At 44.5% G+C, this 72,089-nt stretch overlaps 2 protein-coding genes across 3 annotated transcripts; one reads left to right on the top strand and one right to left on the bottom strand.

Moving 5' to 3' along the window:
* Positions 1-16,571: 16,571 nt before the first annotated feature.
* Positions 16,572-28,816, bottom strand: LOC119177761 (uncharacterized). Its single transcript, XM_037428947.2, has 9 exons — positions 28,481-28,816; positions 28,221-28,353; positions 27,982-28,118; positions 27,113-27,164; positions 26,957-26,998; positions 26,665-26,873; positions 22,804-22,995; positions 18,013-18,109; positions 16,572-17,907 (listed from the first exon to the last, which is right to left on the bottom strand). Exons 1-9 carry the CDS (start codon positions 28,513-28,515, stop codon positions 16,843-16,845), a joined length of 1,962 nt encoding a protein of 653 aa, XP_037284844.2. The 5' UTR covers positions 28,516-28,816; the 3' UTR covers positions 16,572-16,842.
* Positions 28,817-29,168: 352 nt separating this feature from the next.
* On the top strand, positions 29,169-65,835 carry LOC119178753 (116 kDa U5 small nuclear ribonucleoprotein component). Of its 2 annotated transcripts, none has more exons than XM_037429993.2 (24): positions 29,169-29,307; positions 29,639-29,766; positions 29,847-30,000; positions 30,366-30,444; positions 30,507-30,582; positions 32,479-32,544; positions 32,637-32,672; positions 32,827-32,917; positions 33,608-33,690; positions 34,350-34,516; positions 40,863-41,054; positions 41,206-41,296; positions 41,546-41,681; positions 42,335-42,462; positions 45,643-45,836; positions 52,570-52,822; positions 53,878-53,971; positions 54,342-54,432; positions 57,778-57,991; positions 58,942-59,029; positions 59,440-59,653; positions 63,604-63,757; positions 64,450-64,557; positions 65,662-65,835. In XM_037429993.2, the coding sequence occupies exons 2-24, from the start codon at positions 29,644-29,646 to the stop codon at positions 65,755-65,757; spliced, it is 2,928 nt and encodes a 975-aa protein (XP_037285890.2). In that variant the 5' UTR covers positions 29,169-29,307; positions 29,639-29,643; the 3' UTR covers positions 65,758-65,835. The 2 variants fall into 2 exon arrangements, with proteins under 2 accessions (XP_037285890.2, XP_075745335.1); XM_075889220.1 differs by having other exon boundaries at positions 29,174-29,214.
* Positions 65,836-72,089: the final 6,254 nt, after the last annotated feature.

Below are 72,089 nucleotides of genomic sequence, written 5' to 3'. Positions count from 1 at the left end.
AGTAGAACAGGAGGCAGCGAGGCATCCGGTACCGCAGAGCGGGTCAGGTTCAAAATGACGGACCTAATGAGATCGTACAAGCTAGGGGAGGACATTGGGCTGTTTCTCGTCAACTTTGAGAGAACTTGTGAAAGGCAATGTTTCAGCCAGGATACGTGGCCTCAACGCTTGTTGTCCCTACTTCCGGGGGAGGCCTCAGAAGTAATCGCGCGGCTCACGAAAGAGGAGGCTGACGAGTACAGTGAGGTAAAGTCGAGCCTTCTCAAGAAATACAGGTTGTCAGCGGAAGGTTTCAGACAAAAATGTCGCAACGCCGTAAAAGAGAACAATGATTCATACCCGGAGTTTGCTTACAAGTTAATGGCCAACATGGGTGAGTGGCTCAAAGAGGCAAAGGCGTATGGGAATCATGACAAGGTGCTCGAGTGTATCGGTCTGGAATAATTCTATCAAAGGTTACCAGAAAAGGTGAGGTTCTGGGTGCAGGATAGACCGGACGTGAACACAGTAACGAAAGCCGCAGAGCTCGCTGAAGAATTCGTTACGCGCCGCGCCCTCGGGGCAAGCAGCGAGCCTAAAAGGGAAAAATTCCTACTACCGAATAAGGCGCCGTTTAGAAAACAACCGACAAGTCTCGCACAAAAGGGTGAGGAAAACAATTCATCTAACCATGGGGCGTCGGCAGAGGCAAGCAAAAGGAAATTTGAGGCGAGAAAACCGGCTGCTTGTTTCAATTGTCACGAAACAGGGCACTTCGCGAAACACTGCCCGAAAGAAAAGGTGGCCTTTTTATCTATAAATGAAGCCGACGAGAACATGAAGTTGTTAGAGCCCTATATGTACGACCTTACCGTGAACGGCAAGCAGTGTCGGGTTCTTAGAGACTCCGCAGCCACTATGGACGTAGTTCATCCGTCTTTTGTTCAGTCCGGACAGTATTCAGGAGACTGTGCCTGGATTAGACAAGCCGTAGAAGCAAACAGTCAGTGCCTCCCCGTAGCTAAAGTTGTCCTTAAAGGCGCATTTGGTACGTTGGAAACGGAAGCCGCGGTATCGCCATATCTACCCCCTCAGTATCCTTACTTATTTTCAAATAAGTCAGATCAAATGCTGAAGGAGAAAGGTCTAACGTTGGGAGAAGGCATAGTGCAGGCACTGACTAGATCGAAGGCACGTGCGCTGGCTGCAAGAGCAACATTCACTGAGGCAAACAAGCCTCAAATCGACAACGGGCCTGGTTGCGAGTTGGACACCACGGTAACAAATCGACTTGTGCGAGAACAGGCTGCAGAAGCCGTAGTCGCGGAAGCAACCATTCCAAAAGGCGACGATGAACCTCCTCCCGAATTGGAAGGGGTCAATTACGCCTCGTTGACCGAGCAAATAGAAAATGCCGTTGCTCCCAAGCCGATTCCTGGTAGTACAGAGGATAGCACAGAGGGTGACACATTCCAGGTACTAGGAAATACAAAAGAGTTGTGTGTCATGCCAACTTCGGATAATTTCAGTCGGCTGCTGCAGGTGAGTCCCGCTTCATTAATAACCGAACAAAAGGGGGACCCGACGCTTAAGCAATTCCAGGACAGTTCGAAAGAGGGAATCGCCAAACGAAATGTGAGATTCCAAGAGAGGAGCGGCATACTCTATCGAAAATATCTAGATAGGCGAGGAGTAGAGTTTGACCAGGTAGTCGTACCTCAGGCGTATCGTCAGGATTTGCTTAGTTTGGTGCATGGAGAATCATGGTCAGGACACTTAGGGGTAAAGAAGACGAAAAATCGTCTTTTACAGGAATACTACTGGCCTGGATGCTTTAAAGATGTTGAGAGGTTTGTAAAATCTTGCGATGTGTGTCAGCGAGTGGGTAAGCCGGGAGATAAGGCGAAATTTCCAATGAAGCTGGTACCCGTAATCACTGAGCCCTTTCGTCGGTTGGTAATTGACACAGTAGGTCCTTTGCCCAAGACAACTTCAGGCTACCGTCACATCCTGACCTTAATCTGCCCAGCTACTAAATTTCCAGAGGCGGTCCCGCTAAAAGAGCTAAGTTCCGTCGAAGTAGTGAACGCACTTCTGTCCGTGTTTGCCCGGGTAGGCTTTCCTGCCGAGATACAATCAGACCAGGGCACCATTTTCACGAGTGCCTTAACGACAACCTTTCTAGAGCGGTGTGGCGTGAAATTATTGCATAGTTCAGTGTACCATCCGCAGTCGAACTCGATAGAAAAGCTTCACTCCGTGATGAAGCGAGTGTTAAGAGCCTTATGTTTTGAACGAAAAACTGACTGGGAAATGTGCTTACCTGCAACGATGTTTGCACTAAGAACCGCACCACATGAGACAACAGGGTTTACGCCAGCGGAACTTGTTTACGGCCGCAGACTGCGGTCTCCTCTTCGTATGCTGATAGAGTCGTGGGAAGGTCAGGGTGATGATCCTGTAGTAGTGGAATATGTCCTCACCTTATTGGATCGTCTAACAAAAGCCCAAGAACTGACCGAGAGTGCGATGACCAAAGCAGAGCAGAAGGCTAAGCTTTACTACGATCGGACAGCTAAAGCGCGACACTTTGCTGTAGGAGACAGGGTCATGTTGTTGAGGCCCTCCCAAAAGAATAAGCTTGAAGTGCAATGGGTCGGCCCGGCCGAGATTACTCGAAAATTGTCTGACACCAACTATGTGGTAAAATTACCAGGAAGTCGTAAGGCACACCAGGTGTATCATAGCAACTTACTCAAACCCTACAAAGAGAGGGAAGCCATCGTGAACATGACTTTAAATGTTCCGGAGAGGTTCCGGCAGAAATCCCTGAATTAGCTCCCGAATCGGACGAAGTCCCGATCGAGAAAAGAGTTGAGGATTTAGCATCAAAGTCACAACTGACAACGAAGCAGAAGCAGGAATTGCGTGGTCTTTTGACCGAGTTTCAGGACAGATTTGTAAGCGAGCCAAGCCGGACATCCGTCCTCACTCATGACATAGAGCTTACCTCGTCGGAACCGGTAAGATCTAAGACGTATCGGGTGTCACCTCGCCGGCTTGAGCTAATAAAAGCAGAGGTTAACAGGATGCTGGCATTGGGCGTGATTGAGCCGTGTGAAAGTGATTACACTTCCCAGTTAATTCTTGTGGAGGTACCCGGCAAAGATCCGCGTCCTTGCGTAGACTATCGTAAGTTAAACCTCATCACCAAGGATCAGACCTACCCAATTCCCCACATTGAGGAACGCGTCGAGAGGGTAAGCGGCGCGCAATTTATCTCAACGCTAGACCTAGTGAGAGGTTACTGGCAGGTGTCGCTCACCGAGAGGGCGAGCCGGTATGCTGCATTTATTTCACCATTGGGGACATTCCGCCCTAAAGTGTTGAGTTTCGGCCTAAAGAACACGCCTTACTGTTTTTCAAACTTAATGGATAAGGTTTTGCGGGGTCAAGAGGACTTCGCATTGCCTTACTTGGACGACGTCGCCGTGTTTTCCTCGTCCTGGCCAGAACACTTGGCGCATTTGAGAGCAGTACTGACACGCCTACGCGAAGCAGGTTTGACGGTAAAGGCGCCCAAGTGTCAGCTAGCACAAGCAGAGGTACTCTATCTCGGGCATGTTATCGGTCGAGGGCATCGCCGTCCCTCTGAAATGAAAGTGGCAGCTATCCGAGACTTTCCCCAGCCCCGAACGAAAACCGATATTCGGGCTTTTCTTGGAATAGCTGGTTACTATCGCAAGTACATCCCTAGATATTCCGACATTGCCAGCACTCTTACTGACGCGTTGCGCAAGACCGAGCCCCAAATGGTCGACTGGGATGAGGAGAAAGAAAAGGCTTTCCGCGTTTTGAAAGCGGCCTTGTCGAGCCAACCTTTGCTTAGTTCACCGGACTACTCGAGGCCTTTCATAGTCCAATGCGACGCTAGTGATAGAGGCATGGGGGCAGTTCTTAGTCAAAGGGATGAGGGGGATCAAGAGCATCCCGTCCTCTATGTTAGCCGGAAACTCACTCTTCGCGAGCAGGTTTACAGCGCTAGCGAAAAGGAATGTGCGTGCTTGGTTTGGGCAGTCCAGAAACTGGCTTGTTATATTGCCGGAAGCAAGTTCATTGTGGAAGTGGACCACTGTCCTCTCACCTGGCTACAGACCATGTCCTCTAAGAACGGCCGCCTGCTGCGTTGGAGCCTCGTTTTGCAACAATATACGTTTGAAATACGCTACAAAAAGGGTGTACTCCATGGCAACGCTGATGGCTTAAGTCGATGCCCCTGACGCGAGAGGATGTCTTGAGAACTCTGGCATTTTTTTTCCTGACCTAGACAAGAGCTAGTGATTGTTTTTTTACTCTTTTAGGTGTACTTGTTTGAAAACGTTGAAGACACGGCTATCCAGGGTTTCGGGTTCGGTGTGCTTCCAGTGTTGTTTTGTGTCACCTTAAAGTGTGAGTAACATTTTGAATAAATTGTGTATTTCCTTTAATATCAGTTAAAGGGGAAAATTGCCTGGTGGAGTTTGGCGGAATTGTCCGGCGCTCACCGGCTGAGTAGTTGTGTTTTCATGTGCGTATGTGATGTCTGTTGAGCCCACAATGAAGCAGGTGTTGCCCTCTACTTCATCAAAGACGGTCGTCACCAAACCGACTGCCGGCGCTGATCTCTCCGGACAGTGGCTGCAAACCTCAGCCCATCGAGATCTCAGCCCATCGAGAACCGGGATTCAATCCCGCGACCTGCTGGTTAGCAGCCGAGTACCACTAGACTACCGCGGCGGGTCGATAACTCAACGTGGGAAAGTTCGGCAACACATCGAGTTCCAAGGCCTGCTTCTTACTTGATTACACATTAAGGAATAGAGCCTTCTTTCCGCGATTTGAATGGGATTTATATTCTTGAATCGCCTTCTATCACACAAAAAGGTCACCGCCATATCCACAAAGTGAATGATGTTAGAGGAGCTTGCTATAGGAAGTGCATGGGGCGTTTCTCGGCAAGAACATTTCTGAGGGAAGGTTTATTAGCGAGCCGGCGCATGATGTGTACGTCGAAGGCAGCGTTGTCGGTAAAGTTGGTTCTATAGTTCACTACATACAGTTAGAGTGTACTACCATAGTTGTCGGGCACGTTCCGCGGCTGCCTCTGCACAGTGTTGGCCACGTTGATCAGCACGTTAACCACCTGCCCTTCTGTGCCATACTGGTCGCTGCCGTGAATCAAAGGCCTAGCACTCGTAAATGGCAGACGTGGAGATATCAGACGCTCTTCAACGCCGTTGAGATCAGGCAGGTGAGGGGGCTTGGGACGATATCGGTACCCGTGCGTAACACTAATCGTAGGAACTTTTCACGTGCTGCCGTGCCTACGAAGCGACGAGAACGAAGTGGACGTGGTCGCGAGGAGACGAGCGCGCGGGCCATCGAAAAGCGACGCCTCGAGTGAACTGATTACATGAAGTGACGAGAAATAAAAGTGAGAGTAAAACAATATTATCAGCAACAATCTGGCACATTTTTATTACAAATGAAATCAATAAGAAGGCATTTTGCAACGACTTATAAAGCAGAATTAAACGCCGAGTTTCGGAGTATCGGAGGTTTACGAGGCAGGAACTCCGATAAATGCCAGATTTTTTAACAAAATAATAACAGCGGAGAACACCCTCCGAATTGTGAGGAAAATGAGCTCCGCAACAACACGGAGCCATACAGGGCCGCCAAAGGGCATTTGTGCTCTCCTTCCATCACAGGCCACATGTCGTCCACGGTCACTGGCAAAATTATGTGGGGAGAGAAGTTTAGCCCTTTCCTATATATATATATATATATATATATATATATATATATATATATATATATACGAAGGAAAAAAGAGATTGACCATTCAGGGCAAGAAGGACAAGAAATTGAGGCGAGACGGTGCGTGGCCGACTTTAAAATACTCCGCCAGCAATCCTCCCACAACGTATACAGATCAACCTGTTACCTCTCATCAATCTCCACAAAAGAGCACCGATGTCACCAATGTGGTTAACCTTTCCGGCAAATCTTTGACACCTGCGCAAACAAAGCTGCTATCAAAAGGTCTAACCTTCTGCCCCGCCTCTGGCAAAATTGATGAGTTTAAACTTTACCAAGATTTGGACAACTTTGCCAGAACCATGCGTCTAAAAGAATATTTTCATGATCGAAGCAGCACGCAACAAAATCAATTTTCAGATAAATCTTGGACTCCAGGTGAACAACGAGACAAATATCTAGACATGTACATTTCAGCCGTCCAGGGTGATATAATCAGGGAATATGAAAAGCGCCGACCCATTCGCAACAATCTGTCCAAAGAGGAGCGGGAGGCTTTGCGCAGTTTAAGTGACAGCCAGAGCATCGTTATTAAACCAGCTGATAAGGGTGGTGCTGTGGTTGTACTCGACAGGACTGACTACATCAAAGAAGGGCTTCGCCAACTGGCAGATGAAAATTTCTATAAACAACTCCCTTGTGATCCGACAGAGGAGTATGAAAGTACTATAAAGGCCTCACTAATATCATTACGTAAAAGTGGGAAGATAACCTACCCTATGCTTAAAATGATGTCACCTGGCAAATCGTCTCCCGGGCGTTTCTATTTACTACCCAAAATTCACAAGACTAACAATCCCGGCCGACCCATAGTTTCCAGCAACGGTACTGCTACTGAAAAAATTTCTAGTTTCATTGACTCCGTGATTAGGCACATCCCACAATCATTCCCATCATACATAAAAGATACCAGCCACTTCCTTCGAGAAGTCTCAAAACTTGTGGTACCTCTAGATTGCTATTTGGTCACCATGGATGTCTCATCACTGTACACAAACATTCCCCACACCGAAGGAATCGCCGCCACAGTCGCCGCCTATGGAAAAAGTAAATCGACGAGTGAATTCGACGAAAGCGCTTTAGAGGTGCTCCTAAATCTGGTACTTAAACATAATAACTTTGAATTCGACCAAAATCATTATCTGCAAGTAAACGGAACTGCCATGGGAACCAAAATGGCCCCAAATTACGCAAATATTTTCATGGCCTCTTTAGAGATTCCTTTCCTCGAAAATTCTCCATTCAAACCTATATTTTACCGACGCTTCCTCGATGATATATTCTTCGTGTGGGCCGATAGTGAACATAATCTTTCCAAATTCATTTCCAGTTTCAACTCCGTGCATCCTTCGATAACATTCACGCACACGTATTCGCAGAAGAGTGTTCACTTTCTGGATGTCACTGTATCACTCAGTGGCACCACCATATCTACTTCCCTGTATAAAAAACCAACAGACCGCCAACAGTATCTGCATTTCCATAGCAGTCACCCCCATCACTGCAAAACAGGTGTTCCTTACTCTCAAGCCCACAGATACAGAAGAATTTGCTCTGAAATCACGCAATTTGACACCCACGCACAGGAATTGAGAACAGCCTTCTTGCGTCAAAAGTACCCCGAAAAAATAATTGACAATGCAATTGAGCGCGCTCGCTCTTTGGACCGAGAATCAACAATGGGAGAAAAAGGTGGGAATAAGGATGATATAACTTCAGGGGCAAATTTAATCCTCACATACTGCGCCGCCGCCCCTCGGGTGAATTCTATACTAAACCGCCACTTCAACATACTTAAACAGAGTAGTCGCCTCTCTGCCATTTTTCAGACTCCGCTCAAGGTGGTTTACCGAAGAAATAAAAACCTGAGAGACTTACTGGTCAGGGCGAAAACACACAAATCCGACCACCATCAGGGCTGTAGACCGTGCGGGAAACCTCGCTGCAGGGTGTGCACACACATGGTGACCACAGATACGGCCGAAGCCTCCTGTTCAGACTATGTGTACAAAATTAAAGACGACCTTAACTGTGACTCAGCCAATGTGGTATACAAAATTCGCTGCGAGGTGTGCAAACAGGAATATATTGGACACACGGAAACCGCGTTCCGTTTGCGTTTCAACAACCACAGGGCACACGTAAAGGGCCTCCCCAATTTGCCGTTCTCCAAACATATCAATCTTCCTGGTCACTCTTTCGAACGCGTAAGTGTCATACTCCTACAATCCGGCTTCCAGAACACACGGGAGCGCGAACAGCGGGAGTCATACTTTATAAAGAAATTCAGATCACTTACCCACGGAATCAACGAGAGCCCTGGGCGACTGACGTGTCTCCGCGACGTTTCGTGAAACACAGAAATTGAATTACTGAATTAATTTATTTATACATACGTGAAGTCGCACACGCAAGTTAGTCAATATAGCGAAACTAAACGAATTCGATGCTACGTAAACCGAACGGATTGTGTTAGTATTATTAAACTTTATTTTCATTTCTGAGTACTTTTTAGTATTATTTATTTTTATATATTTTCATCCTTTACAAGAATACCCATTTATTTATTTTCAGTATGACTGGTTGTACATTTTTCTGCAAGAGAGGGCAGGTGGAGGGAGGGGGAGAGGGCACATTAGCTTTCCAACGTGGCCATTATATTCCGAAAGCTGGAGCGGGTCGTATGCTTCTTGTGTGTGTGTGTGTGTGTGGCCCGATGCCACGGGCCAGCCGCCGAACCACGTGAACTTAAACTCGATCCATGTGTGAGATGCGAGTAAGCGGCAACATGTTCCACATTTTTCCGTTTTTCTTGGTCGCCTCCGCTGGCGGCGCGTCTTACCTATACGCAGCAACAATGCCAGAATTACCCGCTCGTTTCCGGCGGCTCTCCGTCGCTCCTCTCTAGTTCCTCTCCTTCTTCTGCTTCTTGTTGTCTGTTGCTACCTCGTTCGCCCGCTTGTCTTTTTCTCTCTCTCTTTTTTTGGAGGGTCTTTAAACTGTGAGGGTGACCCTCTGCTACGGGAACTTGTATCATTTCACTTACATCCTCCGAAGAAGGCTGGTCCACCAGCCGAAACTGTTAGGATTAAATAAATATTTTATTGTTTTGTTTCCTATACTGCACTATTCTCGAAGTTTATAACTTTTATTACGGTAGCCGGAAGAAACTCTGATCATCTATTTCATCTATATATATATATATATATATATATATATATATATATATATATATATATATATATATATATATATATATATATATATATATATATATATATATATATATATATATATATATATATATATATATATATATATATATATATACGCACTTAGCCGAGCTGCCGCGAGGGTTGCCGAAAGCAGCACTATTTACGCTCATATCCAACCTAAAGCCGCATATGCTACCATTGTACGCATATGATGTACTATTTTGATGGCTAGTTATATAAAACGTGCCTTGTCGGTTTAGCCAGTAGTCTTAAGAACAACATACGTTCCGTTTGCACGCCCAGTGCGAAGTCCAAACAATGTCTTGAAACGTAATTATTTACCGGTGAGAGATGACACTCTCGAGCCCCGCCGCGGTGGTCTAGTGGCTAAGGTACTCGGCTACTGACCCGCAGGTCGCGGGATCGAATCTCGGCTGCGGCGGCTGCATTTCCGATGGAGGCGGAAATGTTGTAGGCTCGTGTGCTCAGATTTGGGTGCACGTTAAAGAACCCCAGGTGGTCGAAATTTCCGGAGCCCTCCACTACGGCGTCTCTCAGAATCATATGGTGGTTTTGGGACGTTAAACCCCACATATCAATCAATCAATCAATCAATCAATCAATATCGAGATGACACTCTCGAGTTATTGCTTACACAGGCTTCTCGAGTTTCATTTTATTGCGGTAGCAGTCGTATGGACACTCCACTCACGGTTTTTGTTTTCGCCGTCGCCGTGATGTTTAATATAAATTCCAAACGGGATTTATCATCGCTCCGCGCGTCGCATGTTATATGTGCGAGTGAAACCGTACGAGGTCAACGGACGGTTGCGGCCCAAACGGACAGGAAACGTGCCAGCGGTCTTCTGAAGCGCTAGGTGCAAGTGGGTGTTCACCAAGATATATGGTTGCGTGAACACGACATAAGCTGCGTAGTTTCGGCTTGCAGGGCACGATCGCGCGCGCTCTCTCTTGGAGGGGCAGATGGTTCCGGCTCATACATAACCACATGGAACATGCTGGCTGCCTCGCGTTCTCCCGCATGTCATGTTCGCGAGCGGGCCTGGGCTTTCTTTTTTTTTTTTTTTAGCGGTGCAGCGTACTTAAAGATTCCGCGCTGTCATATGCTGCCATTGACTGGCGTTACGCGGGTGAAATCACGCATAAAAATAGGACAAAAAGGAAGTAAGCGAAAAAAATAGAAAGAAAAAATGGCAATGAATACAAATAATTATATAGAGAGAGCAAAAAAAGACAACTAAAAGACAGGAGAAAAGAAAGAGAAAACCGAAGAGAAATCAAGACTGCCCACCTGCGCGCTTCCTTCAAGCTTGACACTATATATAGCGCGAAGCTGCCTACTCTGAGTGACTACAAGTCTGTGTGCAATGGTATTACAGTTAACAACTCTAAGTGACGTTGCAAGGAACGCCTATTGCGAGAACTGCAGGTTTGTGAATGAATCGCAGCTCCTTCGAAAACAAGGACACGCGGGTTATGAAATTTAGACCAGTTTCTACACTCTGGGAGTCCTGGACAGAGGACCCGTCCACAGGCACTATGCAGAACAGCTCTAGAGCCAAATAAAGTTTGTTCTCTATTAAATAGTTTGTTCATAATCATTGTCATCTCTCTCGGCACGCAGCTGGTTCGTACTTCCTTGAGTTACTGTATATGCTCCATACGAGAGCAAAGTGAGCATATGGAGTAACTCTAGTGCTCCCCAGACACAACTGACACTTGGATGCAAGCATCATGCTTGTTTTTAATTTTAGGTGGTCAGCGTCCCGAAATGCAGAGCCACAGTACTTGCCATCAGAAATTAACGAAAATCCCATGTCAAACATACACAAAAGAACAGTATAAATTCCTTCCTCCGTGTCCGGCTGTCTCATTCGGACGGAGGAGGCGTAATTGCAAAAGGGGGCGCGGCCGCCCTGTTCGCCGCATGGCGGTGCGCACCTACTACCCCTTCTTTTCTTTGCTGTCTATGCGGGATGGTTTGTAGTGCTTGAAGATGTCGCTTTATTCACCTTTTCATAAACGCCTCCCTGGGCGCCGCCATAGCCCTCCTTGGGCTGTGCAAATTGGCACGTTGCCTCGAAAATGCACTGGAAACGCTGCGTTCTTAGCTTTTGTATTCCCACGCACAGTCAATCATGGCGGTGTTTTTTTTTCCTTCCTGTGGAAAGGTGTATAGAAACCACAGACCGCTGGTTAGCTGTACACCTCATCTTTCCTCGCACCCCCACCCCCCCAACCGCCTCAATTAAAACAAATAGAAGAATTGATGGGGGCTACGCTACAATATTTCTTTTTCTTCGTGCCCCAGTTTCTGTCATGATGATATTGACCGAAGCGAACACATCCGTGAGCCAGTTTTCAAAAAAAAAAAAAACATTTGGTACCTTCCTGTGCAGCACATGAGTAGAAAGTACACAGGAGAGTGAACTCACCCGACTGACTTATTAAAAAATGTTTTGTTGACCTCTTCCAGAAGAGGGAAACGATCCGAAAACTAGCTGACTGCATCGTGGATGTTGGCAGAGATACCTTGAGGTTCTGAGGCCTTTAATGCGCAAGCTTACCTGCTTTACTCGAAGGCAACATTTTTCGGCAATGAAGGGAAAGCTAGGGGAGTGGAGCTTCCTGCAAATGTGCTCCTACGCGAAGCAGTGCGGTCTGGCACGCGTCTCGCAACTCTGTAGGAAGTGATGGCTGAGCGCAACCAGCGTTAATTGGCATACAGGCACAGACGAAGCTTAGCGTTTGAGGTACACGTAAAGGCGTTTTTTTTTTTTTTTTCACGCGTGGAAAAACGCAGTGACACATGAACGCGTGCAAACGAACACAAACGCACACAGGCAAACGAGCGCGCTCACATACACACACATTCGCACACACTCACTTAACTAAAGAGTGCACACAGAGACGCATTCGCACGCACAAAAGAACACACACGCGCGAGCACGTGCACACACGCACAATCGCGCGCACACAGATCGATGAGCACGCGCGCACATGTACGCACATTCGCACACACACGAACGACAGAGCACACACGAACACACAACCGCACGCACTCACGCACAAGAGAACGCACGCACACGCGCGCTCGACCACACACACAAGTGCGCCCACACAGGCAGACGAGTGCGCGCTCTCCTCACATACACACATATTCGAACATGCTCGCGCACGGAACACACACACGGCGTGTGCGCACAGACACCTCCCAAAAGTGCGCACGCACACATAGGCACATACACATACGCACTCACGCACGGAAGAACAGAGACGCAATGAGCTCGCCAATCACTAGCACGAAGCCCTCACTTCTCAGCGGAGACCCACACTTTACCGTAAGAAAGGGCGAAGTGCAAACACCATCCTCATTGCATCTACCTCGAATTTTCTCTCACGGCCAAAGCAGCTTTTCCGCTCACACACAGACGCCGATGACATGATTTTTGCTAAACAAGCTCTTTAACGATGTCGCGCTTTAAAAGGAGAAGATTCACCTAAGCGAAAGAAAGTACTCTGGTGATGAGGTGACCGATCTCTGGCGTCCTGTGTTTCGCAGGCGACTGGTACCGCCCATCATTTTCACGTTCATAATCGCCTACATATGGCATTTGATTAGATGAGAAAGTCACATTTGCAACACTGCCATACCGTGGGAACTTGGAAATTCGAAGTGCCGTGCCCACAACGAAATTTCGCCGATCATCGTGCTGGTGAAAACGACTGTAGCATTACCAGCACTGCGGTTTAGTTTTCCAGCAATGTGATGCTGTGACGAAAGAGCTGGACTGCGTAACATAGCTATATATAAAGGGTCGACAACGACAAAATGCATTCCTTGCAGAACAAGGCCTCCTAAAGTGACACGCACCGATTCAGGCGGCAGTGGGAGAAACGATCGCCAAAACAAAGAATCAAAAGCACCACAGATCACGTAGTCAGTCAGCTTAATACATATGTCATGGAGGCAAAATTTGCGAACAAGCTGGGCCACACGCAGTCGCCTCACGCTGCTTGACTCTGTCTCGATCATAGCATGATACAGAAAACAACACTCACTGTGTGTCAAGCCCGATTAAGAACACATATTAGCGTTCCTTTATTCGAGTCACCATGTGAACGACGTCCAATGGGCATTTCTCATAGTATATCTATGGCACGGCGCCCTCGGCGTCGTCAGCAGGATGGATGGATGGATGGATATGGCTGTACCCTTTAGATCGAGCGGTGGCTAGTGCCACCAAGCCGTAATACTTAATGAACCAAAAACTAGATTTATTTTTTTTCTTTAAAAAGCGAGTTTGAGGATTCGTACTTTGCAGTGAAGAGTTTAATTTTCACTCGTGACTTGACTTTAGCCACCAATCAGATAACCTCCTTCTAGTTAAGTCTACCCGCTTAAAGTCTATTTTGCCCTCCCGGTCCCCAAACCCCAGTGCTTTGAAAAACTCTGCGCCATCATCCTGAACTATAGGGTGAAGCCCTTTACAGAACATTATCAAGTGTTCGGCCGTTTTTTCTTCCTCTCCACACGCACTGCATACTGTGTCTACCCCTTCGTATTTGGCCCGATATGTCTTGGTTCGCAGTATTCCCGTCCTGGCCTCAAACAGTAGAGAACTACCCCGAGTATTATTATAGATTCTTTTCTTGGCAATTTCCTGCTTAAAAGTTCGATAGAACTCCAGTGCGGACTTCTTAATCATGCCCATTCTCCACATGTCAGTCTCCGTCTCCGGAGTAGGAGAAAAGCGCCACGTCGTGGCGGGCGGTGGAACTTCTCCAATTACATTTTTTCAATGGGGCGCGCCCGATCCAGGCGGCCGTGCCTCCTGCCGCCGGTCCCCTACGACGACGACAGCGGAGCTCTGGCCGACTGGATCAGCCCTACGTCATCTTTTGTCGCCGACAAGAGCTCTCGCAAGTGGTGCCTCGTCCTCGGACACCTGTGACCGTGTTTCATCTTTCCTATCTCTTCTGTCGTCGCTCGCTGCACTTGCGCATCTCTCTCTATATCTTTAATCCTATCCTTTTGATTCCTCCTTACCCCCCTCCCTTGCGAGCTACTGTTGAGGTGTCGCACGCTTATGCAGAAAGTTATGGAACTCACTTTGCTCTTCTTTTCCCTCTTATAACCCCATTTTTTTATGTTGAATTCATCAGCGTTAGTAAAAAAATACACTTCAACAACAACAACAACAACAACAACAACAACAAAAAGAAACATTACGCGGGGCTAGCTAAAAAAATAAATATGAACCATCTCACCAAAGGGAACCACGATGGGATGCGAAGCAGCAGCCGTGCGCACGCTGTTGGCCCGGCTAAAACGGTCGTCGACGCCGGTGCTGGAAAAACAGTTTGAAGCGAAACTCGGTCGAGCCTTTACTCGAGTAAACGTTTCTTTGAAACGCAAAGACACGGGAGGCAGGTTGCGTTTCGTGTAAGTTTCATCGCACATAAACAAGCCCAAAGAGTGTTTCCACTCGACGTGCGGTCGAGCGTTGCCGGCGGTGGAGAGGTTAAATCAAGAGAGAAGTGAGTTGCGAGCGGGCGGAGGAGCGACACTACATAGGTGTGTGGGGAGGAGCCGTGACAGCTGCTGCTGGTGAGGATGAGTGACGTCAACGCGCAGCTGCGACTTGACCTACTTGGCATCGTTCCAACTACTTCCGCGGAAAAAACGCGGCGCGGAGACACGGACGGACATCGTTACACAGGCTAGTCAGAGCTGCTTCGGATCTTAAATTGAAGGACACTTTGAAAGTGCCAAAGTGTGTTCGACGAAAGCCTGTATCCGTTGGAACAGAGTTGGTGACCATGGAACGCGATGCGCGCGTCTCCCTTCTCGCATGAGTGGGCGTTCTGTGGCCGGACTAAAGGGGAGACGGGCGTGTGAGAGCCATGCGACAAACTCGACTGCTGCAACGAGACGTCTGACGAAGGAGCGTGGGAGCGTTGCCGCTGTGCCATCGCGCGAGTGCTGAGAGAGCATAAGTGGGGAGGAGCCTCAACACCCTCACCGCTCAAGCATTTCGTACAAGTGAGTAACCAGCGAAGCTGAAACAGGCGGCCCTGGTGTTCACTACGGGCTGTGGTCTATCGAAGTGGTCTGCGTTGTAGCTTTAGATTCCTCAACCACTATCTTTAAGAAATGTGTGCTTCATCTGGTGACGTTAACAAAGGATATTAAGACCACCAAAAGGCTTTTCAGTAGTGGCGCTTCATGCTACAAAACGTAAAGAGGAGCTAGTGTAATTTTGGAGACTGGAGCACGGATGGACACAGCCAGTTAGCGAGAGTATGACACACAAAACGCTTTCGCCTTAACGAGGGAGCAGTAATGCCTGGAAGCTTCTGTACACACACAATTTTTCATCTTTGTCATTAGCTCATTCTTTTATCTTTGTTTATATGTGCTTTTACGTGATTAATCGTGTTACCCCCCTTAAATAATGCCCTCGTGGCGCTGCAGGTAATTCTATAAATAAAAAATAAATAAAAAAATCTGGTCTAGGTTCTTATTGCCAAAATCAGACAATCTAAAAGACTAACTCTTGGTTGCAGGATTGAATCCCGGCTGCGGCGGCAGCATTTTCGATGGAGGCGAAAGTGCTGTAGGCCGGTGTGCTCAGATCTGGGCACACGCTAAAGAAGCCCAGGTGGTCGAAATTTCCGGAGCCTTCCACTTCGGCGTCTCTCATAATCATATGGTGGTTTTGGGACGTTAAACCCCACATACCAATCATATCAATCGAAAGACTCTTTTCCCATTTCTGAGAACTCCGCTGCACTATAATGGCTACAAATATAATATACTTCACAGGCTTAGAAATATGGAACCATCATCGTCATCTCTAATTAAAATGTTCTAAACGAGTTTGCAAGCTATCAAAACTTCCTTTTCTGCAACCAATCTAATGGATGAATGTAGTGTTACAAAAAAAAAATGGACAGCAACAAGCTGTTAGTACAAGCTTTGTTCGAGAAATTTTGATTGGCACGAACTGCATTAAAGAATATTAAAAAAAAATTTTCGTACTTTGCCACGATGCTATAACTTCTCGGTGCACATTTTCTGTAGTATTTTGACTCAGATTCAGAACAAACACTTCAGTTTGAAGTTGCCATGTGTTTCTTTCTACACCCTCCTCGTGGAAGATTTCATGTATAACCGCAATGCAGGAGGTCTTGTTCTTGGCCTAGTTCATGTTTGCTGAACATCACAGTGTAGCACGAGGACCCAAAGGGAGAAACAGAGACTGTGTTGCTTGTAATGCATGCGTTGTATGCCTCTGTGTATTCAGGCTACACTACTCAGCTCAGCTTCGTTTGTCACAATGCCTTCCATTGTCCTCGGCCACCACGTGAAGCAACAAACCTTTCTAATTTATGTAACTGTGAGGAATATAAATAACATTTTAGGTTGTACGGTTTTCAAAACTTTATATAACACTGTGAACAATTAAATCACATAGATGCCAAGGCCCATACTAAATGTGCCATGAAACATTGCTTTATTGTCAGTGAATATATGTACAGAGATGGTTTCATGCCTTATGAAAGGAAGAAATAAGTTACAATCTGTCTTGAGTAAATAAATGTTGCTCTTTTGGAGCTCTACAAGTGCACACTTCACAGGTTCAAAAGGTAACAAGGAATTCATTACATCAGCCCACCACATCTGTGCAAGTTCTATTTATGGCCTGATATCACCCAACCAATTTTAAATTACATACTTGCACATCACATAGCACCCCAAGCATTACAAACGCATCCCAAAAGGTTCTGCTTGAACAGTACGTACATTGCCCGAACTCCACTCAGCATCACCTGCGCCACACAATTTGTCCATTTTATTTTCTGCAGCATGGCTACCTTTCGGCTGTTCTACAACATTGGCGCGAGACACAAACTCCAAGAAACTGTCGTTACTGTCGAGATCTGAAGCTTCGTCACACTGTGTTTTTGATGCAGTCCGCTTGGGAACAACGCCACTCTCCACATAGGTCCACGAATACTCTGCCGTGGAGGCGTCGCTGAACAACTCCTCCGACGCCTTGTCAAAAACTTCACTCATGTCACAAACAAAGTTTCCAGCATTCTCAGCTGGTGTGGATGCCGAATGACCATCCTCAAGATTGAGGTCAACCAAGAGGTTCTTAACCGTTCCGTTGAGCTCGGACGAGAAGCTGGGAGGAACACATTTATCTTTCAAACCGTCCATGTCACTGCAACACAAAATTACACTGGCATCTTTCTTCGCAACAGCCTGTGCCTCGAACTCGGAGAAAGTTGCCGCTCTTTTCCGTAGACGTGAGCCACCGGCCGTTAATGGGACACCCGTATTTTCCTTGTAGTCCACGACGTTGCAACGTAAAAGAGAACGGCTGTCTTTCTTCACAACGACTCGCGTCTCAATGTTGGAAGAAGTTGCGGTCCATTTCTGTGGGTGTGGGCTATTGGCCACATTTATGTTTTCCAAATTTTCAATGGTAGAGCTAGATTCCTTGCGCACAACTTTGAGATGCCTGAGAGCAGAGATTGTACCAGAAAATCCAGACTGCGTGACTACACTGTGATGGCCAGTCTTGATAGATAGCGTCTGAGGAGGAGATGCCCAGGGCTGATCTGTAGGGAGACCAAGTATGTTTTCTTCGTCATCCGAGATTGACGGGGCCTCTGTCAGCCAGTCCTGACCGTTTATCTCCGACAAAGGATGGGCCACCCGACTAGGCAACTTGCAGGGAAGCATAGAAATCATGTCACTGACGACACTGAAGTTGTTCGGATTCTTCATAAAGTTCTCGTGCTTCTCTGATTCCAAGTGCTGCAGCATCACAGAAAAAAAGAAAAGGAAATAAAAAAATACATTCTCAAGGTGAACTCTCGAAAGTTATCTGAATTGCGTGAAGAATGCATTAACGAAGCTCACTTTTTCCAGGCAGATGAAAGAAATCCCACAGATCTCACAATTTAGCTTCTTCTGTTCAGTCACCTTGACATGGGATGTTTCTTTTGACGTGCCTGGCCTGATGGTTTCATTAAAAAAAAAGGACATAGCCAGACAGTTAAAATTTTTGGAAGAAAATAAACAGGAAAGCATACAGGCCATTCACTTGTAGTGACCACATACCCCCCAATGCAAGAAGGTCTAATACGAAACTGAATGCCTAGAACAATGTGCACAGGGATGGTCAAAAGTTCTCAGGCTGCTGTGCCACGTAATTCTGCGGCAGTGCAATCTGAGAACTTCTACCCATCTCTGCGCCACAAAATGCTGCCATCAGATGTACAGCTGCACACACCTCCAGAATAACATTTCAAGTTAACCGTCTCATGAACAAGTGCAGTTAACCATGAGCAAATTAAAAAAAATTTTTGTGGTGCAAAGCTCATCATTGTGCACCCAACAACTTCCAGTGTCTGACTAAAATTTCTCATGTGATCTGGTGAAGTGCCCTTTATGAAGTAAATTACAAACAAAACATAACTCACGTGGACCCCCTTTTTTTTACCTGTGCTGCACTCTCCCCTGACGGCACTCTATACAGTTTCGCGTTCACTATCCATCTCCTTGCAGCTGCACAGAGGCACCTCCTGTTCCCTGCCCCCCACCACATACACGTATTCAGGGTCTGGGAACACTGGACTGGAGAACCGGCTGTAAAAGCCGCCCGCCACGTCCTCGGCCACGGATGCCACTCTACACTTGTTCCCCTCTCCTATTTCCACCGTCATTTCCCTCTCCCCATTCTTTTGTATGCACTGGGATGTGCTCCCATATAGGGTGTAAAAATAGCGTCATTTCCTCTCATCCGCCTCTCCCTCCTTCCACCACTTGTGCCAGTGCAGTGCTGTAAGGTGGTCGGCACGTCCCATTTCACTACTGCTAGCGGTTACTTTTCTGAAAGTTTGCTTAACAAGAGAACTTGGTGGAACTGCATGGAGTTCCGCAAGGTCACTTTTACCTTCCCCGAAGGTTGCTTTTATTTTTGAATAATGGTCTTAAACTGTACTCAAAAGCAAAATTTGGTGTTAAATAGGGTTCATTTAGGCACAAACTTTGAAAATAGGCATTCATAGGCTCAAACACCAAAAATAGCCATTTATAGGCACTATAAAACACTATAACATCCCTCTTTAACGTCTAATTCGTGCTCATATATCACAGCGAAACGATAGGAATGCATGGAACAAAATAATCATTTGCCTAAAATCCGGCCTCTAGTTATGACAACAAGAAAAGATGTCCTTCAAATGTTCTTGCAATTAGTCAAATCGGAATGCAACTCATTGACACACAGCCATAAAAGTACTAAGGGATCATGCACATATCAACAAACTCCAAGACCTTGAGTGTTTAGCAGGCTTGTGTGAATATTTTAACAAATATTACAGTAGTTGAAATGAACGATTAAATGTACATCAGACTGTATGTAACCTTTCGTAAAGGTTCTTTCACTGCACTGAAGGGGTGCTAAGGTGATCCACGAGAAATTAGTACAACTGAGAAGCCCCACTTTGAGGCCAAGTGAACACATTAACCTTGTCTAAATTCACCATTTTTAAAAGTTTCAAAGCATGTTGTACAGGCTTATATGCTCTATGTATAGTTAACTTTAAAACTTAACATATTTTACAGGTTGTCATTTGCATCCTACCAAAAGTCGTATCCTGCTACTAATAAAGTTGATTCAACTTCTACTGAACAAAACAAAATTTCGTTTGCACAAGCCTAGTTTCAATTAAAAAGAAATTTTGTGCAGGTTAGTTGGGTCATAAAAAATATACCCATTTTTCTTTACAATATGTAATACATATTAATGCGACAGCGTTAAAGAACTCGTTTTGCAGAAATTCCAGTGTCGGCATCCTTGGTTGTGAGTGAAAAACCATCATCTTGTGCATGACTGAAAAATTGAGAAAGATGCAGATAAAATGAATAATAAAAAAAAATCTGGGTCGGAGTGTGGATCGAACCCGGGTAGTTTGTGTGGCAAGCGGGTGCTCTACCACACAGTCACGCCTCTGCATGTGAATACGGTGAAGATAACCTTTCTCTGCTTGGAAACGCAGTGAAAGTGACTGTCATGCTTTACAAACACACGCATCCTGTACACATGCTTCACAGTACAACATAAAATATTGCAGTAATAGTGCGTCGTACGAGCATACATTGCAATCGGGCGACAGAACATGCGATTATCATGACGACTTCATGGTTTAAAGCTGGTCACCCACTACACAAGGCACTGCGCCCATTCTTGTAATCCTACGTGACAGGTGCATAGCAAGTGTGAAAAAGATTTCATGCACTAAGTGCTTGAAGTACGCAGTAGGAACAGGATATCGCTATTGAGTTCAACTCTTGAAGGCTACGCTTAAGCCCCCTTCAAATATTGCTATTTGAATACGATTCAAAATTATTCAAACCAGATTGACTATTTGCTTCAAATCTGGAATCCACTATACACACAAGCAGTTTTTAGGAATAGCTACTACATGATTCTCCTGTGGAGAAGAGGTGGAAAAAAAATGAAAGGAGGGAGGAGATGAAAGTCACTTGGTCAATAGTACATGTTTCAAGTCTCCCAAAAAAAGCAGAAAGGAAGCTTACAAGGAATTTTACAGTACACTCAAACGTTGACAAGGTGAACCAGGACTCTTATTAATTCAAACTTGAAGGGACCTCTTATTTTGTTTGAATTATCAAGAAGCTTGATCAGAAGTTCTCAGTTATATGAATCTGGGCTATATATATATATATATATATATATATATATATATATATATATATATATATATATATATACAGAGAGAGAGAGAGAGAGAGAGAGAGAGATGGTATGAAGAAAGGCAGGGAGGTTAACCCGAAAGCAAGTATCTGGTTTGCTACGATGTACCGGGGAGAGGGGGAATAGGAAACAGAAAAGTAAGAAAAAAGAAATGAGAGAAACAGAGCGGTGACACCACACATTATGATTAGGCATTGATTTTGTCACATTAAAAAAAATTTTTCAGCTTACTGCACCCAATAAACAAAAAGCACAGGTGTAAGGTTCACAAGTTTATTGGCCATTTACTGCTGATCACACCATTTGAAGAAATCGTGAATCGCCGACTGCTTCTTTGCTATATGTGCCTTCAGCACAAACCTCTATACCAGTTGAGAAGCATCACAGTTTACCGTGCATGTGCTCCGTTTAAAACATTTGTTTACTTGTAAAGCCATTTTCCTTGAAGACCTAAGATGCTTATTTGTCATTTTTAGACTGTTAGGATTATATAAGCACGAATTTTTAAATAGTGGTGGGAAAGCAGCAAAAATTTTTCGATATGAAACTGCAAAAATTATGAACTAACCAAATGATGACATTGTATTGAGAGGCTTTTAAATACATCTAAAGTATAGAGGGCCAACCGAAAAATTAAATTTTGTTTGAATTAACCAAAAGTAGGAATTATCAGAGTTTGAAATAACGAGAGTCAACTGAATAATTATTTATCGGATGTAACGAAGTAAATAAAAGATGGCTCTGTCGGACAGCCTCGCCTTCGCTCCAAGGTAACTTGCCGCCGAGGTAGGATAGTTAACAATGGGCTCAAAAGCTGCTCCTGCAGCTTACAGTGCAACTATGAAGCATGTTTCGTACAGGTTCAGTGTTCCTTTTTTACCTGTCTGGTGTCATGTAGTATGCGATCTTATAATAAGGCAGCAGCTGGCCTTTAATTCCTTGCATAATGCCCCAAGGCATCCAGCCTGCCAGAACGAGACCCTCGCTATGAATGAAGGAAAGTGTAAACTTAAGAGCTCTGCTATTAAGCTATGGTCGGGGGACAATTGCCACCACAGCTCAATGGTAGAGTATCAGACCTGTTATCCGAAAGTTGCAGGTTTCGTCTCTGCCGGTGGCAAGTTACCTTTTTGTCCACTTTTTTTTCCCTTTGCATTTACATCCCATATGGTAATATTTTCGGTTTGTTCTCATTAATATTGTGTCTAACCAAGAAAACGAGCCTTCAAATTTACATTTTTCTACATACATAGCGAGGGTCTCGTTCTGGCGGACTTGATACCTTGAGGCAGTATGCGAGGAATCACTGGTCATGCACTACGATCATAAGATCATGTACTTCGTAACACCCAAAAAGCAAACAGTCAAAAAAACAGTGCTTCACACTCGCCATAATGAAAACACGTGGCGCTGACGCTTTCATGCTTAAATGCGCACATATATACCCTATAATGTGGATGGGGGATGATCGCCACCGTAGTTCAGAGATAGAGCACCACGCATGTTATCTGAAGGTCGCAGGTACAGTCCCTGCAGGTGGCAAATTAAAATTTTCTTTCTCCAAATTTACATTACAGTTTCTTCTAATAACATCCCCTATATTTTTATTGACATTATTGTCCGTTAGCTCTTATTAATACTGCTGTCACAGTAGGCAGAGTTGTTCACAGAACTTGAAACCGCCAAGGCCTGTAAACATTTTATTTATATCAAAAAGAGGGAAAAAGCTGCATAAAGGTTTAACTAATTGATTATTAGCTATATGATGCATTCCATCATTTGGAAATGGTTTCTGCTTGGCTGTCTCAGAAATGTTAGCATAAAACCCACTTGAATTACCAAACAGATTCATCTCTTCCACAGCTTAAATTAGCACCGAAAGTACTGCCAACTCCTGGAAATCTGAGTGATTTATTTCTCCTGTGTACCTGAGTGGGACACCTTTCAGATGACTGTCGTTAATGGCTTCAACGGGTTCCTTGGTCGAAGCGGCAGATTCTTTCGGCAAAGGAGCACGTTTTTTGGGAACAGGCTCCTTTGGCTCGGTCGCAATTTCGTGGCAACGCTCTGCTGCGACATCTGGCCACTCTTTAAGGCTCACATGCATAGGCCTGAACACTCTGAAAGGAGAACAAAATAGACAGCATGATTCGAGCTCGAGATACTAGTTGTTGAGCAGTGCCTTCCATGAGAATGGTAAGAAATTACCGGGCCAAGACTGAACCCCCTTGTAAGAGGGCCAAACTTGTTCATATTTGTAAGGAAAAATGGTTGCGTGCAAGCAAGACAAAGACGTGTTTTCTGCGTCCTTGTCTAATTTTCACACAATTAATCTTTCCTTGCAAGAGGAAACTGCTAAAAACATCCGGATAGTTGCCAGAAGCGGACTACTGTCAGCTCCGCATGTTAAACATGTAACGTAAGGTTATCAATATTATTACTGAAACTTGATTTAAATATAACTGTTCGGGTTTAATATCATATAACCACAATGTAGTTATGAGAGACACCCTAGCAGAGGGCACCGGAAAGTTTGACCAACCGGGGTTCTTGTTCTTAACTGTGCATATAAATTTCGGTACACAGGCTTCCTAAGTTGATTTGATATTTGAAATGAAAGCTGCATCCAACTATGGGCACTCTGCCTTGTACATAAGTGTAGAGCTCGATTTCACTTGGAAAATTTTTTTCAGAACTATTCCTTATCAATTTAGAATATTCCTTCTTTTTAGCTAAGATAGCCATTTTTTCCAAAGCCCAAGAATGAAGGGAGGATGCATAAACATTTAAGGTTTTTCACAAAAACATTCACTACTACATGGAAGAAAGATGAAAAGTGCAGCATATTCAAAGGATATGTTGAAATTTGACTCAGAATGCAAGCTATGCCCAATTTTCATACCAAGAGACAAAATATTTCCCCATTCCAGTCATGATATAATTTGTACCACGTGTCCAACTCACAGATCTTTTTAGAGACACAGCAGACATTTACAGGGACTCGACATTTCAAACAACCGAGAAAATCGTATTAATATCACATTCGACAATACAGCCATTTTTAATTCTAAACATCATTGAACATCAGACTTAGGATATATTATATATGGCGACTATCTCGCGAGTGTTTCTTTGCTGTATAATTTTCAAAAATGTTTTCTATGAATTGTAACCATAGACTACATATCCAGCGTAACTATTTTATGCTCTTGCTACCTGATCCCCATTTTATAGGTCTATAAAAATAAACACAATACGCTTTGGAGCCTAGCCAGGACTACAAGCAGTGACCGCTCGGCATGGCTGTGTAGCATTGCAAAACTTGAACAGGATTTTAATCAAAACATTTTTAAACACTGTTTCGCCAACAGCTGGAAGATACTAAACATAGCAGTACCCTGACTGAGTAATCATAATGACCTTAAACCAACACCGCAAGGCACAGTGGCACACGGCTCCACATTACTTGTGAGCTCGTGGAGATGTGCAGCCAAATTTAGGCACACATTACTTTGGCATTTCCCACCCAACAAAATATGTTGACGTGGCCAGGAATCTAACCTACTTCACTCTGCACAGCAAGATGCTACAGAAAGTGTGATGAACATTTAGTAGAGAATTATATCTTAAGTAACAGACGGCGAAACAAGAATGAACACAGGTTTGCTGAGTTAGTCATTTAGATAGGCAACTCCAGTGTGACGTCATGTCAATGACATTCATGCATGCCCTCTTGATGTCCCCCCCCCCCCCAGCTGACATCACAGCAATATCAAGGAATAAAGGGTGGCATAATGCCTGAATTCATGATGTAAAAATAATACTAATAATAATAATAATAACGACAATAACAACAGTTGTATTTTAACGTGACAAAACCACAATAAGAGTATAAGAGACATTATAGTGAAGGACTTGGGAAATTTTAGCCACCTAGTGTTCTTTTAATGTGCAACTAAACCTAATTACACGGACATGAATCATTCTTGCGTCCACCATGTGAGCATGACATAAAGTAACCATAGTACACAGCTTTCTACTTTTAGCCTGAAATTAATGCACCAGCACATTCAAGTGCCAGCTTTTTAGGGGCTAAGCTTGTCATCTATCTATTTTATGCAGTGTGATCACGCTCACAGTAAAGCGCTCAATACAGGCCATGACAGGACTGCTCAAACCAGGTTTGAACAAGGGAAAAATTAACATAGTTAATAGAAATAGCCAAAAAGTAATAGCATTAATTTAAAATTGCTAAACGTTTAGAAGACATGGAGCTGACTTCAGCGGGGCACAAAAGAGGGCAACTGCCCCTCCCCCTGCACCGCCTCTACTCATGCCAGGAAACCCTACATGCTTACCTCAAACATTGGCGCCATTGACGCTTTAGTGAATACAGCAGTAGGAAGTCTACAACTGGAAATCGCTGGGAGCCCGTCCGAGGCATTTACTTAGTGCTTCACAGTAGTGGAGCTGTGATGTGGTTTTCTTTTTAGCATGCACTTTCACGGTGCATGCAGAAATTGTGTTCACATCCCTCAGAAAATGTGATCACATAAGCTCCGATGGCTTTCATAATTTTTGCTAATGGTGCACTGCTGTACAAAACACGAAAGGCCTCACATAACGACGTGATCAATATTCCATTGTTTCCACCCACTTACCAGAGTGAAAGAAAAACTCAAGAAAAAGGCTACATGCACTGGTTGTCCTTTTACATAAGATAGAGAACTGAAGCAATAGCAGTAAACCGAAACTGTTTGTGATCAGCTGCACAGCACTTATGTAATGAAATAAGCTCATGTGTTGCATTGAAGTGTGGGGAAATACGTTCACAGTTGAACGTACTGTATGTGTAATTACCCTAAGATGGCACAACAGATCTAGTCACCAAAGGTGATAAGGGTTAATCCAAGTACCCCAGTCAGAATTCCATTGACGTCACCTACAGATCACAGAAACGTAAGTATGGATGCTGCTAGCCCCAAGCCAGAGTGTTCAATTAATTATCGCCACCTCTAGTATGCATGGAGACACCTTGCTGGAGTATTACACTTTGGTGGAAAGGTAAGAAAAATACATTTTTCACTTATACCTTCAATAACACAAACTAGTAAAGCTCAATGAGAAAATACTTGTGTTAAAGCATACAAAAGGTTTGAACAATCATCTCCACTGATGTAGTAATGTTCCACAAAATATGTGCAACAGGGAGAAGGGCACAACTATTAAACCTTTGATCCTGAAAACTGAAGTAAATTATAACCATTACTAATATGGTAACCCATGGTTGCTACAGAAATTGTCAACTAGCCTCGAAATTTTCATATATCGTGCTCAACAGCAATCAAATAGAACAGTGCATTACATTCTGATCAGCTGTAGACAAACAGTATAGTGATGATACTGAACTCTTATTGAATTAATACAAATCAAGAGAAGGAATGGTAAGTAGTAAAAGCATTGCTCCATTTAAATGATATTCTCTGAAACATGTGCAGTAGTGTTAGAATGTGGGCTTGTTAATATGGCATCTTCAAATAACATTCTAGAATAAAAGGGGCACTGTTGGTCCTCATGTGCATTGCTTGTGTCCCTGTTTATTTGCACTGCAATATTATTCAGAGGCAAAGCAGGACGCTTCAGGAAAGCAAGATCTATGAGTATAGGTGAACTTGCTGTGTCATCCTCATAACAGAATCATTCTAATGTGACCTGCAAGGCACCCACCAATATTACACATCTCCAAGACTCCAATGCCCAAAACAATGCACAGAAAAGAGAGTACTAACCTTCGCATGTCTTCTACTTTGATAAATGGAGGCACAAGCTTTTCGGGGGGTTCGTATACTTGCTTTGCTATTGCATTCTCTTTCCAGTGTTTTGCGTTTTCCAGCAGAGCTTTGTCCTTGAGCTTCTGCACCCACGGGAGGAAACTCTTAATGTAACAGACCTGTATCTGCCACTGTCGACACAACTCCAGAACATCTGTAGAGCCAGACTGCAGCATCAACAAAAACACGACAATGCAATCACCACATCTAGAAACAACTGGGGCAACAAATCCAACGAAGTAATGCTTACCACATTTTGTATCGCCTTTCGGACGAGAACTTGTCCTCGCCCCTAAAGAAAAGAAAGTGAATGTGAGCTTCTTGCGAAGCTGCAGATAACTGAATGCAATCGTTCTCCATTGGCTTATGTAACACCTCAACTATGGCACTTCATTTTTATGCTTACAGTGCGAAGACTGCTCTTTCGATTGCCTGATCCCTCTGTTGATGCTGAGGGTCTGAAAAAAAAAAAGTGGCAGTTGTAACGTGAGAAAACTTAAGAATGAGAACATCGAGGCAAGGCTCTCACTGGTGTGGACACAAAGTCTAAGGCAACCAGCTGGGAATATAATAAAGGCAAGCAGTACCTCCAGGGCACATAAATGGCAGCCAAGAGGACTGAGTGATCAAAGTTGGAACAAAAGGATCAGCGTGCTGGAGCCACTGAAGCGGAAGTTCACACCCAAGATCACTTGTGCATGGTACAGGAAAGTCAATATTATAATGGTGTCAAAGTGTGCACACACTAAGGATCATGATTAAGCCTGATTGGTATCAAATTTTGCAACAGTGTGTGTAATAGAGCCAATCGCGAAATAAGAAATTAAGTCTAGATTAGGCCCGACTGCAATCATAAGTGAAAGTGTAACACCGGTATTAAATGCGCACAGCGAACAGAGAGCTTGTCTATACCTTATGCAAAAATAGCGCGTTGTACACCTTTTTGCGTTTCAGCTGTAAAAAACATGGAATACCAACTATTCCGCTCAGACACCTTGCAAGAATAGCGCCTCTTTCAGACTTTTATGTACCTACTGCCTCTTAACAGCGCCTTGGTACGCTGAATTGTGGCACGTCTGATTACACTTAGTAGTAACACAAGTTCTTTTCTCAGAAAAGGAAAAGATAAACCACACCAGTCTGACCTTGCCAGACACAGACAGTCCACATATTCTGAAATAAAGGCAATATGTGGATCTCGCCCTGTTGTATTTCGCGTCCAGTCTCTCATCGCGCTTAAGAAGTTCTGAAGGCGATGGTAAAGATGATACGTACCCGGTCGAGACAGAGGGACTCGTGAATGGGCCACTGGAATCCACCGAATTCGGTTTCGGTGGTGTTGACGCAGACCCGAGATCTTGTTGATCAGTAATAACGCACGAAACGTCTTTCCCAAAGAATGGCTCCACCCTCTGAAACAGACGACGTACGAAGAGAAGGGTCACGCATAAGACCAATAATGAATGTATATGGCCGCGTTTAGATGGCTTATTTTTGCTGAAACAACGACCTACAGCGCCCAAGCTCGTAAGGTCTTGTGTGAGCTGCGAATGTGGTCGGCGGTTCTTGAAATGGAAATAAAACTTTTGGTTCTCGAGTGGTCTGCTGAACAGACGCTGGCCATCCGTCTTCTTTTTACTTGCAGCACTGCGGAACCAAGCAGGAATTTTCGTGAGTTAGGGAGCAGAGCTTTGCACAAGTTTCTCGGCACGATCAAAATGAACCGCATAAATAAATAAATATAATGCGTAAGATGTAAGAGGTGCACACTCACAGGAGCTTCCGGCGAGCATCATTACGAGAAGACATGACGAACTTCGTGCTGGCTGAAGCTTGCAGAGGTCTCACATTGCGATTCCTGTTTACGAGCTGCTATCACGCAAGGTCAAATAGCACCTAATTTGTAGCGTACGCACGAGGCATGTTACGAGCGTTCCGAGATACGAGTTTCGCGCCAACGGCTTCCGAATGTTCGAATCTTCTGCAACGTTACGCGTCTCCAAATGCGCGATGCAAGCTTCAGTTGTCACCGGAAATGTTTCTTTTTGATGTGAGAGCAAATAACAATCAGAAGAAGTGGTAGTAGAACACACGCGTCATACTGCATACGTTGGCTTCCACCGCCCTCGTAATCACCGCCTGACCGGCGCCCGCGCTTGCTCTTCGCTAGATGACGCTAAGAGTGATGTGACTTGGATTGATGTTTGGCTAGGCCGCGGAACATAGTTTCACTTGAACGACCATGACGTGGCTTTGGCATCACACAAAAGCATAGCCTCTGAGATAACGTTTAAACCCAGAGATTGCCTACAAAACAACAATTCAAACACCACTCATTGCTTTCAAACGTAGACACTACTAACTCATTCTAAAGAATAATAAAAATTAAATTATGTTTCTTGTTTTGTGAATGGCAAGAGCGTTAGATTACTTTTTTGTCTGAGCGGCAATTGTGGGGATAACGCCACCGAAGACAACACTGCGCAACGCACGCTTGTCGAATTTGAGGCGAGAGCTTGGTGATTCGCCGGCATTTGCTGAACGCGCATGTTGGAATTTACCTCTGAAAGTCCTGTGTGTACATAACTGGATTTACTTATTGTAAGTGCAGCTTTATCATGTTTATTCAAACGATCTCGGCACAGTATCCTAGCCAGCCGTGTTGTCTCGGCTGGGCCGCTTAACTTTCGGCGATCTGATCTTGTGGAACTTGTCAATACGCCGATTTATTGCTAACAGAGGAGGTATTGAACAGTTAAAGAACGCAGAAAGTGCTCAATGCATCAGATCGCAATCTGGAAAGCTTGCGTGACTTGTGCCAGGCACTGCGATGTTTTGTTTCTGAAGTTATCATCATTGGCCCACACTATCTGTACACGTTTGCCAAACCTTGGCTCAGAACATTAATTGTTGGCTGGCGTTTTGTTCCTAGACACCATGGATGCCGACTTGTATGACGAGTTCGGCAATTACATAGGACCCGAACTTGAGAGTGATTCGGATGACGATGAGGCAGACCGGTATGATCGCCAGGATGCCGATGCTCAAGAGATGCAAGAGGTAATGGGCTTCACCTATCCTTGAAGGCTGTGTGCGCGAAATCGGGGCTTCGTTGAGGTGAAATTGTCGTGTGTGCGTAGGACGATGACATGGACGGCGGCAGAGATGACGACGACATGGGAGACATGCAAGTGGTGTTGCACGAAGACAAAAAATACTACCCTTCTGCAGTGGAAGTGTACGGGCCTGATGTTGAAACGATCGTGCAAGAAGAGGACGCCCAACCATTGACAGGTGACCTCTTGTTTACCTGCACCATTTGGTAATTTGGTTATTTCTAATACGGTCTCGGCGCAGCATGCTTCGATTTCAGTCAACCGCACGTCGAACCCTAACTACTGTTGTAATTTTCCATTTGTGTTTAGGTCAACTTGCATGAAATTGTTCATGAAATTCCTTCACACTAGTAATGTTGCAGTATATTACAGTGAGAGCTGGGCAGCATGATACGTGCACACGAAAATATTTCATTTTGCTTGTGGATTCTTCATGTCTCGCATTATTTCTTAAAGCAGTTAAACATCTCATTTTGTTTGTTTTGTATTGGAAAAAAAGTAAAAAGTGACTGTAAACATTGGAACTTCGCACTCGTCTTTCAGAGCCCATCATTGCTCCCATAAAGCACCGAAAGTTTTCCTTTGTGGAACAGGACCTTCCGGTGACAACATATGATCTCGAGTAAGAACCACGATCGTTGTGTAACAGGATGCTTACTTATAAGTAACATTTGCTGTGTTTAGGTTCCTGACTGACCTGATGGACAACTCTGAGCTGATACGTAATGTGGCTCTTGTGGGTCACCTCCATCATGGCAAGGTATGATTAACCATTGTGCTCCCCATAAAATACTCTGACTCACTTTGCTAAAGGGGCCCTGAAATGGTTCTTTGAAATTTTATAAGCGTGTAGGCTAGAGCATCATCAAACCATTTGCACCACAAATTTAGTGACACGCCAAGTATCAAAGCCGCTACGAACAATTATATCATAACCTCCTTTTCACCTCTGTCTGGCCTCCTCAACTCATGAGGAATGCTGGCGATCGCGTAGCTCTCATGAGCATGCTCGACGATTTGAGCTTTCACAAGTCTAGACCTCCGAGATCACACGCCGACCGGTTCAGCACAGTCTCGGAGGCTATCTCGCAGTGCGCCCAGCAGCACACACAGTCTGGCAACCAGAGATGAAAATCCGAGTCGTTCGTATCTGCTCAATCGGGTGCCGCCACCCTACCAGCTGATCTTCTGCGCATTCTATGGTGCATGACAGCCAATGAGATCAGCAGCCACGGTGACGTCAAATGGCCGGAGCGTGTTGCTTTGTAAACGGGCTGTTGAAAATACGTTTGGCAGAGTTGCAGCAATTCGCAGCTTTAAAGCATTGTAATAAATAACACAGTTTACGTAGTGAGCTCAAATCAGTCTTTAAATGACTCTTAGGACTTGGTCTACCAGCCCAATGTGTTTGTACAAAATCACCAAAATCATTTCAAAGTGGGACTATCTTTACATATGTACAAGTGACCTCTCTATCGCATTTCTGCTTTAAGTTCAGTTGTTTCTTGATCTGTTGCCTGTTTCCAACATGCTGCCTGACTTGGTTAGGTAGCTTATGCGTACTGATGATAATAGCTTGGGTTTAACGTCCTAAAGTCACCGTATTAACATGAGAGACGCCGTATTGGAGTGCTCTAGAAATTTCATCCATCTGGTGTTCTTTAACGTGCCCTAACGTCACACAGCACCCAGGCTTCCAGCACTTCACCTCCACAGAAATGTGACTGCCGTGGCCGGTATCATTGTCTGAGCGCAGTATGTCAAACGAGAAGTAAAGGGGCACCCTATGCAGTGTATGCTCTAGCTAAACAACTCTAGGCAGATCAGTAGGTATCCACTACATTAGCCAGTATGAATTTAAAAAAACGTAAAGGAGAGAGGGTTTACCTATTGTCATTCACTAATTGTTCATGAGTGTTCCTACCAATCAGCATCATACCTGTACATTGAACTAGGCACATGCTATGCTTTTCCTTGCAGTTGGCTGGCGTGACACCTACTCTTCCTGCATGGTATAGGGATCACTGTAATGGACCGTCAGCAATGCTTCCTAAACCTCTAACTTGTGATGTGCTGCTTGCTAGGAAAAGAGTATCTTTAGGCATCTTTGTGATATCTCCATCTTTAAGACAAATAGCTCTTTTTTTCATCTGCTTTGCCCCAAAAGGTTATGAAAAGTCTTTGTGTTAAGCTGTTGTATAGGCATAGAGCCAACATTTGGGGCAAAATGAATGTAAAACCTTGCCGGCACATTTCAATCCAAAATGAAGTTATGATGTTCCTCTCTAAAGTATGAAGGACTGAGAATTTACTTTCTTTTCTCAATTGTCAGGTTACAATAAGTTATTTTCATTTTGTACCTCTCTACATAGATGCTCGAGATTCATTAGGCATTGTTGTTTTACCTATTAGAAAATTTCTTGAGTCAGTTTGTATGCACAGTCGAATTTTGTGCACTTCATCTCTCCCAAGAAAAAAAATAGCATGCATATAATCCCCGCATATAACTCCCACCTTCACTTTTTAGGCAAATCTCTATTTTTTTAGTTCAAATTGTATGCAAAAAAATACAGCTATTTACACCAAATTCTGCAAAGCCTGTTGAATGTGAAGATGGTTTTTTATGCCTCAGTACTGTTTTTTTTTTCTTCTTTAGACTTCGTTTGTCGACTGTCTCGTAGAGCAAACTCATCCACACCTTCGAGCAAAGGAATGCAAAAATGTAAGTTCAGCGCTATTACCCTTTCTCACGTATTCAGTGACAGAGACGTGCTTTGCACCTGACTCGTCGACTTAACAGATGTTCTTTTACAGCTCAGGTACACAGACACGCTGTACACAGAGCAAGAGGCAAGTTGATACAATTCTCATTTTATCCCCGCTGCTTTCTCGTTATTGCATCTCGTCATGCATTGATGCTGAAGGGTAAACTTGCCCAGTAATGTTGCAAAAGTCATCATTGCCACATGTTAAAGGGCTTTTGGTTTTTTTTTTTTCTTTATAGAGAGGAGTGAGCATCAAAGCCAGCCCTGTCACTCTTCTCCTGCAAGACCTCAAACAGAAGTCATTTATTTTGAATGTTTTTGACACACCTGGTACGTTCACACTTGATCATTTATGTCGTGTAGAGCAGCCAACTATTTCCTTCAGCTTCGAGTGAGTGTGTGCTGGTGTGAAACTGAAAGTCTGCTGAGACATGTTGGTGGGGGCTAGCGGGAGTGCCTCAAGAAGTGTTCAACTACTGTAATTTCTGAACAAACTTGTATCATACGAATCATCCTTGCAAGGTACATGCGTACACACACAGTAGACTCTTGTTAAATGGAACCTGAAGGTACTTGGAAAATTGGCTTTGTTTAGCGGGAGTTTTGTTTGTTCCATTTACTGAGATTCTACTGAATGTATTTATGTATAAACGTGTATATTTATTAGCAGATCCAGTGTTAGCTGTCATTTGAGGCAGCAAAGTCAAGTAAGAGCTTTTTAAACCATTGCTGCTCCTTGCCTGCTGATGCCTTGATTTGAAAGCATCAGTCGCAATAAAAACCATCCATTCAAGGGCATGAATAGGGAACACACTTGTCCGACTCAAAAAATAATTTTCCGAAAAACAATGCAACTCTTAGGTCCATCATGTAGCGCCGCTAGTGTGAAAAGGGCCAAGCAGTACTCTCTGCATCTTTTGACAAGCAATATGAAGTCTACTAGTAGATCACTATTGCCGTTTTTTGAAGATTCCTGGATAAACTTCTCATTAGTCATGCCCAGTGTTGCTTCTGTTCCAGGTCATGTGAATTTTTCTGATGAGGTGACTGCAGCTATCAGGATATGCGACGGTGTGGTGATCTTCGTTGACGCCGCTGAAGGAGTAAGTGTAACGACTCCTCATTGAGGGGGGGGGGGGGGTATCTTCAGTGTACGTTTAGATTTGCAAATTGTTTAATTTGTAGAAATAGTCTTTTCTGTTCTTTTTAAAATATTTTTCTCTTTAGAACTGCAAGTAAAATTGTGTCGGTGGTGTTGCAGAAGGTGCGTTGAGTGGTTGACGATTCTGCAAATTCGGTTTCAGGAAACAGTAGCCGATGCAAAGATTTATCCTCATCAAACACACATATAGGGCAAGCACTGAAGTCACTTGCCATTTTGCAAGATTACTTCCAGCGTACGTAACTGACCTTCAAAGTAAGGTTTGAATGCTTATTAAGGCAAGAATGAGGAAGAGTCTCGCATTGAACATGCATGTATGTCTTGCACAGGCATGTATATTTTTCACATTGCGATGAGTGTGCATTAATTAGCCCTGAAATGTAGGGCTTCATTCTAAGGTCACTGTAAAATTGTGACAGATAATAAAGTGTGCAAGCATCATATCGTGCTTCAAACTGTGTTTATGACCCTGAATGAATTGTGTAGCATTGTCGCAGGAGTGGCTGCTACATAATCTACACAATGTCATGAGTAAGCCAGTAAGCCTCAGATGGTATAGATTAATAGAAATGGCTTGAACTTCGGAACTTCTTCATTCAGGTCTGCCTGAACACAGAACAGCTGCTCAAGCACGCTGTTCAAGAGAAGTTGGCCATCTGCCTTTGTATTAACAAGATTGACAGGCTGATGCTAGAGCTGAAGTTGCCACCCCAAGATGCCTATTACAAGCTGAGGAACATTATTGATGAGATAAATTCCTTGATCACGTGAGTCACGGCACTTTTTTTGTTGCTGTTGTATTGTGCATAAAATTTCTTTGACCTTGTATATAGCATGCATTTCGTGATTACCTGTTTGGTGACACAACCAGCTGCATTGCCATTACCATGTGCTATTATCTGATGATACCAATTCATTGGAATGGATAAATATTGGCACTTTAATGAATCAGGCCTTCTCTTTAAAATGAGCTACAAGTTCTAAATTTTAGAAACAATAAGCATGAACTGCGACAGGGATGAAGAGGGAAAAAAGCACACCAGCACTTACTGTCCCTTTTTTTCGTGTCACAGCTCACGCTTGAAGTTTCTAAGACGTATATGTACCAACTAGCCCATTATGCGGCCTTACTTAAGTTTTGAATACAGAATGGTAAGGTGGGACTTGTTTATTGTTTGATGGCAATCATTGTAGCTGCAGTCACTACTTTTAAAGCCCTTGAAAGCCTTCAATAATAATATTGGAACGGACATGTGAAAGGTATAGAAGAAAAAGAGAGGAAGACGAAGAGGTTTGGCAAGACCACAGTGCGCTACCGCGAACGACCATCTCTCACCTCTTGTAAATAAAACCATTCCATCACAACTCGCTGTAACAGTTGTGGTGCAAGTGCTGGGTAATCCAAAGAAGGAGGTTGAACCACAAGTTCTTCGACGGAGCCGTCGCCTTGCTGGACTTCTACCGAATTCATCTGCGCTGGACATGTCCCACTACGCAGATGAACAACGACCCCTCTCGACTTTTGCGCCGACCAGTTTGACTCCACAACTGAGAGATGCTCGTCCCTTCGCCGGCAAACCAGATGAAGACGTCGAGGCTTGGCTCGTCCATTACAAACGGGTGAGCGCCGCAACAAATGCGATGCTGCTTCTCAACTTTCGTATGTCGCGTTCTTTCTGACGGATACTGTGTTAATGTTATACAAGAATCGTGAGGTAACGCTAACGACGTGGGACAGATTCTGAGATCAAAGAGCGTTTCGGCGACCTCACAACGAAAAAGAAGAGCAGAACAGACGCTAATGCAATGCGGGCAAGTGCCAGGCGAAACTTGCACGACCTACATTGAGGAAGTTATAAAACTATGTAGGATCATTGACTCCGGAATGTCTGAGGAAGACAAAGCCGGGCACATCCTAAAAGGAATCTCCGAGGACGTTTACAGTTTCCTGCTCGCGAAAGACTCCCTGACATCTGTCGCCGATGTCATTCGCCATGGCCGCACTTTTGAGCAACTGAAGACAAGTCGCATCACACCGAAGTTAGGCAGGCTAGCCAATGTGACGACTATTGCAAGTATAAAGAGCAACCAGCCGCTTGATGTTGCCTCAACGATCTGGCAAATAATATGTGAAGAACTCGGCCTATACGTGCAAGTGGCACACCACCCAAGCACTCATCCCTCCTACCTGCCACCAGAGTTGGAGCAAAACGTTGCTTCATTCTTCTCGCACCGGGTGGCGGAGGGCATTGAAGATTCTGATGCCTTGCCTCGGTATCAGCCATGTCTCCATGATAGAGGCCCTGCCTATGACGCTCAATCACAACGAGGACAGCCGCATTCTTATATCCAGGACTAAAAGCCAGACCACGTCCCGCTGCGGCAAGGACAGTACCGACCCTACTACCAAGATGCAACTTACGACCAATACAATGGATTCCAGAGAGTGGAAGAAACCCGTTATTCGCGTTATAACGAACTTCCTCGCCGACAGCAGCGGCCTCGGATTCATTCCAATGAATATAGTGTAAACCGCAACCCTCCCGTGTGCTACAACTATAGTTCCACTGGGCATATTGCTCGGTGTTGCCGCCAACAATGCTGTCCGTCACGAAGGGCACCAGCCATGTCCTTGCCACCAAGACCCGGTGCTTCATGCGACCTGCGGATGACTGACTTGTTTCTAAAGGACTCTTCTTCACGCGAGACCAGATGCAGCGATTCGCCAGCATCCGAGCGGAGTTTGACACCACCATTCAATCATTCTCATTGCTCGCCGTCTCCTCTGCGTCGTTCTTCCTCTCCACCACCGGGAAACTTGCACTCGCGGCCAATGGAGGTGAGGTTGCCGGACGGTGTTTTCAAGATATATCTCTGCCTGTTGTTATGCTCAAAAACAAAGTGAATGTGTTGATTGATGGAATACCAACAATGGCGTTAGTTGACACTGGGGCGACTGTGTCTGTGATGAGCCTCGCTTTCAGAAATCGCTTAAGTCGCAAAGTCATGTTTTCATGGAACGATACTATTACCTTTCGTGGTGTAGGTGGCGAGTGCCTTCATCCTGTTGGTGGATGTGTTGTCAGTTTTTCATTGGCTGGGAAAGTATTTGTACCCGAATTTCTGGTTCTATCTCGTTCGCACAATGTCATTCTTGGTATCGATTTGCTGGTGCAAGGCGGTGCTTCCGTCGACTCTGGTAGTGGGGAAACTTCAACGATTTCTTTTTACCCTCGCTTTCTGAACGAGGCCACCGCGAAAACAGGAACACACTTAGTGTGATTGATGAAGGGATAGCACAATCTTGGTGTTTGACACCCGTTCGAGTCTCTTCCACAGTGGTTGATGTTGCTTGTGTTGACCTCGTAGTGAGGCCTCTACGCAAGAACTGTTCTAAGAAGGACATACTTGTGCCCTGTTCTGTTGCGTGCATGACAGAAGTAGTAGCAACATTGGGGTCGCTGAACTGTTCTGCCACGCCGGTTGTGCTTTCTCGTGGGGTGAAGATGGCTCTCTTCGATGAAGTCTCATGCAGTTTGATAGCGGCACTAGTTACAGACCTCACCACCTTCTCCTCTCCTTGCGATCTTCGCCATCATGGAGATCTAATGCTCGGTATGATCAGCAAGGCTCTCAGTACAACAGAATGGCAAGCACTAGTACAGGTCCTTTCCTAGCATGTTGCTGCTTTCGACTTCAAACATAGAGATGCACCCCTTCACTTACCTTCGTCCAGTGCTCGTCACAGAATAGACAGCTGCTCTGCACCCCCCATCCGCCAAAAGCCCTACCGAGTGTCATCCTCTGAGCGCAAACTTATCGTTGAACAAGTGAAGGACATGCTGAACAAAGGTGTCGTGCAAGAGTCGTCCAGCCCATGGGCAGCCCCAGTAATGCTTGTCAGGAAAAAGAATGGTTATTGGAGATTCTGCGTAGATTACAGGCGTCTAAACACTGTGACGAAGAAAGATGTATATCCTTTACCGCGGATTGATGATGTCATGGATTGCTTGCATGCCGCCTCCTATTTTTCAATGCTTGATTTGCGATCTGGTTATTGGCAAATACCTATGGAACTCGCCGACAAAGAAAAAACTGCTTTCGTAAATCCGGATGGCCTATTTGAATTTAATGTCATGCTTTTTGGCCTTTGTAATTCTCCTGCCACCTTTGAAAGATTTATGGACAGAGTGTTACGTGGTCTAAAATGGGAGATATGCATGTGCTACCGTGACGATGTTGTGATCTTTGGCCGTACGTTTGATGAACATAACAATCGTCTCAGTCTTGTTTTCAACTGCATCGAACAAATCGGGCTAGTTGTGAATTCTAAAAAAATGACGCTTTGGCGAACGTCAAACTCTGGTGCTGGGGAACTTAGTCGACACGGATGGCGTCAGACCCGATCCTCGCAAGATAGAAGCAGTGAGTTTTTTCAGACCACCACAGTTCGCACGAGAACTTCGCTCATTTGTAGGCCTACACTCATATTTCCGTGGTTATTTCTACGATTTGCGGAGATTATATACCCGCTGACAAGCATCTTGCGACAGGATGCAACCTTCAACTGGACACCAGAGTGTGATGCCGCATTCTCCCCACTTAAGTTTGTACTAACGTCAGCACCACTATTGCCTCACTTCGATCCATCTTGCCCGACTGAGGTTCACACTGATGCTGACGCTAGTGGTATTGGCGTTAGAGCGGTGCTTGTACAATGTCACAGTGGCGCAGAGCATGTCTTGGCATATGCCAGTTGTTGTCTGAGCGAATCCGAATGCAATTACACAGTTACGGAACAGGAATGCCTGGCAGCTGTTTTCGCTGTACAGAAGTTCCGTTGTTATCTTTAGGGGAGGCCATTTAAGATTACTACCGATCATCATTCGTTATGCTGGCTGGTCGGTTTCGAGGAGGAGGAGGATACAACTTTATTAAAAAAAAAAATCAAAGTAAATGTGGTTGGGTCCCTTGACGTCCGGGAGCCCCCTGGCCGACATCTCTCAGTTTGCGTGATCCCTCTGGCTGCCTCACACGTTGGGCGCTGCGACTTCAGGAATACGACTTTACGATGTCGTACAAGAGTGGCCATCGGAGACTGCCTCTCCCTGACGCAGACTGCCTCTCCCGGATTCCTCTTGCGACTACCGAATGCGGTGCTGAAAATTTGGACGAATGCCTTGCTGCTGTTACAAGCACTTTCCCCGACACGGCTGACTTCTAGAGAAAAAAACGCAACGATCTCAACCTGAATCCTCTTTTTGCCACTGCTCGTACGTCCCAACACAGTGGTCGCTTTACGGTTCGAGACAAGACTCCAGACCTGGAGCATGTTTTCTGTTAGTTGTCCCCGAGAGCCTTCGCTCAGATGTTTTACGTGCTATGCATGACGATGCGACATGCGGTCAGTTCGACTTCATAGGAACGCTGCACCGCATGCAGGAACGCTTTTACTGGCCAAGATGTACGAAACAGTGAAGCGTTACGTCGCTAGCTGCGAGAAATGCCTACGTCACAAGCGCCTGGCCACCGCAACACGACGTCCCTTTCAGCCATTGACACCATCCAGCACGCCTTTTGAACAAGTAGAAATTGACATCATGTGTTTATTTTCCTTATCTAATAATAAGAACCGTTGGATAATCGTCTGCGTGGATCATCTTACGGGGTATGCCGAAATCGCAGCTATTCCCTCTTCTACTGCTGCTTCTGTGGCCGACTTCTTGCTCCACTCCGTGGTTCTTCGCCATGGCCCACCCCGTATTATCAGCGACCATCGTCACCAGTCCACTGCTGATGCCGTTTAAGAATTACTTCGCATGTGCACGACACAGTTCCGTCATTCCACACCATATGACACAGTTCCGTCATTCCACACCGCAGACGAATGGCTTCATTGAACGGACAAACAGAACGCTGACCAACTTGCTTGTCATGTACGTTTCCTCCAATCACAAGAACTAGGATGACGTGCTGCATTTTATCACGTAGGCGTACAACACGGTGAAACGTGAAACTGTAGCCCATTTTATTTGTTGTACGCCAAGTTGCCACTAAGCCCTCTAGACACTTTCTTACCCTTTCTTCTACACAATGACGATTCTGTATCGAACACCTTGTGCCTCGCGGAAGAAGCCCGCTAATCGCTCATCTTAGACTCTGGCCTCTCAACATCATTCGAACGAACGATACGAAAACCATCACGAACCAGTATCATTCGAAAAAGGTGATTTGGTGTTGCTTTGCACACCGCAACGCAACTGTGGATTGTGTCAAAGGTTCTGTTGTGATATTCAGGCCTATTTGTAGTTTTGGAGCGTCTCAGCCAGCTCACCTACGTAATAGCTCATCTTTTGTCCAATGGTCGACGATCGAGCAGAACGCAGCTCACTCACATTGCTCGCCCGAAACCTTTCTACCCTGCTTGTGCATCACAACTCGCCCTACGAGCTTCCTCTGCTTGCGGGGGAATGTAACGAACATGTGAAAGGCAAAGAAAAAAAAGAGAGGAAGACGAAGAGGCTTGGCCAGGTCGCAGTGCGCTACCGGGAACGACCATCTCTCACCTCTTTTAAATAAAATCATTCCATCACAACTCGCTGTAACAATATAATTGCTGCGGTTTAACATTCCAGAACCACCATACGTTTCTGAGAGACACCGCAGTGGAGGGCTCTATAAATTTCAACCACCTTGGAGTCCTTTAACGTTCACCTTAATTTAAGTACGCGGGCCTTGAGCACTTCGGCCTCCATTGAAAATGCAACTACCGCGGCGAGGATTCGATCCCGTGACCTGCGGGTCAGCAACCGAGTGCCTTAGCCACTAGACCACTGTAGCGGGTCGAAAGCCTTCACTGGAAAGGATGGGTTATGCGGTCTGTTTCGGAAATACAGAAAAAGTGCTCAATCAGTTTAATCTACACTCAAATCTCAATATAACGAACACAAATGTAATGAAATATTGGTCATAACAAAGTACTAAATGAAAATTACATCCTGAAACCATGACGTTGGTGTTGGGGGTTCGTATCGCAGACGGCTCGAAATTTTACACTCTGTGCTTTAGAACCTGAAAATTCTTTATATTCTTCATGAAATTTTTTTTTTCCAGTCTATACTCTGAGGATCCTGAACAGCAGCAGGTGTCTCCTCTTTTGGGCAACGTTTGCTTTGCCAGTTCCCTCTACAGCCTCTGCTTCACGCTGCGTTCGTTTGCCTGCATGTACTCGCAAACCTTTGGTGGAGTCAACGTAACAGAATTCGCGAGGCGACTCTGGGGTGACATCTACTTCAGCAACAAGACGTAAGGCTGCATTTCAATTCGTGTAGATTCTCAGCCATGTTGTTACGTGTTGCTGCATTGTAGCTTCTCCCACGGCGCACTTTGATGTGTTGGATAAAGTCTTTCGAATCAAGTTGTTAATCTTAACATTTGCTCTTATTTCAATCGGTAGGCGGAAATTCACAAAGAAGCCCCCTCACAGTTCAGCACAGAGGAGCTTTGTGGAGTTCATTCTGGAGCCTTTGTACAAGCTTTTTGCACAGGTAAAACCATGTTTCACGAACTTTCGGAGTTAAAGATGAAACCTGTAAGCATACATCAAGTACCAATGAGGTGCATTCTATGCTTGAAATGAGCGATACCACACAAGTTTGGTGACTGTATCTTTCCATTGGGTCGTGAAAATGAGAAGAGCTGTGTAGATGTCTCTAACATTGCGTGTTGTGACCGTTATACAAACCTGTTGTTGAATGCCATGCCATGACATAATTGTTGGGGTTCACTGCTTGTAGGTGGTTGGTGATGTCGATGAGTGCCTACCCAAGCTCCTTGACGAGTTGGGAGTCAAGTTGTCCAAGACTGAGATGAAGCTGAACGTCAGACCTTTGCTGCGTCTCGTGTGCTCCCGATTTGTTGGAGAATTTTCTGGTTGGTTCGTTGACTACTTGCGTGACAAAATGCAGCACAACTGTTCTTGGAGTACAGTAGTTGCAATGTGAGCAGTTATTAACACTGTAGGATGAGTCATGCAGCGGAACTCTGGTTTTTAGGCTTTTGTAAGGTGTCTGTGGTAGAACAGCCCTAGATATCTTTGCTTGTTCTTACATCACCACACAGTAAGTGTTGCTATCGTTGTTTTGCTGAATTAAGTTGAAATTGCATTGATATTTTTAGGATGTGGTGAAAAATAAGAAATCTAGCTTACACATGTATAGTCTGCAACTGCATAGGCATGCTGAGTTCATTTAAAGCACAAACTGATGAGTTTCATAAGTGCAAGAATGTCACGTTGCACAGTTGTGTGTTGCCATTTTTGTTTCTGTTTCTATTTCGTGTGGATTATTGTCAGCTGTTGCATATCTTGTAAATGTTGATGTGTGCAGGACAAATAGAGGGGAGTGAACATGCTTTTTTACTGTACTGCAAAAACTTTCAGAAATGGTAATGGTGACATCAATTGTCCACACACACATGCACACACACACCCCTCACCTTGGTCTGTAGCATACGAGGGTGCAAGCTTGGGCGAAGTTATAATTCGTGGCAAAACAAGTTGATCTTTTCGCCTCTGTTTCCACCAGGCTTTGTCGACATGTGTGTCAGCCATGTGCCGTCACCAGCTCGTGTGACTAGACAGAAGATTGAGTGCATCTACACAGGCCCTTTGGAATCTGAGCTTGGGGAAGCCATGCTCAAGTGCGATCCTGAGGTGAGTTTGTCAACTGCAATTACGTTGATCTTTAATAATGAAGGATTTTTCTGACAGGCATAACAAAATATGTATTAAGTTCTTGGCTAAATGACTTCCGCGACAGCTGATTTATAGACAGCAAATACGTTTGATCAGGCCAAAGAATGCAGGACAGTAACAAGCTTTGTTGTGCAGTTCAATTTCTTTTTGACATACAGTCAGAGGAGATAGATTTGTGTAAAATTCCTTGTCAAAGTTCTATTGCAAGGTATACAGAGGAAGATTAATGTACATCTCTGTTTTGCAAACTGTAAAATCTATTTGTACAAGTGCTACATGATGCCACAGGCAATGTGGGGCGATGCTGGGCTATTGTTGCTCCATCTTATGCTTCTTGTAAAAAAGCAAAAATTTTCAAATGTTTTTTTTTTTTTTCACTGAGTATCTTTCTTCTCTCTGTATTTTGTGCAAATGTCAGCTTCTTAATTAGACAGCTAATTTGTACAGTCACTGTCAAGTGGTCAAAAGTTACTTTGGGCTGTATGTCCTGCTTGGTCGTATACAGTCAAACCCCGCTACAATGAATGCTGCTTCACCGAAATTTACAACGAAAAATTACTGTTCCCCATCAGCAGTCTGTAGAAGTCAATGCATAAACATTGTTGCCACAGCTAACACTTTTTCTTCTGCCGTCCCGCTTCAACGAAATTTCACGATGCAATTCCAGGCTCAGATATTTATTGTTATACAGTAAACACAAGCTTTAACATTATGATGCATTTTCAGAACCTGAAAATATGTCGACAAAGTCTAAAGCATGCGTTGGCACAACCAGAAACTGCCGCTGTTCAGGAAGCATGAGCGCCACCACTGCTCGATAGCGATAGTAATGAGACTGCCCTGCTTTTGCCATTGGCTTTCTTTTGAGCAGCAGACGATCCGAAGCTGAAGCTCAGCTCATGGTTTCGTTCATGCAGCTGCTGGGTGCAAGTGCGGAACGATGCCTTTTCCAATGCCAATGGTTATCATTTCGTTCGTGCTTGGCCAGTGCGGTAACTAATCATCCGCATTATCAACAAAATCAGCTGGCTGAGAGTGATGGATGATAAGAATGGCATAGAATAAAGCATAAGTCACCGCTCCACAATACCCTGCCTTCAGCTCGGCGTTGCTGGATACACTTTGACGGCGGACAGCTGCTGGTGTTAAAGGGACAGTAAAGTCAAATAAGAATTTACGGCAGAGTGAAAGCTCAATGTATGACGACATCTAAAACGACAATATTATCAACAACAGTGCCCTACTTACAGAGAAATCAAGGTAAATGCACAAGAACACAAGCGCCGCGGTAGGACATTTTCAGAATGATCCCGATGACATCAGACGGACCGTCTACAATTAATTTACTAGTAATCGATCTAACTGCACTAAATAAAGAACCTCCCGTGCATCAAGAGACGCAATAAAATGCTGCTTGTTCGCTTCTGTTTGGTTCATGGATAAAAGAACTGCCAGATGTTACTATGGGGAATGGCAGAAGTGGTTCAAAACAAAAAACGTCTGCAATCTCGGAGCTAAATGCAGGAAATCGATCAATGGCCGTTGTTGCTGCTGTGGCTCCCGCTGCTTTTAGTCTGCTACTACTAGCGCAGTGAAGCCGGGCAACGATGTGCATGGCAACAGTGACTTGGGTCGGTCCGCTTCTTGAGGCGGGTAATTAGAAGTGAGTTAACCCGATGTGGACCACTAAAACGTGATTTTATTTCAAAATAGGCCCTTCCTTGGCACAAAAATAGCACTATGAGGTTTCTGGACCGCTATTTCAACAATCAACGTCGACTTGATAGTTGCCTTAGTGTCCCTTTAACGTGTTAATGCAACTGTTTGGTTCGTTCACGAAAGTGGTTGTAGGGGTTGTTTCAGCGTGCTTTTCACCATTACCTCGCTATGCATTGGTGAGAATTGCATCGTGACGCTGCTGGGAAAGAATAGGATGGAGCGGACACTTTTTAAATTGTGAGAATAAATGTTCCTTTATTTTGCTAGCTCAGATGAGCTATATTTTTTCGATTTCACTGCAACGGAATTTTCGCTTTAACGAAATTTTTTTCACGCCCCGTCAGTTTCATCGTAGCGAGGTTCGACTGTATAGTATTTACAGTGCATGAACACCCACAATGTTAAACATGAAGAACACTACTTCGGTGATTTCACATGAGTTGTCAAACAGCACGTCATTGGGTAGGGAAAGGAACATTTTGTTTGACAGAGGAGCCGCATGAGGCTATGTGGTAGCCTAAGTGGGGAAAGAAAAAAATATGCATGCTGCCCCCTGCTCCCTGTACAAGTACATATGTCCTTGAAGGAGCGTTGTAGTGTGATCAGTCCTTATAAACAGAAGTAATTTTTATGGCACAGCATGTCTGTGGCCACAAGAGTCCAAATTAATGACCCATAAGGTCTATGGTTATAATGAGGCATATGTTGATTACAAAGATTATTTGTTTTTATGTTCTGTTTTTTACTTAACCCCGCATATTTGCAGGTTTTTTTCTTGATAAATTGCGTCGCGAGTCAGCACCCGTGTTGTGCACCTTCTTTTCCTAATCCTCGATCCTCAGTGCACAGCTAAAATCAAGATAATATTTCTCGAAATATATCATATAGCTTATAACACGAAAGCAGGCAAGCACACTTTTAATATTGGGGAACAGCTGTTGATGGAAGTGTTAATCAAGATATACTATACCATAAAATTGCTGAAGTTCCTGAAGATGTGTGTCATGTGAGGGGTGGAGGCCGAAATTTCGGGGAAAAAACTAGGGGGGGGGGGGGGGCACCTTCTTGATTTTTAAGTGAGGGCGGGGCAAACAAATGATCGTTTTGTGCTCTGTATGCTATAGGGGAAAAGAATTCCCGTGCGGTGGGGGGAGGGTGCGCGGGCCAATGTGTCATGCGTCATTTACAAGTGCTGTACAGACAAGCACGAAGTGTACCTTTACTGATCATTTGTCCCAGACTTCCTGTTCATGTCTTTATTTCTCTATGAACATCAACCTGTTCTATTCACAATATGTCTCTAGAAGATAGCCATTGATTCTACCATTTCATGCACTCCTCATTCTGTAATGTTCCTGGAAGCCCATGTGCGATGACAACTTCTAGCATAATTAGGGCGTTTCTGGTTGCCATTTGCAGGGCCCGCTGATTGTACACACCACGAAGCAGTACTCAACTCAAGATGCCACCAGTTTTCACGTCTTTGGACGTGTAATGAGCGGTACACTGCACGCTAATCAGGATGTGCGCATCCTTGGTGAGAACTATACGTCCACGGATGAAGAGGACTCTCGTGTGTTAGCCGTCGGAAGGCTCTGGGTCCACGAATCGAGGTAAAGGCCCAATTTTTTGTGTGTGTGTGAAAGTTTGAGGCTGAGGTTATTTGCCTTTCAGCATTGCCCAATTTTCTTTCTTGGTCCCTAGTACTTGTTATCGAAACAAAACATTTATTCATTTCTTACAGCCTTTACACAATTACTCTGCTCATTACTAGTTCCTGTACTCACTTTAATGGTATGTCCTTTTCTTTCCTGACCCTTTTACGATTTATGCTTCACCGAATCATTCTGGAGATCTGATTGATCATCGCTTTTCGAGTTTTTATCATGTGACTTTCCCTATTGTTACTCAGAATCCACCGTCCCAGCAACTGCCACTCTAACGAGCAAGCGCCAGTTAGCAAAGCCAAAAAATATTCTCGCTCACCACCAGCAGGCCACACGACAAACATGTGGTGCTCCTCACAAATTCTTAGATGGTGAGGGTGCCGCAGACCTTCTAAAGATTCAACTGAACACATATGCAAATCTATCAAGACTGCATAAAGTTTGTCCTATGTTCTGCCAGGACGTCTGTCCGTGGTGTGGCAGCTGGGTAACTCTTCTATGTCTCATGGGGGTATGAAAAAAAATCAGTAGGTTTAGGTAGTTTTTGAACCATGGCATAAATTTCAAGAAGGAGCGATGGAAAGCTCATCTCAGCTCATACCCAGAAACGCAATTCGCGCTCCTGGATTAGGTCCATGGGGTAGCGAAAGCCAGTGGAGCCCTTCGCATAGGGCGCCACCGACTTGGCTCTCGAACTCCTCCTTACCGCCTTCCTTAAAATAGTTTCTTCTTTCCCTTCACACAATTCTAGGTCACGCTTGGTTATAACATGCAGTGGTTTCTTATGGTTCAGGAAGCCTGCAGTTCCACTCGGGAAGAATGTTTGCTTTTTCTGCATGGTTGTCACAACTGATGCCTCTCTTCAGCAAAGCCCTGTAAAAAACTGGTGCGATTAATTTTACTTCGCCTAGCAGAAGTTAAAGATAAGCTATAAAATGGGATCAAAAGCTACATTTGTTTACTGGCAACCTTACTTGTGCAGCATATATAATGTACGCCTTCATAAATGCACAGTTGCAAACATTTTACTCTTTATTGGGTAATATTTGTGAGGAGGTACCCTTCTATGCAGAGGTGCAACAGCTGTGCCACTTGTGCCAATTTGATACAATTCCCCATTTCTGAGCTGAGCTGCGCCAAAACCACAAAATTTCCCGAAATCGCGCCTAGCTCTTTCAAAATGTCTGACCAGCCTAAAAATTTTCACAGCTGCGCTAACTTCAGCGAGAGATATGCAACTATGCAACACTCAACTCAAATGGAGGCTGCGTTGGCCACCTATACTTTGTGTCAACGTTACATTTGCGCCATCAATCAATCTAGGGATCCTAGCGCCAGACCCTAACCCCAAACCGCGGCATAAGATATTCTTATTAGGCCAGGACAGTCGCAAAACACGATTGACCAGATAAAATAATGCGGTTAGCCCATTGGTGGACTGACCGCAGCGAATGTCTATCATTGGGACGACGCAAGTTAAAGGTAAAAGGCATTGCCATAACCAGCAACACTTCGCGAAAAGTGTGAATTTCCTAATCAGCAAGTAGCAACTAAAGATGGAAGTGTATGTCACTGCTACTGCAAGCAAGAAAACTCAAACGTGCTGCGAATGTCGGCGTTGCCGCTACTGCAAACGAGAAAACTCAACGTGCTGCGAATGCCGGCATTGCCGGCGACCACGTAATTGCCATAGCAACGGCACATGCGACAGATATCCAGTGCCCCCGCCAGGGCAGCAGGCCCGTGCCATTATTGATTTATCTAATCAAACACGCCTTGCCACCGAGCTGAGAGTTTGTGCTTTAAACCTAAACTCATTGTGTAAAAAAGAAAAAAAAAGGAAGGGGGTCAAAAATATCTTGGCCTTGTTCTAACCCATGCAGAATGTCGCTTAATTCACCATCACCGCTGTACCATGGTGGCCTGCGGAAAAGCGTTATACTATAAGATTTAGAGGGAGCTGTTAGCATTAGTCAAGGGACAGAGCACAGTCTGTTCAGTTATGCATGCGTGTGTACGCTGCATTATTGTGAGTACTCATATGATCCCTGATGTCTAAAAAATTACTGTCAACTATTTGGAGCATTGTATGACATTTGCACTGCCATTAAAAAAAAAAAAAAACCAAACAAAACTGTGCACCAGTCTTTTTTTTTTGTTAATTTTTCATCCACATTTGCTCCTCAGTTTTATGAATCTCAAGGTGCCCAGCTTGGCAGATCCACATTTGAATCCTGAGAGTGTGGCAAATGCTAATGTGGATCTTCTCAATGTTTGCTGAGTGGGGTTGTTCAAAATACTACTACTTTAGTTGAAATAGCAGTGCTCATATTCACTGCACGGTTTAGGGGATGTTGAATGGTTTCTACATATCCTTTTTTTTTCTAAATGTAAGCGTTCTTTTCCATACTGCCGCAAGTTTGGTCTTTCATGATAGAAAAATGATTTTTTTTAGAGGCGAAGCTCCTAAAGGTGTGGGTCTGTCCATCCCTTGTATGTATGTGTGTATGTATGTATGTACGTGACCTTCTATAGTTCCTCCTTTGCCAACTGTACTTCTTCCTTTCAAACATCCCACCACTTCACCAATCATAAAGCAAATACTGTTGAGAAGTAGCCAATATGAAATGGAAGATGGTCGTCTACTTGTATCCAGGTGCGCGTTAATGAACCATAGATTGCCCCACTGTGTCTATCCCTTGATTGTACGTGACCGCCTATAGTTCACCTTTGATAACTGTCCCCTACTTCATCTTTGCAAGCATCACACTACAACCCATCATCGATCTACCACTTCACCGACCATAAAGCCGTTTAATGAAGGGGGAACAGAAGCGACGTATAGCTACCTTTCACGAATAATAAAATTTATTGTAGAAATATATGCAGTGTTTGTCATGTCTTTGATAATGTATTGGGCGATATTTGTGGATAGTTCAGGGTTTAGTGATGAAACCCTTTAGCGCTTCGCCCCACTCATTATCATTCACTTCGGGGATATGCTGTGATACTTTTTCTGTGTCGAGCTTCAAATTTGAATTTTAGTGCTCCAAAAGTAACATTTTTCTGCTCCGAAATTGCTCTAAATTCTGTTTCAGCTGTTGCACCCCTGTTCATGGCAAGTATTGAAGGATATGGTCTCTAAGGTTGCTTCTACATCGCATGATTCTCGTATCAATCCGTCTACTTACTATGCTTTTAAAATTCATACTGTGAGCCGCTATTGTGACTTATGCTATGGAATGTGAATGTCATCGAAGGGCATCTTCTCACAAGTATTTTACTAAAAACTGTAAAACGTTTGCCTAACACAAGTGAGGATTACATTAGGGGCTCATGCTGTGGTGACATTGTTTCTTACTTTACAAGAAGGGCATACTTCGTGCTTCCAAGATTTTGGATTGTGTTCTTTATATAATTGTTGCTATGAATCGCCGGCTTTTGCTCCGCTTCTTGGAAACATTCACCGGGCAGTTCTAGTGGTGCTGTTACTCGCGATGACTAGTGGGCTTTGTATTAGTACTGCCACCAAGCATCAAATCCAGCCTTGGTTTTAGCCCATAGCCTCTCTTCAATGGTGCATAGAGGCATTATATTTAGGCTTATGTGAATGTTAGAGTGTTTCAAATATTCGAACGAGTATTACAGTATGCGAATTGGCTTTGATTCAAATTATTAAAGTTTTCAAATTTGAAACTGCTTGTAAGGGTGGTTTTGCGGCAGTGTCAGGGTGCTAAGCCGTGAAAGCACATCAGGGGAAATCCACACTGCTGCAAAGCCCTGCATAAAAGTTAAATGAACATATTACCCTAGATTAAACATTTTCCAAGTTTAAAAGCCTTTCATACCAGTTTATAAGCTCTATGTATAGTATACATTAAAATGTAACATATGTTATAGGGCCCCGCGACGGTGGTCTAGTGGCTAAGGTACTCGGCTGCTGACCCGCAGGTCGCGGGATCGAATCCCGGCTGCGGCGGCTGCATTTTCAATGGAGGCGAAAATGCTGTAAGCCCTTGTGCTCAGATTTAGGTGCAGGTTAAAGAACCCCAGGTGGTTGAAATTTCCGGAGCCCTCCACTATGGCGTCTCTCATAATCATAAGGTGGTTTTGGGACGTTAAACTCCACATATCAAATCATAATATTTTATAGGTTATTACTTGCTTTCAACCAAAAGTCAAATCCTGCTACTATTCAAAGTTGTTTCCACTTCCTTTGAAGAAAAACAAAAAAAGATGGCATTTGCACAGGCCTTGTTTCAACTTTTGAAATGTAATGTGCTAGTCATAACAAATATGCTCATTTTTTAAATAATACTGTTATATACCGTATTTACTCGATTCTACCGCGCCCTCGATTGTAACGCGCACCCGATTTCCACGACGAAAAAAAAAAGTAAGACATCAATTGCAACGCGCACCCATTTTTCTCGCTGGCCCGCACGATCACACCACTCGAAAAAACAACTCCTTTCGGGAGCGTCTTCCATTTAAATATGAGGTACGGGGAAGGTTGTGACGTGTAACAGAGCATTGCCGTCACTGTAGTTTTACCGTGGACCGATGTCAGCACGCGAACTTCCTTCGCCCCCTTCTTCTCGGCGGTTGTGGTGCCAGGCATGTCGAAGTGAAGAGGCGTCTGATCGGCATTTCCAATTTGCCCAAGCAGGTAGCCGTTGTTGCGCCGCAAGTTTAGGACGAACCTCTGAAGACTGTGAACCTTTCATCGTACTCCTGCGCAAAACTTTTCGCATATGCCTGTTCACCTTCGGAGGGAAAAGTCTTTCCTCTTCATAAAGTTAGTTAGCCAGCACCTGCTCGCTTTAAACTGGCTGTGCGTTAGACCTTTTTCTAAGGCTAATTGCATAGCCCACACTTGGAGCAGTTCTGTCGTCACGGGCCGCTGTGTTGCTCGCTGCTCAAGCAGATACTCACCGAGCAGTTCTTCAATTTGCGGAAACCGACCCTGCTGTGGTCCACTGAAGCTTTTGCGTGAAGCTTTGCTGTTGACAACCTTCTGCCTTTGTTTCCGCCAGTCCCGCACACACGTTTCGGGAACTCCGAACGACCGCGATGCGGTCCGATTTCCGTCCGTTTCTGCACACGCGATGACTTTTCTTTTAAAAGTGGCATGGTGGTGCACTCGAGTTTTTAGAGTCGGCCCTTCTATGCCATCGATGCTAATGCACTACAACATGACGAACTCCTCAGTACATGTACGAAGTGCCGCACATGGGAAACACATGGGCAGAAATGGCCGACGCGCCATGCCGATGCACGTAGGGGGCGGCCATTTTGGAAATGCCGATGGCAATAGAATGACCATATTCATTTTTTTTTTCGTACTCGATTCTAACAAGCATGCGATTTATGAACTCGCTTAACGGAAAGAAAAAGGTGCGCGTTATAGTCGAGTAATTACGGTATGCAATATTCAAATTGGGTTCGAATTCATTTGGAAAAAATCACTTTCACTTCAAAGTTGCTTCAGATCTGAAATTCACCATTTGCACTAGCCTAGTTATTTGTCCTAGGCAATACAGCTCTAGCTTCTATCGATGGGCTCAAAGTAGAAGGGTTTAGGAGCTTTATCCTGTTTATATTTGCTCGTTACTATAAAAACCGGAATGTAGGTCAGACCAGAATATAGGTTGACACTTCAAACTTTAAATCTCTGAAAAAATTTTTTGAAAATCGCAAAGTATGGCGGCGCACCCATACCTTGGTAAATACGCGACACAGCCAGCTGCGCTGTGATGACATTTCTCTTTATTTTGACACTAATCTTATTTAGTTAAATGGCAGAAGTCAAAATCAGACTCATCTGATTTTGAGTTCGATGACATTTGTTTTTCACTAGAGTGCATTGTCCTCCGTTTCATCCAATGCGTTACTGACGCAGCATTTGCGGCAAGACAGAAGTGCGCCGTCTCGGCGCAAAGCTCTTCTGCCTCTTAAATCGGTGCACCCACAATGGCAATGCCTCGAATTGCAATTTCGTAAGCCCAGAGTCACGCGCTACCTCGAGAGCTTTCATGCGGATGCACTCCGCTGTTATGAGTAGCGATCTTGCACGTAGCTCCTCGGCGAATTCAGCGAGTAGCGTTCGGGGTGCACTGCGGTCAGTCCGTCCATGAAGCTTTGTTTCTTTTTTTTTTTGGTTGCTTCAAGATGTGATGCGCTGCTTTTGGCTCCTTCAGTATCAGACGCTTTTCTCCGATGCACCGAATTTTCGTTGTGACGCCAGGTTGCCGTGCGCTTTGGCATACCCGATAACGTCTATAATGTTTTTCTGAAAGGCTATTGTAAATTGCCATCGACTATCACTCATTTCTGAAGGAAATAGAAAAAATAAAACAGCTGACTGACAGCAGTCAACCGAGGCAAAATGGCATTTCTAGCACTTTGTAGGTTTTGCCCAACTAGCCCGGTGGCGCCGCTGATGATGCTCGAGTCTTCCACACCTTTTGTTCCAATGACCGGTATATAAGAAGAGGGTAGACTTTTCATTGCATTATATTTTTTTATGCAACCTGTATTCCGGTTTTTACGGTAGGCAATGTTGGGTGTGCTTCATATTGTAAAGACTTGTTCTACCTGTTTTTGTTATTGCGAGAAGTGCACTGAAGACATGAATTTAGGTAACTGTGCGATGGACGTTTTCTTTTATTCCTGCTAGGTACAAGGTTGAGGTAAACCGGGTCCCAGCAGGCAACTGGGTGCTCATGGAAGGCATTGACCAGCCAGTAGTGAAGACCTCTACCATAGTGGACGCTGGCATTCAAGAGGAGCTCTTCATCTTTCATCCCCTGCGCTTCTGCACGCATTCAGTTATCAAGATTGCCGTAGAGCCTGTCAACCCATCTGAGTTGCCAAAAATGCTGGACGGTTTACGGAAAGTCAACAAATCGTATCCCCTTGTGAACACTAAGGTAAGTGACCCCCATGGCCCTCAAGAGTTGTTGAGACCTGCCATACAGTCATCACCATATCAGTTTTGTTTGAACTTATAAAATACCTTTGGCAGGCTTGGATTGTTTCTGGCTATAACTTTTTTTAGTCTTAAGTTTAATGAACTTACTTTGTTGATTATGTGTTTGACTCATATCAGGCCTTTTGACAAACTCAAGTGCTTTGAAGCACTGGAGTTCTGTTGCTACTTATTAGAACGACTGGTAGTACTACGTTGCTATACATCTTTTGTGGGCAATATGCAAAAAAACCTTTAGAAATATAATTCAGAGCTTAGAGCTCCAAGCCTTAAAAGCAATGTATATGCATTTTTTGTCATATGAGTTTGCTGTGGTTGAAGATGCGCTGTACGAAAGCATTACAGTAAGTCAGTTTCTACATGTGAGACATTCTTGTTAGATTGGATGAATATTCAATGTTATTGAATGTTTCATTAAATATTATGTCATTTCTCATTAACCTAACGTAAAACCTTGGTATCCGAATCGAATGATCATGCACTTTTTGTCACTTACAGCTTAACAAAGATGCTTTCATGGCATTGCGGCTTACGCTGTTGTAAAACCACTATTTCAAGCACAGTTCACACGCATTGTTATGAAGCCATACCTCATGGGGATATTTGCACACTAAGCGCACCTCATATTTTAATATTACTTTTTTGGAAAGAGTGGGTCATAGACCAACCGTGGTGACTTTTAAAAACGTCTTGTCTCGTTTTATTAGCTGATAAAGTCCCAGAAATAGATTAGTACTTACTTAACATAGTCTGACAATAATAACAGCAAGACACTGGTTGTCTCTTTTTAATGGAGGTAGTTGATAGCCTTGATTTGTGAGTTTATGGCAGAATCAGTGTTGCAAATAGCAATGCTCCACAGCTTTTTTGTGCCCCCTTTGGAAGCAGGGGATTCGACATGAGTGACAGCACACTTGTGGGGTATATATTGATGGAGGCTTGCGACAGATTTAATTAGCAAGATTGTGTTCCTATATCTGAACGTGGTGATTGCAGGTGGAGGAATCTGGAGAACATGTCATCTTCGGAACAGGAGAGCTGTACCTTGACTGCGTGATGCACGACTTGAGGAAGATGTATTCAGAAATTGGTATGACGTTGTGGTTCTCTGAGTCTTTCTTTAGGTGTTAGTTTTACATAGTTGTACCTCGCAAATTTCTTATTTTTAAATTTATTTAAACTATATCTAAACTTTATACAGCCAACATATTTATTTTTATTCAGTGGCATACTTTAAATGCAAATAGTACAGTTTAACTGGACACATGGTGGTCATATGTGATTGTAGGTATCTTCTGTTCATTCTATAAAGAAAGTTGAATTTTCTGAAGTTCATGATATAATTTATATGTAAATAAGCAAGAAGACATTTAGTGCCATACTATGCAAACTTTACTCTTTTTTTCTTCATGCGTGTTGCAACAAAGCTATTTTTTTCTTCTTGTGTTGTGGACTCGCAGACATCAAGGTTGCTGACCCAGTCGTCTGTTTCTGTGAGACAGTTGTGGAAACTTCATCGCTCAAGTGTTTTGCTGAAACTCCGAACAAAAAGTAATTGGACTTTTTTTTTCTTTGTTGACTGAACCCTCATGTTTTTACTTACCGCGTGTCAAAACAAAGTGTAAGCTTAATTTTTTAATACAAAATTATTCAGTTAGTCACTGATAAAAATAAATTTTGCCTAAATATCAGCTAGGATATCTGCTATTTCTCTGCGTTTTCTGATCCAGTCTGCTATTTTCCTATCTCTTAGTGTTACTCCTATCATTTTTTGTTGCGCTGCACTCTCTGTGGCTCTTAAAGGGCCAGTGAACAGCCCTGAGATCCAAAAGTTTTTTTAAAAGAGATATATGTGCAGTTTTTCTTTGCGAACATGCTGCCACAAGAATTTTGCGAATACGTGCTATATTAAGGAAGTTACAGGGTTTAGAACACCGTTCTAAGCTGGTTTCAAATTTCCGCGCGGTCTCGCCCCCCTTCTTCCTTCCATGAAGGCGAAGGCGTAGCCTGTCGTGGTGACTCCGCCCAATTCGGCAATGTGACACCACGTCAGCAATAAACGTCATCGGTGAACTTGGTCAGTCACAACCCGCTCCTGCTTGCTGCGAAGCGTGGTTTTGACTGTGGTTGTGCGAAGCGTGGTTACACGGTTGACACTCAGCTGGTGCGGCAAACGGTTTACCGTTTGTCGCACCAGCTGAGTGTCAACTGTGTAAGCTTCAGGGGTGAAGTGTCTACCACAAACGATCAGGTCTCCGACGTACGTCTACGTCTCTGGATGGCCGATTCGCTTCAGCCACGAAGCGCGCAAGGCTCCATCGTGAGGCACCCGGTGCCGATGCTTCTCCGCTGCCTGGTCGCTCGATTTGCAGCCAACGCCACAGAAATGTTTTTTACCAGTGTTGCTCATGTCAAGGGCGAAAGTATGTTCGTATGTGGGCACAGGTGCCGTAGTTGAGCGAGGAGTGTACACATGCCCGCGACAACTGTAAGGCTGGTTCTTTCGCCGCAGTGTCAAGAAACAAGGGGCAGTTTCGTAGCTGTGAGTGGGAACAGGAACTGACGTTGACTTCACTACTGTTTTTTCACACTTGATTTAGACCAATCGGCGAGCTGCATGCTACGTCACGTCGCTGATCGCCGAGTTGATGTCACTGTGCATGCAAGAGGATCGGTCAGGCATAGGAAAGATGCGCGGGAATTGTTTTTCAAAATAGAGGCTCTGCGCGACGCGCAGCGCTGTAATATTCAGAAAATGTGATCACTGCGGTCTAATCTACAAATCGCCGAGCTTGTATGGGAAGTGTAAAAAAAAAAATCGGAGCCTGTTTACTAACCTTTTATTGTTTTCTCATGTTTCTTTGTTATGCTCCAACTTTCTGCTTTGTACGTTAGAACTGGCAAAATGTTATACATATAGCCGCACACTTTCCCCTTTAGTCTCAGTGGTAAGTTGCCGGTCATGAGTTTAAAATGTAAGCTAATTCTTAGGGTCTGTTTAACATTTAGCACACTTTCTTCTTCCTGCTTCCTTTGATTTCATTGCCGAGTAACTGGTTTGTGTGACTACTCTCAGGGTGAGGTCTCTTCCGCTTAGTGTACTAAGCACCTGGCTGTTGTGGCCTCATTGCATCTCAATAGACACTTGATATAATGATCCACGGATATAACAAATCGTTTCTAAACTATGTAATCAAAATTCTGCTTGCTGATATCAGAATGTACAATATAAACCGGAATATAGGTCGAGATATTTTCAATAAATAAACGAGCTAAATTTGCCCCTCGTCTTACATAGAGGTGTCAGCCGACAGTGCACCGCTGTCTGGCCACATGTGGCTTGTATGTGCATGAGAAGCTGAACACGACCATATTTGCATTCGAATCCAATAGCAGGTTGTTTTTTTTTCTCTCTTGTCTGTTTTTTTTTTGTGTTCATGATTTGCCTCGGATCTGTTCTATGTTTTCGCTCTGCTTGACATTGTGTTTCATTTTTGGTGGTCGTTTTTTCGTTCGCTGAATATGAGTAGCGGTACGAGAAGGCAGTACTCAGCTGCGTTTAAACTAGAGGTTGTTGAGTTCGCAGAAGTGAATGGGAATATGGCTGCTCAGCGCCGGTTTGGTGTATCAGAAAAAAGCGTGCGCTATTGGAGCGTGCAGAAAGGGAAGCTGCAGATGTGCAATCCTCGGAAAATGTCATTTTGTGGGTGAAGTACGGTTCATCGGCAGCTGGAGGATACGCTAGGGAACTTTGTGTAGGAAGTTAATGCCTGCTTGCTGCCAGTGACCGTGGATACCATTCGGAAGAAAGCTGTGGAACTCACTCGCGAAGCTGGGCTCACGAGAGAAGAGTCTCGTGCATCAAACTCTTGGGTGCGTCGATTCATGAGACGCAAAGGATTTTCTTTCCGGTGGCGCTTATCCATCTGTCAGAAGTTTCCAGACGAGTTCGAGGTCAAGCTTATAAATTTTCAGGGCTTCGTGAACCGGCTTCGGGAACAGAACAACTACATGATGGGGCAGATTGGCAATGCCAACGAGACCCCGTGTGGTTTGACATGCTTTCATCGACCATGATCATGCAGCGTGGCGCCAAGGATATGAAGCTGTTGTCCACTGGCAACGAGCACTCGCGCTTCACCGTCATGCTGGCATGCATGGCAGATGGTAGAAAGCTTCCGCCCTTCATCATTTTTAAACGTAAGACAATGCCGAAGGAAGTGTTCCCACCCGGTGTTGTCGTTTGCGTCAACAAAAAGGGATACATGGATGAGGCCATGATGCTCAAGTAGATACGAGTAGTCTGCAACCGTCAGCCAGGTGCACTGCTGTGTCTTTGCAGCATGCTGGTGCTAGATGCGTTTTGTGGTCACTTAACTGACACGGTGAAGCACGTACTGGGCGATAAAAAAACGGACCTCGCCGTTATACCAGGTGGTATGACGTCCACCCTCCAACCGATCGACGTTGTGCTAAACAAGCCGCAGAAACAAGAAATGTTCTATCAGCAACTCGCTGTATGACACGGAAGACAACGAACTGTGGGAGGCGGCCAACGACAAACTCTCGTCTTCAGAAGACAGTGGTGCTTCGTCTGACGAATAGGAACAGTTGGGATGGTGGTTGAGGGGAGCTCTGACGATCGAGGTGCGCTGCGCCCAATTCGCAAATAAATGTCATTCAGCAATTTTGGTTTTTTTTTTTTTTCGGTAACCTGAACTTAGGGGGTCGACCTACATTCCCACTTGACCTATAGTCCTGTTTATACGGTAACGAATGGCTAACAGTTGCTAGATATAACAAAAGTAAGTTTTTCTGAAAGGTTTCTTTTATAGCATCGTCCTGCCATATTTACAGTAACATGTGCTCCGGTGTTCATATTTTTACGTGTGGCAGGAACAAAATCACCATGATTGCTGAGCCACTTGAAAAGGGCCTGGCAGAGGACATCGAGAATGAGGTGGTGCAGATCACATGGAACCGGAAGCGGCTCGGAGAATTCTTCCAGACCAAGTACGACTGGGATTTGCTCGCTGCTCGTTCCATCTGGGCATTTGGACCTGATGCTACAGGCCCCAACATTCTTGTGGATGACACCCTGCCCTCTGAGGTAACTCGGGTTCTTAAATTTTGTCACGACACTGGCCTTAGAGCTTTCTTGATTTCCAGGCTATAAACGCATCTGAGGCCTAGCATTGTTAAGGCAAAGTGCCGTAACAATGCTGTTTGAGCTGTCATAACACACCTGACTGATAATGTGGAGGTGCCAAATCATTTGGACAGCTTCATGGCACTCCCACTAGTTTCGTATATTTAGAACATGTGGGCAGCTGAAACGTTGCACTCTGAACGGCACACGTTTTTGCAATTTGCACTCGGCCTTCGCAGCTGCATTTTGTGCTGTGTACGAATAGTTTAGTGCGCATCAAGCGCATAACCAGAAATTGCAGCACACAAGGCATGTGCAAAGTTCTTACACCCCAAAAAACTCTTTCGCAACCAATGCGCATGTATAGTACAGCAAGCACCCTGGCTGTGATAGCATTAGCTTAGTTTAGTTGGCAACATGCATAACAGAGTTATCTTAATACTGTTGGCTCCATTCGGTGACGGGTACCACGTTGCAATGAAATGGCATCGATCTCCATTAATTAGCTGCACAGACATCTCATGCATTGCGGAAATCTGGTAATGTTGTCTATGCATTATACTGCTATGTGTTCCCTGTCATAGTTTTGTAATGCTCCTTGGCATCACGATTGTATACAAAAGGAAAGGGAGTCAGAACTTTTTTGTGCTTTGATGAAAAGAAAGAATAGGCCTTGTAGTGGGTACTGTAGACAAGATTTACTGCTTCAATATACTTATTTCTTTGTTTTTATCGGCAACATGCATGAGGAGATGCAAATTGATACCTGGCAGGTTACTGCATGCTACCGCTTAATGTTTAGGTTTGCGGCATTCCTGGCAGCTACGTGTCAAGTCTTATCATAGTTGTTCATTTATTTAGTTCCTATTTGTTGCTAATAACTTCTCCATTGTCCTGTTTGTGCTACCCAGGTTGACAAAGGACTTCTCAGCATGGTGAAAGACAGCATTGTCCAGGGCTTTCAGTGGGCCACGCGAGAAGGACCCCTTTGTGAAGAACGTGAGCCATTGCATACAAATTTTCTCACAGTGCTGTTTGCTCTCTATAATTTAATTATTAAGATACTATAACAAAAAAAAAAGCTTATGTCCTCCCAGAGTATCAGTATCACTGTGTGATATACAACACCTGCACTTTCCTTGTCTAGAAACATCAAAATTAGTCTTATGTGTTTCACTGTACATTTTAATTATCCATACAATGCTAATATTTCATAAACCTTTCTCTTTATTAAACTTATCAAAGTGCGCCAGGGTTTTTCTGTTATGCATAGTGTTCCATTGGGAACTTGCTTTTCAAGGTTAGAGATAAAGTTTTGCTAACAGCTTTTTGCCCAAGGTATCCCAAAAAGACGTGTCTGTGTTTTCGGGTCACCTGCACTGTGCTCATTGGCTGACACTTTGCCACAGCCATTCGTAACTGCAAGTTCAAGATCTTGGATGCTGTAATAGCAAACGAGCCCATTCACCGTGGAGGAGGTCAGATCATCCCAACGGCTCGACGTGTAGCCTATTCGGCATTCTTGATGGCAACTCCGCGCCTCATGGAGCCGTACTACTTTGTGGAAGTCCAGGCCCCTGCTGATTGTGTCTCGGCTGTGTACACAGTTCTCGCTAGGAGGAGGTCAGTGCTGTCTTGTTTGCTTGTTGCGTTGACCATTTGTTGCAATATATTTTTTTCTTTATGTTTGTTGGCATGTTTCATTTATATACTATTAATATAAATGTTTGTATCTAAACAATACGAATGACCACAACAAGGTGGGGATTGGAATAGTTCAGCTGTTGGCTTCTCAGTAAAGTTCTTTCTGAAAACTTTTTTTTAGGCTTGTGCGAATATTCTAATGCTTCAAATATTCGAAAGAATGGTTGAGTACCATATTTACTCGATTCTACCGCGCCCTCGATTGTAACGCGGCTCCGATTTCCACCGCGAAAAAAAAAAGCCGTAAGACATTGATTGCAACGCGCACCCATTTTTCTCGCTGGCCCGCACGATCACACCACTCGAAAAAACGACTCCTTTCGGGAGCGTGTTCCATTTAAATATGTGGTACGGGCGAAGCTTGTGCCCATCTGACGTGTAACAGAGCATTGCCGTCACTGTAGTTTTACCGTGGACCGATGTCAGCACGCGAACTTGCTTCGCCCCCTTCTTCTCGACGGTTGTGGTGCCAGGCATGTCGAAGTAAAGAGGCGTCTGATCGGCATTTCCAATTTACCCAAGCAGGTAGCCGTTGGTTCGCCGCAAGTTTAGGACGAACCTCTGAAGACTGTGAAGCTTTTCATCGTACTCCTCCGCAAAACTTTTCGCATATGCATGTTCCCCTTCGGAGGGAAAAACCTTTTCTCTTCATAAAGTTATTTAGCCAGCACCTGCTCGCTTTAAACTGGCTCCGCATTAGACCTTTTTCTAAGACTAATTGCATAGCCCGCACTTGGAGCAGTTCTGTCGTCATGGGCCGCTGTGCCGCTCGCTGCTCAAGCACATACTCGCCGAGCAGCTCTTTATTTGCGGAAACCGACCCTGCTGTGGTCCACTGAAGCCTTTGCGTGAAGCTTTGCTGTCGGCATTCTTCTGCTTTTGTTTCCGCCGGTCCCGCACGCACGTTTCGGGAACTCTGAACGACCGCGATGCGGCCCGATTTCCACCCGTTTCTGCACACGCGATGCCTTTTCTTTTAAAAGCGGCATCGTGGTGCACTCGAGTTTTTAGAGTCAGCCCTTCCACGCCGTCGATGCTAATGCACTACTAGATGACGAACTCCTCAGCACACGTACGAAGTGCCGCACATGGGAAACACATAGGCAGAAATGGCTGACGCGCCATGCCGACGCATGTAGGGGGCGGCCACTTTGGATTTGCCGATGGCAATAGATTGGCCGCAATTTTTTTGTTCGTACTCGATTCTAACGCGCATGCGACTTATGAACTCGCTTAACCGGAAAAAAGGTGCGCGTTAGATTCGAGTAATTACGGTATTTAAATTCCCTTTGATTCGAATTTAAATTATCGAATATTTTCGAAGTAATCCCAATGAACAAATAGGTGTATATTAATCCGCATGTCACCGCTTGTAAAGATGGTTTCACTGCAATCTAGAGGTGGTAAGCAGTGAAAACACTTATTCAGAAAAAAATTCGCTTTGTCGTGAAGTCTTCCTTCAAATTTAAGGGGGTCCTGCAACACATACTGAACATGGTCAGAAAACGCTGCCGATCGGTAGTCGAGGCTACCCAAAGGCAAATATTGTAGTGCAGCACGTGGCCTGTAATTCACAATAAGTTTTCAAAGCTAAATATTGCCTTCTTTTCTCGACAAATGATACTACAAGCTCAAAAATCACTTGTCACAGCCAAGAAGGAATATACGGCCCTGGTCATAGGCGTTGGCTGATTTGAGCATGGCACGCTCGTCGTTACCGGGGCCACCACTTGTCCACGGGTATGTGCGCGATCGCACTGAAAAGCCGCGTATTTGAAGAAAAAAAAAAAAGGTGCTCAAGGTCACGAGATGCGTGTGAAGTATTTTCTTTTGCCGTGCCATTCCTCCCCACTCAGCTTCCAGCTATTTTATTGGGACGAGAAGAGAGAATGCAATTGCAGTGTGCGACAAATTTTTGTTAACTCCACTCATACTGGACTGATTCTAGAAACTTTGCGGCAGTAAATTTGTGAGGCAACAAACATGTTTACGGGCTCCATGGCTATTTGAAAAAGTGTTGCAGGGCCCCTTTAAACAAACATGTTACCCTCAAATCATCATTTTATTAAGCTTGTTATGATGGCCTATATGATTCAAGTGTAATAAATTTTAAAACGCTAAGTATCTTACAGTTTATCACTCGCATCCTACCGAAACTACTACTCAAGGTTGTTTCGACTTTCTTTGGACGAAAAAAAAAAAAAGACATTTGCATAGGGCCCTTATTTCAATTCAAAAGAAATATTGTGCAGGTTAGTTGGGTCATGATAAATATTACTTTTTTTTATATGTCATACAAATCATTCAAATCCTTTTCGAAATTATTCGGTCAAAATTACTTTTCGCTTCGAACTAAAAATTCACTATTTGCACACGACTACTTTTTTTTTGTCTGGCCACAGTTGTTGTCATGCCACAGTCCCTCTTTTTCTAGCTATCCTTTGATTTGCAGCACCATGACGGTGGTCTGACAGCTCTGGGTGGCATGGCCACATTATGTGCACTACAACTGAACATAACAATAAAAAAACTAAATTAGTTCAGGTGCAGTACACGTGACCGCAGTACCTCTTACTGTATTTACTCGCATAATCCTCCCACTTTTTTTTGGCGGAAAACCGATGCAAAGTAGGGGGTGCGGGAATAACCCGGGGAAAACTTATCACGAAAACGTACAGAGCGAAAAAGAAACCGAAGTGGCTGCAAATCGGGATTCTCACACCAGCAACTTACAGCAAGCTTTGAGAAGTACTAATTAAAATTTACCTCAACAATAAAAGCAGAGGTTTCACGCAAGGCAAGATTTATTTGAGACACAAAAAGTGCAAGCAAACAGTTGAGAATTAGAATACCATACGCAAAGCTTGTGGCCGTTGCGGGCATAGCAGTAGCGTTCGTCACTCAACAGGAGCCCTCAAAAGGTAAGCGTAAGATGTCAGTATTGGGCTGATGGCTATTTAACAGAATCCTCCACAGCTTCCTTCTGAAGAAATGAAGTTTACCATCAATCCCAGTCTTATGCACACAGCAGGCTCAACGTGTCTTGGTGGCTTTGAGCTGTCGTCACAAGTAGCCAACACAAAACTCGTCGATTCTGAAGGGCCTACCGCCGAACCTGTTGTCGTTGTTTAGTGCATGGTTAATCACTTTCAACTTGAAAGCAGCCGTGTAGCTTCAGTATCGCCCCATAACGTGACAAGATTATCGACACAGCATACAAAACACACCGCAATGCGCACTTGCCGCTTTGGCTTGGCTTGGATTGGATTGAATTCTCTGTGCAATAATAGTACGCTTGTTCTTAAGAGATAGCGCCAGATGGCGCGCGCTATCATCATCAATGGCTAGAACGAGCAGATGACGTTATTATGGCAATTTTGGGGGGTGCGATAATTACTTAAGGAAAAAAAATTATGTTGGGCGATGTGGGGGGTGCGATGATTACGCGAGTAAATACGGTATACACATTGTGCACCAATTCACATACATTTGAACCTAGGTCCACTTCAGCCAAGTCCTGAGAAAATGGTTCAGTGCAGTCAAACCCCCCTATAAAAGAAACCAGTGCACCTGCATTGAAATAGGTGTTGATAAGAAAAGGCATACATGATACTCTTCTTGTAAGAAGCACCTCATATAAAACACGAGAATCGCTCCCTGGTGCATTAAGGGGTTCAATTGCATTTAGCAGAACAATGAAAGTGTACGTGTAATTCAAAGCATATTTCATGATAGTGACATCAGCTTCATTAGCGTTGATGAAGTAGTACTTCATTCATTGAATGCTTTGCTGTGTTTTATTTGTCATGCAAGTTTTGAACATTGCTTTGACATATAGAAAACACTGAATATTTCGTTCTTACTTACAGAGGTCACGTCACACAGGACGCTCCTGTCCCTGGTTCCCCACTTTACACAATCAAGGCCTTCATTCCAGCCATAGATTCATTTGGGTTTGAGACTGACTTGCGAACACATACTCAAGGCCAAGCCTTCTGCCTCTCCATGTTCCACCACTGGCAGGTGAGAGAACCCATTCTCTTTCTTCAGCAAGCCGATTCACTATAGTAATTCTACTTGCCTGCATTTTGCTGTTCCCATCTAAGCGCAGCTTGTTGCAACTCTACCAGTCTTCACTATATATTCTGGTTACATAGCAGGCAGTCAAACGTTTTTGTCTTAGAACATCCTTTGTTTCTAACATATTATGGCCACATTTCATGTGGAGGAGATCCTGATTGGAGGCTGGAGTCTGACCATTAGTTTTTTGTCTTTCTTTAGCCTAGGGTAGCCTTCTATATTTGCATAGTAATAAGAATCTGAACCAAGTAGTAGCACATTTATAGGTGTACTACTACAAGTGGTCTCAAACACCATTTTTCCGGTCTCAAAAGTCCTCTGAAAAACTTTTAGTATTGTGCCTTGAACATTCCTCCATATCTAAAACTGGCTGAAGCATCACTGTTTTTATTTGTAATATTTAATACTAAGTTCAGTGAGCTGTTATGAATTTGTTCATTAGGCTGATACTAGTGGGTTTTCTAGGAAGTATGAATAATTCATGAGGTCCAAAGTTGTCCACTATGGACTCTGTGCTCACAAGTTTATTGCAAATTACTATAGTCTATTAAGTACCTCAAGCTGCTCAAATGTATGGCCAGCAAGGCAGTACGTGACTAGACCAGTGCTGCTATTTTCACTTATTTTCTTTCCAGATTGTGCCTGGTGATCCGTTGGACAAAAGCATTGTCATTCGTCCCCTGGAGCCGCAGCCAGCTCCACACCTTGCAAGAGAATTCATGATCAAGACGCGCAGAAGAAAGGCATGTCTTGCTTTTCACCTGTTTCCCTACACTGCAGCTTGTTATTCATATCCCAGCAAGGTTACTTGTACAGTGGGACCTCAATCATGTGTCCTACAGTGTTGTGACGACCCCCGCTATATAATGCATTGGTTTGGTCCTGGCGGAACTTCGGTAGGGATAATGGATTAAGAATTTCAGTTTAATTTGGGAACAAAAAAAGACCCGGACGACAGAGGAGACACATTCAGTGCAGGGTGTGTCTTCTTTTTCATTGTCCAGGTCATTTTTTTGCTCAGTCACACTAAAGTTATGAATTACCTACTTGCCGAAAAGGAACACGGACAATTAACAAAGAACTGTGGTTCTTCCCCCCCTCCCCCCCCCCCCCAAAAAAAATTAGCTTTAAAACACCCCCTCTAAACTGATGTCCAACAGGTACGTGTGTATTGTGCTACTAGCGAATCTACCGCCTCGACTCTGCACCAAAACAACAGCGATCGTTTGTAAATATGGCTGGCAGGAGGCGCTATAGTATCAAGTCTGAGTCTGGGAAAGCGAGTATAGCTGCACAAATTGCTTTCACTATTGCATCGTTTGTTATAAAGTTACCTGAATGTTAACGACAACCTCTAATAAACATCTGAGCATCGCTTGCACTTGCTTTAAGATGCTAATTTTGTAATCTCTTGTCAAGCACCTGTTGATGAGATTACACGTGTCGTGCTTCCATGAATTTGGTAAACACATTCAAAGTGCCAATGTCATTAGGTGTGAACATCATTCAATATGCCTGTGCAGCCGCAACAAAAATGGCGTTAGCACCTAATGTCACTTACAGCGAATGACATTGCAGGTGCCGTTTGACAGGGGTATATATAGTTGACACTGAAATTAATTCTGTTTTTATCGATAGAAGCAGTAATGCTAAAAAATGTGCCATTCAACCATACTTAATGCAGAGCGCTGTATGAAATTTGAGTGGGCATTGGCCAGTGGGTCAAGTGACAGTTAGGTGCAGCTATTAATTCAAGAGGTTCCAGTTTTGTTTGTCTTGCTGACAATTTCACAATTAATTGTGTACGTATGTAAATTAGATGCACAATATTCCTTGTTCTTCTACAGGGGCTCAGCGAAGATGTCAGCATCAACAAGTTCTTCGACGACCCTATGTTGCTGGAGCTTGCGCGGCAGGACGTCATGCTGTCCTACCCATTGTAAACTACCGAGAATGCTATGTGTACAGTTTTCTTTCTTCATCAGTTTCACAAAATAAAAGCAACATTTTATCATGCTGTATACTGAGCAGGTGATTCACAATATCTTTGTTCAAAAGCACATGATTATACGTAGTGGCAGTATTTCTGCCACTACTGTAGACTGTGCTTACTGTACTTAATGAGATCTAAGCTCATTAATCAATGAGAGCATCAGCTTAGGTTGGAATATGTGATACTGCTTGGTCGATGTTGTCGATTTGTGTGACATTAAAGAATAAAGATACGTCATGCTTCAGGTGCCATTGATTTGTTCTTGGGCAAGGTTCTGTTTAACGTTACATAAGTCGTTGCTAGACTTCGGGGGACAGTGTTACCGGACTGTGCTGAATCTGGTGGCTATGTTTTCTCACACAGTTTAAGCTTCCCTGTAATATTTTTCCATCGGTTCTCGCTGTTTTTCAAGTGTACGTGGTGTGCACGTGCCACTAGGGTGCCAGTAACCAACGTGCCACTCTGTGGTTTTCAGTATTTTGTGACCGTCTGGGCTGTGCCTGTGTCACTAGGGCACCAGCAACATGCGTGCTGCTTCGGCCTTGTCAGTATTTTGCCAGCGTCCGTGATGAGCACGAGTCGCCTGGGTCACCGCACGGCTGTGCACAGCAACGGAGGTATTCATACTTTGGCAACGATGTATGCTGCTCACGCTGTGTGCGCTGTTCAGTTCCCCCCAGTAAATCCGTCGTTGCACGTGAGTTCCTTTTTTCGAGTCCGAATTCGCAAATTCCCTGCTTCCAAGGCACGATCTAGTCTAATCCGGTAATATTATAATAGCACGTACAGAGAAAGAAACGGGCTCACACATCTGCAACACACACAGCCCGCTAAATAAAACAACAATGTCAACAGACAGCACAAACACAACGAATTACACGGAAACCATACAGGAAAGCTATAACTGTTGGGGCAAATGCACCAAAGTCTGGCAACTGACTTATACAACACCAAACAGAACCTTGCCTTCTTCTTGACCTTCTCTGTGTGATAATGGTTATCAAACGAGCCATGACGTAATAACGTCGTCACGATAAAGCGCTTTGAAAGCAGAGCATTTTTTCAATAAAGATGCATTCGTTCCTGTCTGGTCCCGGCGTCCGTGTCTTTCCTCGGCCACGATAGAACAACTGGCGAGGAAGATGGGAGGATAGTACGATCCTGAAGCAAGCACTGGCACAGCGGTTGAAGCGGAACGGACGACTGGCCCAAGCACAGAAGGCAAGAGTTTCAAAATGGCGATCCCACTAGCCTCGCAACGTTTCGGAAGCATGCTAGAGTTTAACCCGAGCAGTGACGACATCAAGCCGTATTTCGAGAGGTTTGAGAACTTTGTGGCACTTGATGAGGTCCCGGAGACAAAGAAGCTGAGACTGTTCTTGAACGTAGTAGGAAGCACAGTGTACGGGGAGCTCCAGAAAATTTTAGTTCCTGACAGACCTACTGACAAAACCATGGCAGAAATACAGGAGGTTCTAGAACAACACTACAGTCCTGAGTATTCTGTAATCGCCGAGCGTCGCAAGTTCAACAAACGCATGCAGAAGGAAGGAGAATGCGTCAAAGTCTTCATGACAGAATTGAAACATCTGGCGCGTAATTGCGAGCTCAAGGCGTTTCTAAACGATGCATTAAGGGATTGACTCGTGGCAGGACTGCGCAACCAAGAGACTCAAAGAATATTGTTCGTGACTGAAAACTTGACCTTTGAAAAAGCGTGCAAAATTGCACTTGAAAAAGAACTTGCTGCCAAGCAAACCATGGAGCTACATTCTAAAGCGGAATGCTCGACCGATATTAATGCGGTCAATAGGAAAACACAAGCAAAAACCAGGCCGTCGGCCCATAAGAACGAAAGGAGTCAAACGAAGACCACTTGTTATCACTGTGGGAAAGGGCATGATGCAGACAAGTGCTGGTATCGCAACGCGAAGTGCCGCGCGTGTGCTAAAACAGGGCATCCGCAAACGATGTGTCGAGAAAAGAAAACTGTCCAGTGAACTACGCTGAAGCGACAGACGAGAAATCGGGCGATTCCCAGACGTATCACGTCGTGATGTGTGCTAGAGATGGGAAACGAGGCTACAAAGTGTTTTTGATGATTGAAGGGAAGCCTATTTCTATGCTTTTGAATACGGGCGCAACTGTCACATTGATGCCTGAAAGTACGTTTGAGCAATGGTTTTCGCAAACTGTATGCATACCAACAAATGCAGTGTTGAAAACTTATACAGGACAGCCTGTAAAGCTGAGAGGACAGGCGACTGTAACCGTCGAGCATAACGGCTGCAGATCAGAGCTGCCGCTACATATAGTAGAGGACCAGGGTAAGGCTAGGCCTACGCTTCTAGGGCAAGATTGGCTTGAAAAGTTGCAACTTGACTGAAATACCGTCAGTGCTGTCACATAAAGCGCGGATGTCAGTTCTCTGCAGGAAAAATTTCCAGAAGTCTTCCGTACGACATTGGAAATAGTTCGCAACTTCGAAGCCAAAATAGCCATAGACCCAAATGCTACGCCTGTGTTATGCAAAGCCAGGTCTATGCATTTCGCTACTAAAGAGGCAGTCAGCGAAGAACTTAGGAAACTAGAGAGTCAAGGCATCTTAAAGAAAGTAACTACGAGCAAGTGGGCGACTCCCATCGTACCAGTTCCGAAGCGTGAAGGCGGGATCAGCATTTGCGGAGACTACAAAGTAATCAATTGAGTACTCAACACTGATTGCTATCCACTACCGCTTCCTGAGGATTTATATTCCATGCTAGCTGGGGGCAAATTATTTTGTGTGCTGGACTTATCCTTGGCGTACCAGCAAGTGCCTCTCAGTGAAGAGTCCAAGCCACTGCTCATGATGAACATGCATCAAGGCTTATACGAATTCCAAAGACTTCCATTTGGAATTGCGAGCGCACAAGCCTTATTTCAGGCCATGATAGACAAAGACCTAGAAGGAATTCCTAACGTAGGCGACGTCATCATCACTGGCTACAGTGCAGAAGACTGCTACACAACTGCCACAAAAGTCCTGAAAGCATTCAGCCACCACAACATAATGCTGAAGGAAGAAAAATGCAAATTTTTTCGCGATTTTGTGGTCTACCTCGGGCACAAGGTCTCGTAGGAGGGCATCTACCCCACCGCTGAAAAGATAAAAGCAGTGCGAAATGCGCCAGAGCACAGTAATATCACGGAACTGAGGGCCTACTTGGGTCTTCTAAACTTCTATGGCGAATTCTTGCGGAATTTGGCAACTGTGGTAGCACCACTATATGAGCTTCTTCAAAAAGACTGCAAGTGGGAATGGACGCAACAGTGCAAGAAGGCATTTGAAGAAACTAAGAAAATGATTCTGAACAGCGGAGTATTAGCCTTCTAGCTAGATGGATATGGGAGCTAGATGGGAGTTCCCATTTAGTTTCCATATCAGACCTGACTACACGTGCAGGTTTCTGAACAGATTGCTTGTCCAGAGATTGGGCTGTTGTGTTAGTTTACATTCTTTGTTTTATATTTTGCGGTTACTGCAATACATAAAAATGAAATGTAGATTCTGTGTTACGTTGTTTTACTTAGCGTTCACTGGTGCTCGCCTAGTTGAGTGCTTGTCGGCAGCTTTGACTGGTAAGTCAAGCCTTGCGGCGCACACAGCGTTGTTCTGCAACTCATTCATAAATTAGTTTGCTAGACACTGGAACAACATATTCAACATGCTCACAAGATTACAACCCAAACAAGGAGGAAGATAAAGCCATCAAGAGATGAATATTCAAAACTGCATGTTGGTGGAGTTGTTTCGACAGATGGTTTTCCCTTCATGGAGGAGGGAGGGGGCGAGGTGAGGTGAGGAGACTTGGACAAGACTGTTTGCCAAAATGTCGGTTTAAGCTCGATATTTTTTGTTCTATGCACCCTTTTGTGTGAAAATGTGCATTTCTATACCTGTTGTTTAAAGTAGTAGTTGTACATGTTTGGTGGGCGAGCTTACGACTTAACATGCAGAGTGATCTCGCCATGTTTGACATCTCTGTCATGATGAGGTCTGGTATCTAACAATGGTTGCTTGTAAAGCAGTGAAAAAAAACAACTGTTTTTGGACTGGGCGTACCTGAATACTCAGATTTTGCGGGCCATGCCTGATGTCCCGCAGCTTTTTTATACCTGCTGAAATTATCGAACTGAGCACCTTGGGTTTGAGAGCAATGTTGAGATTGGTTCATATTTGTAAGGATGTGATGTCCGTTAGATACAACAATAATGGTGTCGACAGTAGATGATAAGCAGTTAAGGTGCTGGAACTAATACTTCGTGGGCTGAAATGCCCCAGAATCTTTCAAAGCTATTGTCGAATGGACCGGAAAAGTCTATGCGAAGGCAGCTTCGCCTGTCATAATTAATGGATGCTACCAATCAGGGCGCCGCCATTGGAGGGGCAGCTGCCCTCCCAATTTACTGCCTGCCTCCCCTTGTTTCCGCCCCGAAAAAAACATGCTCAAAACACAATACGTTTCCACGTATCTGTTTGCACCCCTCCCGCCCCTCTAATGAATTCGCCTGAAGAGGGTTCCCCCCCCCCCCCTCCCACCCATTAAAAAAGTATCCTTTTGTCGCTACAATAACAAATTAACCATAATTGTTCCTTCACGTAACATTACAAGGCAAGAATTTTAGTGTAGTCCTGAGCAAATAATGTTTAGTAGAGCCGATGCCCCCCCCCCCCCCCCCACACACACACACTAATCAAGTCAGTGACGCCGCCCCCGAGAAAACCGGAAAATGAAGTTCCGTCTGCACGGAATTGAGTGCAAACACACACACACAAAATAAAATAGTGGTTCACTTTGTCATACATATCAGCTGTGCTCTGGCACCACACAACCTAATTGTTAAGTCCAAGTATTCACACTGAAATTCATTTATGCTACATTCAAGTATCGCTGTTAGCAGGCTACAGTCTAGCACATTTGCAGTTAATCTCTTCCATTGCCTGAAAGAAACAGGTGAACCGTTTTTTTTCTTTTTGATAGCCTAGTGGTGTTAAGCCCTAACCACACGTTCGCGTTATAACGCGTCCACGTGTGTGGCGTACGTGTGGGTTCGGCGTCACATCGTGTTTATATATGACGGGACAAAGCACACATGGGAAGCGTGAACGCGCTGTAGCGTGCTAACACGTACTTGGGCCCAGCCTGTGCCGTAGTAGTCGGAGCACGCCAAATATTCCAAGCAAGTACACGGGCTGATCCAGCAGGGCAGGCATCTCGCTGTGATTGTTTCGGGTGTAAGCGCGCGCACTTCAGATCCATAGTTTTCGAAGGAGCAATAGAAAGATATCAATAGAGACATCTTGCACTCCCGAATACTTTAAATAGTACAGCCGAGCCAGAAGGGGCAGGAATGGCTCGTGTGCCAAGAACCAGGAACACTGGAATACATGATACGGGTATGTAACTTCAACCAAAATCACCCGCCACCACTCCTCTCTCACCCCACTCCTAACATGCTCCCCCATGCTGTCCCTTTCCTTAGAGAGCAATGGAAGATCTTGCTTTGAAGCCCCGCCCTAAAAGACCAGCTGCTGCTCGTTACGAAGGGCCAGACGGCAAGAAACGCGTTGGGATTTCCGTGAAGAGGAGACCGGCCGCTTCTTCTAGCGCATTCGCCTGAGAGCTCATGAATAAAGTTTTTCATTCCTTCTTTCAAATATATAGCGGCGTATTCAAGACATCACACGAACTCGCAACCGTGCCAAGGACGCAGTGTTGCCTTAAGCGGAGGCCGAGTTCAAGCGGAGGCTCCGAAATGCATCTTCACGAAGCCGAGGCAACACGGTAAGAAAGGGTCCATGGTACTACTGAGGGCACCAAGGGTCGATGCAAGGAATGCCGCAAAGGGATAATCACGGACAGCTTCGGCGTATGGCCATTTCCACGGTGTGAATGGGCCATAAACTTCTACCTTTTCATCTCTCTGCTTGCAGTCATGAATAAAGGTGCAGCACGGTTAAGCTACAGCAAGTCTACTGCAATCAAAAACAGTTGCAGAAACCACGGTGCATACTGTCCGGCCCAGTCACGTCGCCCTTACAATAACACGAAACTCACAAAGACACCACTGGAAGTATTATTATCATTATTATAATATTATTAACATTATTATTTCTATCACCGGTACAGTGCAGTTACCCGACTTACGGGCGTTTGCACTCTGCAGAATCCGGTGCGTAGCTTAATGCTTAAGATGCTCGCCTTCTAAGTGGAGGAGCTAGGTTCGACCCCTAACACT

This window comes from Rhipicephalus microplus, chromosome 1, assembly GCF_043290135.1.
Source record: "Rhipicephalus microplus isolate Deutch F79 chromosome 1, USDA_Rmic, whole genome shotgun sequence".
NCBI classification, from domain to species: Eukaryota; Metazoa; Arthropoda; class Arachnida; order Ixodida; family Ixodidae; genus Rhipicephalus; species Rhipicephalus microplus.
The sequence above is the reverse complement of the archived record's forward strand: the minus strand, read 5'-3'. Positions and strand labels throughout refer to the sequence as shown.

What these genes read in the sequence shown, in the direction of transcription:
- LOC119177761 (XM_037428947.2), bottom strand. Translation starts at nt 28,515, where the DNA reads ATGTCTTCTCGTAATGATGCTCGCCGGAAGCTCCT. An exon ending in GATGCTCGCCGGAAGCTCCT is followed by an intron (nt 28,354 to 28,480) that starts GTGAGTGTGCAC and finishes TTGGTTCCGCAG; the next exon opens with TGCTGCAAGTAAAAAGAAGA. An exon ending in GAAAGGCGATACAAAATGTG is followed by an intron (nt 26,874 to 26,956) that starts GTAAGCATTACT and finishes TTGATGCTGCAG; the next exon opens with TCTGGCTCTACAGATGTTCT.
- LOC119178753 (XM_037429993.2), top strand. Translation starts at nt 29,644, where the DNA reads ATGGATGCCGACTTGTATGACGAGTTCGGCAATTACATAGGACCCGAA. An exon ending in GTCACCTCCATCATGGCAAG is followed by an intron (nt 30,583 to 32,478) that starts GTATGATTAACC and finishes TTTCTTCTTTAG; the next exon opens with ACTTCGTTTGTCGACTGTCT. An exon ending in GAAGATGTATTCAGAAATTG is followed by an intron (nt 53,972 to 54,341) that starts GTATGACGTTGT and finishes GTGGACTCGCAG; the next exon opens with ACATCAAGGTTGCTGACCCA.